This window comes from Lolium rigidum, chromosome 6, assembly GCF_022539505.1.
Source record: "Lolium rigidum isolate FL_2022 chromosome 6, APGP_CSIRO_Lrig_0.1, whole genome shotgun sequence".
NCBI lineage: Eukaryota > Viridiplantae > Streptophyta > Magnoliopsida > Poales > Poaceae > Lolium > Lolium rigidum.
The window spans coordinates 290,671,908-290,743,996 of record NC_061513.1 but is presented as its reverse complement, the minus strand read 5'-3'; the positions used below and the strand labels follow the sequence as shown (position 1 = coordinate 290,743,996).

At 47.4% G+C, this 72,089-nt stretch overlaps 1 long non-coding RNA gene across 1 annotated transcript; it reads right to left on the bottom strand.

The window, feature by feature from the left end:
- Nucleotides 1-12,867: 12,867 nt before the first annotated feature.
- LOC124665466 lies at nt 12,868-30,981 on the bottom strand. The gene is made up of 4 exons (XR_006990565.1): nt 30,820-30,981; nt 29,891-30,063; nt 21,142-21,434; nt 12,868-12,995 (listed from the first exon to the last, which is right to left on the bottom strand). It is a non-coding gene; the product is annotated as an uncharacterized LOC124665466 (long non-coding RNA).
- Between the last annotated feature and the right edge of the window lie 41,108 nt (nt 30,982-72,089).

Sequence of the window (72,089 nt, the reverse complement as noted above, 5' to 3'; positions counted from 1 at the left end):
ACTAATCAAGAATCATCCTATCCCATGGTCAAGCTCAAGCTGTCCCTCATGATCGAGAACTAGCAAGAGATGAATTTATTGATCATGAAGGAACCATTCAGAAGATCAAGGTTGCTACAAGAGCAAGTGACATGAAAGTAGATCAAGTCCTTCATAGCATCTCAAGAGGAGGGGTAACTCGTAGACACCATGCATTACTTATCACTTATTGTCAACATCATGCTTTTGTGTCTAGTTTTGAGCCACTCAAGGTACATGAAGCCTTGGTTGATCCGGATTGGGTAATTGCCATGCAAGAAGAATTGGAATGTTTCACCCGCAATGAAGTATGGTCTCTAGTTGAGAGACCCAAAGATCATCGCATCAATGTAATTGGGACCAAATGGGTCTCAAGAACAAGCAAGATGAAAATGGCATTGTCATAAGGAATAAGGCAAGGTTAGTGCAAGGGTTTGCCCAAATAGAAGGTATGGACGAACACCTTTGCGTCGGTTGCCCGTCTTGAAGCTATTCATCTTTTGCTTGCATTTGCATCTTTTCGTAATTTCAAACTATATCAAATGGATGTGAAAAGTGCATTTTTGAATGGCCCCCTAAAAGAAACTGCATATGTGGCTCAACCCCCGGATTTCGAAGATCCATGTCGTCCCAACCATGTGTATTTACTCCATAAGACACTCTATGGTCTCAAGCAAGCTCCACGTGCTTGGTATGAGTACCTTAGGGATTTCTTACTCAAGGATGGGTTTAGCATGGGTATGGTCGATTCCACCCTTTTCACCAAGCGGGTCAAAGGGGGTGGCCTATTCTTGTGTCAAATATATGTTGATGATATTATATTTGGTGGAACTAACCCTAATCATAACAAAGCTTTTGAGCTATTGATGAGTAGGAGATTTGAGATGTCCATGATGGGGGAGTTGAAGTTCTTCTTAGGCTTCCAAGTAAGGCAACTTGCAAAAGGCACCTTCATCTCCCAAGAAAAATATGTGAAGGACATGCTCAAGAAGTTTAACATGACCAAAGAAAGCCCAATGAAGACACGCATTCCCGTAAAGGGGCAACTTGGTTCATGTGATGGTGAGAAGGATGTGGATCAAAACGTATACCGTTCCATGATTGGATCCTTGCTCTACCTTTGTGCTTCTAGGCCGGATATCATGTTAAGTGTCGGGATGTGTGCTTGTTTTCAATCTGCTCCTAAGGAGAGCCACTTGGTGGCGGTCAAACAGATTTTAAGATACCTTGTTCTTACTCCTACTCTCGGGTTGTGGTATCCAAATGGGTCAACCTTTGAACTCGTAGGCTATTCGGATTCCGATTGGGCTGGTAATAAGGTTGACCGGAAGTCTACCTCTAGGGCTTGCTAATTCATTGGCCGGTCATTGGTGAGTTGGTCATCCAAGAAACAAAACTCCACTGCCCTATCCACCGCCGAAGCCGAATACATATTCGCGGCATCTTGTTGCACTCGGTTGTTATGGATGAAGCAAACCTTGAAAGACTATGGTATGTCTCTTGTTACGGTGCCTCTTTTATGTGACAATGAAAGTGCAATAAAGATCGCCAATAACCATGCTCAACACTATCGCACCAAACACATTGACATTCGCCATCACTTCCTATGTGGCCATGTTGCCAACGTGGACATTTAACTCACTCATGTGGGAATAATGTACCAATTGGCGGACATCTTCACTAAGCCTTTGGATGAAGCCCGGTTTGTGACCTTGAGAGGAGAACTTGGTATTCTTGATCCTAAAAACTTAGATTGAACAACTTCTTGCACTACATTCTTGCTTTTAACTTGCTATCTACCTTAGTTGTGCAGCACATATGGGGATAGTCATCTTACCACTCTTGGTATGATGCATACCTATGTGTGCAACATAAATAGACCCAATGTCAAATATGGACCCAAGCATGTCTCTTCGCGGTCACATGACATTTGTGGTTTAACATAAGGGGGAGTAATCCCCGCCACTCATTGGCCTCACTTACAAAGATTTCATCCCATGAGCCTAATTGATCTTATTGCAAAAACAATTCTAAAAGATTTGTGATTCTTGATATATTTCGAACCATGCCCACTTGCTATTTATATCTTGTTTGGATTTCACTCCATTGGGTATGCCTAGAAAAACATGTGTTCGTACCTCATGTCTATGCTCCTCCTATCAAATATCTATCTATCTACATTGTGCATGTCATCCTCCAAACCTACACAAAAAATTCCATAAAGAAATGAATAGAGAGGCTTGCTAAGTGTCATCCCAGCGCTATGCCCGGTGCCGCTGGCCCTACTGCCGGCTGGCCCGGTGCCCAACCCGGTCTGCCGGCTCACTTGCTGGTCGACATGATGTTAAATGGATCTGAGGGATACCCTTGGGGGTCTCTTCCTCATTCTCCCCTCCAACCTCTGATGCCATGGACGCCACCTCCCACCTCTTCCTCATCCTCTAGGGCATTCCCTCCACTAGATTCTCCCCACACTCCACTCTACCATAGATCAGGACCCTTGGAGGATCTCCACCAAGGGATTTGGTCCCTCTCAAGCCAGTTTTGGAGATCGTGGGATTTTGCTCTCCAAGCCTCCACTTGAAGTTTTCCCTGCTCCATTGAGCAAGGAGAGCAATGTCTTCGGGTAATTTCCCTCCTCACCTCCCTATGTCTTGGATCCCCTTGCTATTGCTCCATTTTTTGAGGGATTTGAGAAAGTAGGGTTAGGGTTAGGGTTAGGTTTAGCACCTTATGCCATTAGAATGACATACACCTCAATTCATGGGATTCACTCTATATTGCTATAGTATGTGTACAAGTATATGAGTATTTGCATGAATTTGTGTCAAAAATCTGGAATTTTATAAGTAATTACCGTCACCTGGTCTATGGTCCGGCGTGCCGGCTCATATGCCGGCCGGGCCGGCGTGTCGCCCGGCAGACCGGCTGCCCGACCGGCTGGTCTGGTCTACAGCCCGGTGCTGCCGGCCGACACACCGCCCCGCCCAAATTTTTCGCAAATTCGTCAAATCATTTGCATGCATATTATATCTTCTGGCCTCCTTATTTCCGATGACATGTACACTTACCCCACTGCTATCCCTCTCATTTTTTTATTCACAAGTGGATCTAGTGAAGGACATTGTGGTCTTGCCAAGAGGGACAAGACTGAGAGGCCTGCGGGATGTCGCACTAGTATCTGTGTGCCTCCTAAGACCAGCGGTCAGTCCAGTGGCAGTGGTAGGGGAAAATCAGCAGGAAAGAGGAAGAAAGGGAAAGAAGCATCAACTAGTGATGATGATATTGTTGAGAAGGAGCCAGGGTTCAATACTGCTACTGTTTAGATTGCTGCTTGGAGGAGACTCAGAGAGTCCAATCCATATCGTTTTGCGGAACGAACATACACCCGTGCTGACAGGGAATTCTGGACCAAGACTCATGCATGCTTCTGGGATGACTTTTACAGCTCTCCTGAACACATGAAGAATGTCCTCTTTGTGCAACCTAGGGCTACCAACAAGGAAGAGCTTCTCATGTACATTGCCACTGATTATCGCTTTGTTATTGATACCCTGCGGATGATGGCTCTCTTTCAGCTTGTTTGTCGGAAGCCTGGCGTGGGTTCCTCTATTGGGGAGTATTGCCCGATCCTCATTCGTCAGTTTCACTGCACGATCTACTTTCATGATGATGAGGATCACACTATGACTTGGATGTCCGGGAAGGAGAAATATTCTTTCAACTACACTGAGTTTTGTGCAGCTATGGGGTTTGTTGATGGCTCAGTCTCAGGCTTTCAGATTCACTCTGAGGAAGCCTTTACACATGGTGATATTGCTTTCTGCTACCCTCTAGAGCCTACCCATGCTCCTACACTGATCTCAGGCATGTACTACTCCTATCAAGTCCTTGCCAAGATGTTCCGTGAAAGTCTGATCAGCAAGTCTGGAGATTCTAGTGACTGTCGTGCCTATCATCTCAACCTCATCTACTATTGTTGCCCACGGAACGTCCGGAGGATTGATGGGTGTGAATTTATTTACAATGAGATAAGGCATTCTATTCGTAATCGTAACTACATGACTCCAAACTATGCGCAATACATTCAGCTGCTTATTGATGTTGTTGTACCGGCACCTAGAAATAGAGATCAAGTGATCAAGATGGAACCCTTCAAGGTTCCAATCCGGGGCAACAAGCTTGAGATCCCGGACTTGATGCCTTTTGAGCGCAGGACCAAGGAACACCATTATCCGTCTGCTAGCTCCAGCTCCTCCATGCGTCCCAAGCGGGGTGCAGCTCGCTTCCTTGCAAGTCTATGGCAGATGTGCAAGAATACCAATGATGTGGTCCATCAAAGCCTGGCCATCAATCAAGAGACTAGGAGGCACTAGAATGAGTTTATGGCTGCACAGAATCACCCTCTACCTTCTGATGGTCCTGAGATGGAGCTCGTGAATGCTCCCAACTGGGAGATGCTTGATATTGAGGATGCCATGCTCTAGAACTTTGATCTCTCCCTGTTTGTTCACAGTGGTTCTTCCCATGCTGCTCCTTTCAACAGGACTCGCTCACGGACTGCTCCTCCTGCTGCCTCTAGGTCTGGTTCGGATACATCGAGGCGTGATGCTGGTAGCCATGAAGACAAAGAGGAGTTGTCATTTGGACAGTTCTACTACCAGGGATGCTAGCATCCCTGCTCTCCTATGCCTTTTTGGTGTTCCGATGCCAAAGGGGGATAAGAGAGTGGAGTCTAGGATTAGGGTGTTCCCGAGTATTTGATGGTTGATGTGTGCACAAGCCATTGCTACTTTATTTGCTTCTTATTTGGCTTGTGCTATTTGCTTTGTTTTTCATTTCCGGAACCATTTGCTACTTTAGCTATTATGTGTGTGGACAATTTTATTGTATGCTTAATCTCTATGTTGGATGATTATGCTTAACGCTTATGTCTTGTGATATATACTTGTCTATGTCATGGTTGCTTCCTAAAGATATTGGGGGAGCTTCTCATGTTCTACAAATGATGCACTTTGCATTCAAACACAAATTCTCCAAGTGCATACATTATAGGGGAGTTGTCTTAATATCTTTGATGGAATCAAGGTTTTAAGCTTATCATAATATCTATATGTGACTCTGGCTCGGTTTGTCATCGTATACCAAAAAGGGGAGATTGTAAGGGTATTTTACCCTTATCCATTATTTTGGTAACAATGACACCATAGCTAGAGTATTGAACTAACACTTTCATACAAGATGATTCACAGGTTTAGTTCATCAAGCAAATTAGTGTATCAATGGAACTAGAAGGTGAAGGGAGACCCCCATTTCAAAGAAAAGAATGAAGAAGAAAAAATACGGATAGTCCGGCACCTAGCCCGGTGTCACCGGCTGGCCCGACGTCTGGCTCGGCGACACCGGTTGTGATGCCGGCCAGCTTGGTCTGCACCGGCCCGGGCACCGGTGCCCACCGGACGATGTTCCAGGGGCTAAGCCAAATTGGTTCGGTGCCTGCCACCGGACGACCCGACGCAAGGCCCAACGGCACCGGGCGAGCCACCGGATGGCCCGACGCATGGCCCGACCGCACCAGGCGTTGCACCGGTGCCCACCGGGTCTATTACACGGATCCTGGATGTTCATCCGGTGGAAGTCCGGTGCCTGCTGGCCGGCCCGGTCCGTCGCCCAGCGGCGCCGGGCGCCACGCCGGCTCGTCCGGTGTCTGGCCCGGCAGACCGACCTGCTTCGACCACTTTCTGAGCTGGACTTCACCAACGGCCAGATTTCAAGCTGAAGTATAAATAGCCCTTCACCTACCTCAGAATACTTAGGCAACAAACTACAGTGTGTTCTTGAGCTCTCTCTCTCTCTCATACTCCATTGTTGGAAACATCAAAAGCTTCAGATCTCCCTCCTCCTCCACCCAAACTCAAATCCGTTCAGGGAATAGCTAGAGGAGGTCTTGATCTATAGTCTCACCTAGCCAAATCTCATTCCCCCTTGTATTTGTGAAGAGGCTTGCTCTCTAGGGTTCATTAGAAACCCTAGGTGGGCAAAATCACCCGAAAGCATCCGTGTTGTGGATTTGCTCTCACAAGGATTGTGAAGGTTTGGAGGCTGCCTCAAAGTCTACCACAAGTGAAAGAGCTAGCTATTCCTTCGTGGGATAGACTCGGAGAAGAAGGTGAGCCTTCGTGGCATTGGGAAATCCTTCGTGGGACCCCACCTCTCCAAACGTGACGTACCTTCTTGCAAAGGAAGGGAACACGGGAATACATCTTCGTCTCCGCGTGCTTTCGGTTATCTCTAACCGAACTCTTTACTTGTGATATCTTGCTTGTGAGCGCCTTCGTGCTTGAATTACTTGCTTTATCATCTAGCTTGCCCCACCTAGTTTGCATTAGACTCACACTTATATTCCGCAAAGCCTAATATTGCAAAGAAAGAATTAAAATTTGTAGAAACATATTCACCCCCTCTAGTTTACCATCTCTGAACTTTCAACTTGGTTATCATTTCATATTATTCAAGCCACAAGTGAAGAGCAATAATGACGACCTACGACAATTCGAGATGTGGTGAGAGGCTGGTATGAACTCTATTTGTTTTCGTTTTTGTACATATACTAATTTATGTGGACATGCTTAGTTTGTTCGTGTAAGGTGTATGTTATTTAATGATGCTTAGTAGTTCCCGCTCTCTTATGATTAGTACCAATTTACTAATAGTAGGTAACATGTCATATAGATATTTGCTTGCATTGCTCTATTCATATAACTGTATGACATTGTGGTATCTTCCTCTGAATATTTCATTTGAATCAACTTGGTACATGCTCACGCATGCATATGACTAAACAAAAGTCAATTAAGCCTTGATGATTTATTTTGCCTCGTATTTCTTGTATCACTTGTATGCTTCTGTTGATTTTATTCTATCGCAAGTATGATTATGACAGTTACTACTTTCTTGATTGTCGCTTCCCAGTCTATTGCTAGCCTTCACTTGTACTGAGTACGCTCTACTAGTGCATCCAACTACTAAAAGCCAAATTTTGCCAATTGTGTCCACCATATATACCTACTATCATTATTTCTATTACAAGTATATTCATCATGTTTTTATTCAGCTTCCAAATTAAATTTTGTCATGAGAAAATTAGTTAGTAAAGCTCTCATGAACTTGATGGCACATTTACTTTCTTTCACCTAATGAACTTGAGCCATTGTGACTATCTTATGTAGATTATATGCTTACAAGTTGTAAGTTGGGAGTTAGCACAACCATGCTTTCATGGGGAACGCTTTCAACATTGCACTTATCCTTATTTAGTTGATGTCATGATCTTTTGTTTATGGATGCCTATCGAATGCGAAATAAAATGGAAACTTGTAAGTCCATGGAGTTTGTATATGTGTTAGAGAAACGCTGGGATGCTAACCTAATCCATGCATCGTTCATGGTGGAAGTTTACATCATACCATAGTGAGCATTTTGTGAAGCATCTTAAATAAAAAGTTATACCCATAGTAAATAAAAGGATTGCTGAGATGCTCATTGTCTGTTTGTCTTGTCATTTTGGTGTCGGATTGCTCTTATATGAAAGAGTACTTCCATATCAAGGGGCAAGTGACAAGGGATTAACTTGTCAATGCCTACAAGTTGTAGACTAGGGTTTTGTTGGAAGTAGAGGGCAAGTAGATCTCGAGGGTTTCAACCGGAAAAGTACTCGACTGCTTATGAAAACTAGGGTTGCGTTGGCAATGATTCGATCCTCTCTTTGTCCCTCGACTCCCCCTTATATAAGAGGTGGAGCCGAGGGTTTCGTATTACACAAGTTTACAGATTCCGGGAGACTTTCTGAGGTCAACCCGTAAAGTTACAAATCTCTACTTTCCTAATACAACTCTATCTTTCCTTAACAACTAATTGGGCTCCCGAACTTCATATTCTTCGACCTGTGGGCCTTCAGTAACCCCGGGTACCATCTTTGGCAGGCCCATTGGGGATGCCTATGTCAGCAAGAGGTACCCCTGTTGCGTTCTTAATGATACATGTATACTTACAATGACAAGAACTTATTTGGGACCTAAGTTGAGTAGCATGAGGTGTAGATACTCGTATTCAAGGGGCATGAGATTTTCAACTTATGATTTGTCAAGCATATGACACATTTTTGCTCTCATATTAACTTTAACAATTCAAGATGCTTATGATAGCGGTAATGAGAGCTCAAAGCTAATAAGTACCATACTTTTTGGGAGATTTATAAAACTTGTTAATCATACTTCCTTCGTTGAAGGGCCTATCTTGTACCTTTTATGTTGAGTCACCATCCTTTCTTTGCGCACCTTCTCGAAAGCATAGTTGTCATTCTTAGCCCAGTGGTTTGGGTCGCACTGGCGCACCCTAACGACCGGAGTCGATTCCTGTCAGGACGAATTTCGGAATTGTCACGCCAAGTCCCGCTTCTACTATATCAAAAAAGTGTCTAGTTCCTCCTAGACATGGTTTCATTTTTTTATTCTTAGTGCAACATGCTTATCCTAGAATACGATTAATTGTTGTATAATTGTGATGCTTGTATCTTTTGGTATTCTTACTTCTAGTCTTCTCTTGAACTTCAGAGGTGCCTTGGCATTTATGTTTTGCTCCACAAATAAGGGCAAGCGAGATACCACTTTATCATATCATATTATGAACATTGCAATCCTGTGGATACTTATGTTTCATGTTGTTTATTATTGTGTTAATATCTTTTCATAGCTTGCATGACTACTGAGTAGCCTTAGTAGCATACTTCTTATTATGAATTGCCTAAGTACTTGATCATATAGTGAGAATATATACATCATAAGAAACAAATGTGTCCGTGAACGTTTCTTTATCGCACTCAGTTGTCACTGAATTGCTTGAGGACAAGCAATAAGCTAAGCTTGGGGGGAGTTGGTACTACCGCTACTGGTACCGGTACTACCGGTTAAGCTGGAACTGCTTTTTCCTCTTTTCCTCTCCAACCACGTCGCCTCGCGACACACACACAAAACCAGAAAACCTATCAACTAATCTTGAGTATTCCAGTCCTGAGATGATTAGTGAGGCCACCGTGCACCTTCAAATCTTTCCAAAACAAACTATGCACACAGTGAAATACATTTGAGTGTTGTCAACAAACCTTTCACCTTCAATTTTGCACTTGAACCAAGTAATCTTGGCCGGATCTTTGACTTGTACTTGGCCCTTCTTGTTCTTGAAGCTTTTAGACTTCTTCTTGTTGTTGGAGATAAATCCAAGTACGCTCTTATCATTGTGGGATTGTTGCACACTCAACATCTTGTCAAGTTTTGTTTTCCCTTAATTAATCACCCTTTTTGAAGTCATTCTTCAAAGAAGTGACTTGATCCTTGATGATGACTACAAGTACACAGATTAGTTGTAGCTAGTTTCGAAATAAGAGTATCGAACCACGAGTATCTACTAGTAATGATCTTAATACTCCTTGTTACTATTTATCTAAAATTACCGCAAGTTGTCTCAAATTTCAAGCGAAGGATTAATGTAGAAAAGGTTTTGTAATGTGTTTTTATAGAGTAAATAACTTAAACTGAAGAATGTAAATGCAACTAAAGATCTAGTTTGAACTGCAATAAGACTAAAATGTTCTCAGGGGTTGTTGGTTCCACCGCTAGTATTAACTAAAAACACAAACTAGATAACTCATATCTTGTCATTACCAATAGATTCTTTGGTTTCCTCTACATTGTTAGAAACACAACAACTAGAGGAGATAGAAGCATTGACATCATGGCAACACGAAATAGCATTCATATCACCATGGCATTTAGATAAGTATTTAACATGTGATATGCAAGGACTATCAGCACAAGCAAGTAAATCATTTATAGTGCTAGATGTGTTTTAAGTCCAAAGATGAAGCATTGCAATGATATAGAAATGGAGGATCATCAAGAATAGGATCGATGTCAACATTGTAATGTTCATCAGCACTCACCTTGGCATTTCCTTGTGTCTTGAAACACATTGTGAAGTGGATGAAAGTTCATCACGGTTGGAAGTGGAGGGAATAGAATCATCCTCAATATTGTTGGACACTTCATATTTTTCTTGAAGCTTTGTCCATAAATCATCAGCGCTCCGAAAAGGAAAGATTGCAAAATATCTACATTGGTCAAGCATATACAATCACAATAGATGCTCGAGCATTGAGATTTTTTTCTCATTGTCTAAACATAGATTTTGGGAATCCATCGGAGGAGAAAAACCTATATCTAATTCGCTCCATATGAGGGTCAATGTCCCGAAAATGACTAAGCATGCTAATTTTCCATATATCATAATTTGTGCCATCAAATATAAAAGTGTCATCGTGCACTAATCCTCTAACCGACATCTTTACTCTCAAGGCGGTGATGCCTAAAATGAGAGACCTTATTGTGATACCAATTGAAAGGACACACATGCCGCCTAGAGGGGGAACAAGGGTTCACCTATGTGCACCAACAACTTATGATAAGCAATACACACAACTATGTGATAGAAATATATATATAACTTCAAGCACAAAGGCTATCACAAAGTAAAATGCATAAGTAAAGAGCTTGGGTATAGGAATAACCGCGGTGATGCGGCGACGATGATGTATCCCGAAGTTCACACTCTTACGAGTGCTACTCCCTGTTGGAGCGGTGTGGAGGACAAATCACTTCAAACTCCACGAAGGCCTCACCGTATTCTCCTCGAGCCTTCCCACCAAAAGGGAAGCCCTCGGTCCATATATAATGGAAACTTAAAGGTGGTCACCGAATCCGCACAAAGCTTAGGGCAATCTCCACAACTTAACTGGAGGCTCCCAATAAATTGCCACAAAGGCCTATTGCTTGAGGAATCTCCACAACTTAATTGGAGGCCCCAAGAACACCACTAGGTCACTAAGCCTTCTAGGGTCCAAGTACCAAAGAGTAACAAGCTTCGGGAACAAACTCCAGAAGTGATATACTCACAAACTTTCGGCTCCATGTATCACCGCGGAGAGGTCAAACCGACTCAAAAAATGCAATGGCAAGAACACCACTAAGATTCTCAAACCCCCCCACTCTAAAATTCCAATGAAGATACAAAAGCTATTGAGGAAATAAGATAGGAAGAAAAAATAGGAGGAGAAACACCAAATTTCTCCAAGATCTAGATCTAGAGGATTCCCCTCACAGAGAGAGGGATTTGATTGGTAGGATTGTAGATCAAGATCTCTTCTCTCTTTTCCCTCAAATAGGTGCAAGAATTATGGAGGAATTAGAGGGAGAGGAATCTTCTCAAGGTCAACAATGTAGTGGAGAAAGAGAGTAGAAGAAGCAACCAACCCTTGGGGAAGAAAAGGGGGCCTTTTATAGGTCCACCCCACGAAATATGACCGTTACAACCATTTTAGACTGGATACTCCGTTCTAGGACCGGCGACTCTAGTATAGGACCGCAGACTCCGTACACCCCGCTAGAGAGTGAGGCATACTTCAAAATAGAAAGAACATGATCTTTACCGGAATCTCCAGCCCTCCCAAGACCGGAATATCCGACCCCGGACCGGAGACTCCGTACCCCCCACCAAAGAGGAAGGCTAAAATAGCTGAAACTGAAACGAGCATAACTTGAGCAACTGAACTCCGATCTTGATGAACTTTGGCTTGTTGTAATCACAACAAAGAGCTCTACAAGATCATATAGAGAACCATCATAGTGCAACAATATATAATAAGATCAAATGGGGAAAGGTTTAACCTATCTTACAACCGGTAACACCTCCAATATGAAAAATGCAACAACTTGAGTTAGGAAACTAGGATTTAGGTGAAACCAGATTTTGTTGGGAAGAGGATGACAAGATATACCCAACGAAGAGTGAAGATATAAAGAATAATCAGGGTAGATTTTTGCCACGAATTTATAGGTGAAACCTCTCAATACGAAAACCAAGAAAAACTCCAATATCGAAAACACAAGAAGTGATTCATGCGGAATCCGTTTTTGATGAACTAGAGATTTTCATGGAAATAACCATAGTCTCTAATACACCACATGGATAAGATCCAAATAACAACCAATAAAGATGATGGAAGGATGCAACCGTTTGAGCTCTCTCCGAACGATACGGTCAAGTTACTCACTCGAGAGCACTCTTGATAGTACGACCACTATCCTATTAACCGTTCCCCCAAATAAACCATGAGACCGGTAAGAAAGAAATCATATCAAGAGCAAACCTCAACCTTGTGCATTGCACTTGAGCTTGATGATGACGGTATTGACCGCAACAAGATGGAACACCTTTATTGATTGTACTTGCTTGATGAAGTGTTGAGAATTGCTCCCCCCATACTTCACTATGGGAGAGCTTCTTCTTCGGTGCATGTTCACATATCCATGAACACCATATGAATGGCAAACTTCAAGGATATGATCTATTCGAGTTGGGTCATCTTGAACTTGCACCTCATTTCGTCTTTCTTCATTATGTTGATGTCTTGAAGATACACATGATACATCACTTAATCTTCTTCTTATTGGAAACTTGAATCCAACATATGGTTCAACCATTTTCCTATGGACAACTCCTGCAAATATAAATCAATGGAACCATTAGTCCATATAGATTATCATTAATTACACAAATATAACAGTGGAAACAATCAATTGGAAACATTCAACTCCTACTCATGGTAATGACCAACATTAACAGTGGCAAAGAATCAATTGGAAACACAAGTGCAAGTATCTCAACCAATCATCACATCACACACAAGCATGGCATATTCCGAATAATAAAGTTGATACACCGTGAGGGTTGCTTGCCTTGATCACCATGCTGGTACTCTGGACTATCCTTGTCCTCACAATTCACACCGCACTCGTCGCAACATTGATTTGTTCTCCGTACATAATTCAATAAAATTCCATGATGATTTCACTATGCACATGACCCTGGAACATGGAACAAGTAAATTGAGTGCAACATGAGCAAGTGAATAGAAAGTGGAATACTGCAAGAATAGCCATTTAAATAGGCCTCCACATGCATGCATTTTTTTTGCATAAATATAAGAGTGCTAGAGACATCACGATGATGTAAATCAATTCAAAATATGAATTTAGGAATTGGATTCACTAATTTTGGAGCTTCTCAAGTCAAGACATGCATGGAATTTGCAAGTTTGCACAGAAGAAATACTACATATATTCCTCTCGAGTTTTTCATGGCACGATCACGCAACAAAAAATACTCTACCATAGTGTATATCTTTTAAAATTAATAATCAAGAGACATAGCTAGTATGATTTCGTTACAAGTTTACACAAAATATTCTACTCCCTCCATTCCATGCCTTGGTTTTCCGTGCATTTATTTGACAAAGAATCACTCCAAATCTACATAGATTGCCGGTATAAAACTGGCATAATTAGAAAGTGCTTTTCAATACGAATCCAACGATACTAGTTACGTGTAATATAACTGGGAGTGTGTTGTTGCTCAATAGTATTATTCTTTGATTTAAATAAAGCTTGTATATTGAAATAGAGGCGCCCGCGCCTTGTTGATTGAAACGTAGTAGCCTATACCAAATTCTACCGCCAAAATAAGGGCGAAAACACGAAATAAGCGCGCGGCTCCAGAAATCTTTCTGCTTGCTGATTGGTTGGGTAGGACCCTCCCACGGATCGCCCCCACCCCGTTGCATCGCAGCCGCCCGCCCCCTCCTCGATCCAACGGCATTCACGTCGTGTGCCACGGATCGAGCTCCCATCCCGCGCACCGATTCGCTATAAATTTGGCCCCTTCTTCCTCCCGGAGCATCTCACCAAAACCAGAGCAAGATGGGGGCTGGGGGTCAGGAGCGAGTGCGCCTCGCTGGGCAGGGGCAGGGGCAGGGGCGAGCCGTCGTCGTGGAGGAGATCTGGATCAAGCCCTTCTACTGCGGGCGCTGCAAGAAGTCCCAGAAGAATGGAGCGACGCTCAGCTACGTCAACAAGCACGCGCAGTACCACATGTACGTGCGTACGACCCATTCTTCTTCTTCTTCTTCTTCCTTGTCGCTGCAGATGTCGTTTCATGTCCACGGTCACCTCCTGTCTTGAATCCTCTTCGCTTTTCTCTTCTTTAGTGAGGAAGACCACAAGGAGGCTAAGTTCCAGATGGAGAGGCAGGCGAAGCGTGCGCAGAAGATGGCCGCGGCAGGTCCATCCGCCCAGAGGAAGGTGAACCGCAAGAAGGACATGCGTGCAGATCAGCGGGGTGGCAACGGCAGCGGCAACAACAACGCCTCCAAGTCCAAGTCCAAGGGCAAGGGAAAGGCCGCTAGGGGCGGCGGTGCTGGTCAGTAATTGAACACTTGGGGGCTGTAGTACATGTGAATGCTTGGTGCTGGTGTAGAGAGTTGTGAATGCTTTTGGGGGTGGTATAGACAGGTTTACATCATAGGTTTCTTCTCACGGATGCTTTGCTTAATCTCATTGCCGGAAGTGTTGGGTTACTGTGTTGGTATGGTCATGGAGTTCTGTAGGTTCCTTGTTTTCTCCTGTTGAGTCGTACCGTTTGTCTGTAATCCTGGCCGAGGTGCCGACGTGATGATGAATAAAAGCAATTGATCCAATTCCTGTGCTGATGATCTTTTACTGTTTATTTAATATTAGTACTATATCCTTATGTACTATATCCGCTTCAATTGGAAGCTGGCCGGTCTCCTTGAAAAAACAGAGCAACACCAATGGTAGCTGGGGAAACCCAAGAAATTACTTTATCCTTGAAACTCTCCTGCATCTTTCCTCCCAACCCCCCTCAAGCTTGTTCCAAGAAATCACCGTTTCGAGATCAAATCGATTTACTAAGTAGCCGGAGCCTCACCAGTTCCCTTCGATTCGAGATAAAATTGATGGGGGCAGTAGAGGGACCCTCGTCCAAGGATCTCGTGCCGGCCTTGCAGGGAGTTGGCGCAATCCGTGGAGTCTGTGAACAACACGGTCGACGAAGACGAATCCAGAGGAACTCCTGCCGTGGAAGCCTCAGATCCATGGCAGGATGCGACACAAGCAGCCCAGGCGCCGATGCGGTGCCCTCCAACTGTTTGACGCCTGGTTTCGGCCAAAACCAAGGGACGAAAAGGATGCCAAGATCGTGCTCGACCACAGCAGAGACACCAGCATAGGCAGGGCGGTGCCTGTCGAGTTGAGGCTCGTCTTCTGCTGTACCATAGGCGGCATGGAGCTCATCCTTTCCCCCGCTCGATCCAGCGACCGAGACTGGCAGGCGAGTGGACGGTCATCGCTCGCTCGGCTCATCCCTGGGCAGTTCCTAGCGCCAAGGAGGTAGGTTGAGGATTCCAGCCACATGAACACCACCTTGCCCACCAGGTGTTCGATGCCGTGTTCTGTCACAGACAAGGAAGACGTTCAGGCGGGGGCTATGTCTCTGAAGCCCAACATCACGTCCGCGACCATTACTTTGCCTGCTGGCCTCTCAATGTTCCTCTTCATGCTTCAGAGTGACGCCCTTGCTGGTCACCACAAGTCCGCCAAGTTCAGGGTATCATGGTTTCTTCTGTACCTAGTCCACTTCCTTGTCATAATTCTACTGATGTTATCCCAATTTACAAGCATAAGTAGGCCTATGGGTAGTGGGAGGTTAAATTCACACAGTCTGATTTCAGAGAACAGAGGTCCTGGATGCATTACAAGCTGCTAGTGGTTACAGGAATGTTTCAGATCCTTGATGCTACTACACTTCAACCTACCGTAGATGAATGTGAAGCAGCACGGTTCCAATTGGCAGCCCAGGCAGTGGCATGTGCACAAGATGGTTCCAAGTCAGTGAGATACAACGGCAGATAGTACTGCAGACTGGGTCTGGAAGTACAACTCAAACAATACGTTTGTTTGATGTGTCTGCAATAATTCCTTCTTGTTGGATACTCTTTAGTCCCCGTGCACATTCATCGTTTACTCATGGAGAACTGGATACAAGCTCCACGTGGCACAGTGTTTTTTGCGTCCTTTCTGGGGTTGCAGAATAGTGAAACATTTCACAAAGGGGGCACCTAGCTAGCTCATGCTCTGGGTGCTCTGTTGCATCACCTTATGTCACTGTTGCAGCAAAAACGAGATTGTGCCAAGCCGGATGTGGTGGAAGAACTATATGAGGATTGATCCGCCATGCTTTTGAGAAGGTAATCTTCTAACCAATATTGTAGTCCTTTTATTTTCACTTGGGGCACTACTGCATTAGCTCTGAGCTCTATAATAGTTCTAACGAAAAAGACTTAAATGTTCCAGCATACAGTAAGATTTCCTCTGTGTTATAGAAACATGTACATTAGTAGGTACTTTAACTTGAAACTAACAAATTACTAGCTCAGGCAAATCATATTTTAGTTAATCACCAGTATTGTCAATGTGATGATGATGTCCTGATGAGTAAGAAACCACTATAAATTTGTAACAGAATATGACTTAAAGAGACATTTTTTTGCTAATGTTGGATCATTAGTATTGGATTTGTAGTTGCTTTGGTTACTTAGAACTTGTATTTGGTTGCCTGATATGAGCAACAAACATATCTTGCTGACAAGGCCCACGGGAATGAACTATTTCTGGGGCCTGTGGTCCGTCGTCCACTTTGCACTCACTGTTTCTCCCTCCTCCCATTCCACTCCTTGCCACGGTCCCCAAATATGATGGCCCAGTGCTCGATTTGCTTGCCGGCGGCTGACTCGCATTTGACTCTACCAAGATCAAGTCCTATACAAGCGGACCTAATTTCTCACTGGTACGGTAACAATGAAAATGGTTCCTTCTTTAGTGAGATTATATGATGAAATGCCTGAACCAAAAGCAGTCCCGTCCATGACATTTTCTGTCAGAGGTTTGGTCCTTCTCCCTCGTGCCACCCCCTTACCTGTGCATGTCCAAGCGTGGCCTTTCCCTGTCAGCGTCCTTCGTTGCCGTGGCCCAGGTGTTCATGCCTTGGAGGCTGCCAATTATAGTGGAGGTTCTCGGCGTTGGGAGTTACTCTTCCAGATCTCAGATAACACAGAGGAACCCTTCCTTAGCATCTCCATACACCACACGATAGTTTTGGTCTTCCTGAACACGTGGAGCGCAATTTGATGGAAGCATTGCTGGTGTAGATTCAGTGTTGGGTTGGTTTTTTTACTAGCGGCGTTCCAAATCTGCAAAATCGGACCATTTTTCATTCCACTTAAGCAACGTCAATGTTAATTTGTGTGGTTTCGGTTTCCACCAGTGATATAAAGCAGGACATGATATTACAGCAGACAAGAGTTAGGAAGAGAAGAGGGTGAAATTGATAGTGCATTTTGTGTTTTGTTTAGACTAGACTTTATATAATGATACAGCAAGATGATGGAGACTGAATATCTTTTTGTTTGATGCAGGATGGTGTTGTGCTGAAAGCAAACATGTGAAATGGGGCTATATTTGGGCAGTTTTGGTCGTTTGAAGAGGTGGAGAAAACAAGATCTATCTGACAAAGCACACGCGGGCTGAAGAGTGAGAGAAGTGGGCTACAGTGGTATACTGGTAAAGATGACTGACAGTGGCAACGAATTTGACTGTGACTGAGGAAAACTTCCACATCTGGGTTTGTTGTGCTGCCACGCACTGTAGGTATAACTATGACCCTACAGTTTTCCTTTCGATTTATGGTTCAGGAGGACTATTTGTGATCAAATTATCTGCAGGTCATGGATCCATGTTGATCCCACCGAAGCATACCGTGAAGAGGTGGATGCAAGGGGCATACTACCTCTTGAGTCCAACTATAACCTGTTCCAGTTGAGACTGCACATTTGTATCCACGAGTTGTATGCAAGTGGAAAGCTGTAGGCACTAGGTAGGTTTGGAAATGAAATGCCAAGGGAGCACTGTAGCCAGAAGCTGCAATCGCGTTTAGCGTACAGATGGAGGCCACAACAAGTCAACAACGAAATCCCACAAGCAAGTTTCTGTCAGCTTTCAGTATCTGGCATGAAAACTGTGTGAAGCTGCAAATCGCCTCTCCTATTGCTTGTAAGTATGCATCATGTTCCAAGTTTCATTAACTGGGCCTTTCTATACCAGATGATGCAAGCGAAAGGTTTTAGAGATCTGCTTTGCGACTGGATCATGAAAACTGTGAGAGGTGGGAGAGTTGCTATTAAAGTTAACGATCAAGTTGGGCCTTATTTTCCCACTTATGCAGGAGTCAGGCAAGGAGATCCCCCTGCTTCCCTTCTCTTTGACATAGTGGGAGATGGCCTGGCTATGTTGGTTAAGAAAGCTGCAGACACTGATCTCTGGAATTGTTCCACATCTTGTTGATGGTGGAATCTCGATCCTTCAATATGCAGATGATACAATACTGCTGATGGAAGACAAGCTTGAGAATGCGAGGAACTTAAAGTTCATCTTGTGCATCTTTGAACAAGTCTCTGGCTTTAAGATAAACTTTCACAAGAGTGAATTTTACTGTCTTGGGGCAGCTAAGGATCGTGCGGCACAGTACAGTGAAATCTTCACTTGTCCAACTGCCTCCCTTCCTATGAAGTACTTGGGGATGCCCGTGGAAGAAAAATGGCTAGCTGCTTCCCAATGGAGCCCAGTAGAAGAGAAGTTTGTTAAGAAACTGGCAGGCTGGAAAGGGAATTTGCTTTCTATTGATGATCGTGTCATCTTGGCTAACGCTTGCCTAAGTTGCTCTGTATATGCTGTCTTTCCTGGAAGCTCCCAAGAAATTCATCTCAAAAGTTGACATTCACAGGAAAAGGATGGTCTGGCATGAACTGGATGATAAAAAGAAATATCATCTAGTCAACTGGCACACAGGTCTGCCTAAGGACTGTGGTGGTGTTGGTGTGCTGGATTTATCTACAATGAATATCAGTCTGCTTTGTAAATGGCTTTGGAAGTTGGAAGATTCTGAGCAGCAGCTCATTTCGAGAAAATACCTGAATGGTTGCCTCTTGCAGCTTCTGGTCCGGGCTGTTCTCACTTCTGGCAGAGTATGTTGGGAGTTAACCATATCTTCCAGCGTTTTGCTAGCAGAGTGACCAACAATGGTGAGAAAACTCTGTTCTGGGATGACCCATGGGTGAATAATATTCCCCTAAAGTCCGAGTTTCCTAAAACTGTTCAATCTCACCTTTAATAAGACAGTGACTGCTTCACAAGTTAAAGAAGAAGGCTGGGGTCTGATTAGATTCAGAATAACATCGTATGGTGATACTCTGAGGCAGTGGGAGGATTTGAGAAGTTTGGTGGATGAGGTGCATCTTAATGATCTTCCTGATAGAATCACGTGGAAAATTGGTGCTGCTGGAAAGTTCTCTGTCAAAAGTACCTTTAGCTGAGATCAGAGGGGGATTTTCAATACAAATTCATGTGGAAAATAAAAATTCCGCTGAAAGTGAAAATTTTCCTGTGGCTCATCATTAAAAACAGCATTATTACCAAGGATAATCTGCTGAAAAGGGCAGCATTATTACCAAGGATAATCTGCTGAAAAGGGAGTGGACTGGAAATGCACAATGTTATTTCTGCTCAACTAATGAATCAGTCGACCACCTCCTCTTTAGTTGTTCTGTAGCTAATCTTGTCTGGCAGACAGTAGACAGTGGTCTGTGCCTTTGGCTTCGTGAGACCTCCCAAAAGCACTAGGGACTTGATTGGTCCCTGGCTGAACTCCTTCAACAAGGAAAATCGTAAGCTTGTCATGTGCGAGAGGGACGATTTGGAAAACCAGAAATGATGCCTGCTTTAGAAGGATTTTTCCTGATGATCTACTTTGCAACATTCTGAACTTGTGGGCTATTCTGCAGAAAAACCCAGGACAAGGAAGAGTTGAGGCTGGCCTTTGGCTTCATGTTACTAGACGAATCGCTAATATTTAGCTTTCTCTTCTACTGTGCTGCTGTGTTCAGCTTCTCTATCTCTAGCTTTGCTTTTGGTCTTTCCCTGTCAAAGTTGAGAGCTCTTCTCTCTTGGTGTGCATGTTTTGAACTTTCTCGGTTCTTCCTTTTGTTTTCTTCTTATGTTACTGTTGTAAGCCAAAACTGGGTGGTTCCTTTATATGAAATCGATGGGGAGAGCCTGTTTTGTCAAAAAAATAAAAATGTTCCAATTTTCACGGAACACTGACATTCAGTTTCCTGTGTAGATTCTCTTGATTTCCGTCTGCGTTTTGGAGGTTCCGTAGATGATGATATGAGTGGATTTTTGCTGGTTCGCGTTCTTGTCTCTGACGACTGGTAAGAGACTAGAGAAATAGAGTAAAATTAGTGGCTTTTGGGCCTACGAAGCAGCTTTCAGCCTCTGCAAGGGAGGCTCGTCATGGTGACCAGGAGGTGACGACGGACACTCGTTTAGTCGTGCTTGGCCTTGGCGGACGCGAGGCGCTTTTCCAACTAATCGCACTCAGATTGAACAAAAGTACAGGAGATTTTGTAGTCAGCGCAAACATTGTTCTGAAAAAATGGAGTTTCAATCTTTTGGTGGTGGGGTGGGGCCTGGGGGGAAAATAGACGAGTTCCATTTTGCATTCAAACATAAAACAAAGAAAGGATGCTTCTAACAGAATTCAATTCGGCTCCCGGGTGCGTATGCTCCCTTTACCAAAAAATCTTATTTCGAAGTGTCAAAAAAATTTAACAAAAAATTCTACATGTACATCTTCATAATATATGTGTGTTTGTCAAGTTTCAAGAAAAATAAATATTTTTTGTGGACTATGTAAAAAGGAGAAATTTTATCTTGAAAAAAGCATTATTTCTAGCACTAAGTTTTGTCTTTTTTACACACGTCACATGACAAGTCGATTTTTTTATCAAACAACTTTGTAAGCATGTAGCACGTGAAGATGTACGTGCGAATTTTTCGTTTTAATTTTTTTGAAATTCAAAATGTGTGTAAGATGCATTTTAAACTAAAGGGAGCATATGCTCCCATGTTCCAAAACATCACTCCCTGCTTCTAAGTTCTAATTTCTAAACATAATATGGTATCAAATGCTCCACGAGAAGGATTCATCTATTCATTTGGTTAAAAAGTGAAATAATGCAACTTTATGAGGAATATTACTCACCTGGCTTTGAACAATCCATAAAAGAGCCAAGCACGGTCAAGAAGATCCTCGAGTGGGTGAGATTTGAAAAATAGATTTGTTGATTCGTTGACTCATTTGTCTCCGCTGCCTCTTACGCATATCAACCTGCTCCTCTCGGATGTAACCGTAACGCACATTCGTCACTGTGATCAAGATATACACTCGATGCATGGATGAATCTGATGGCACAAGTCAACCCCCGCGAAGTGCATACTCCACGCAGAACACGAAGTCCATGATCCACGGGGACATAGTTTCCAAGTTGAAGCTACCTGAAAAAGAAAAGCTACAACATTAGTACAAACGTAGATTTTAGGGCCCCTGTAACGCAGAAAAACATTGTAACACAGAAATACCATGATAGGAGAAAAGAGAGTGAAATACGATCTCTTGGATGGAGCTGTAGAAAAGATACAGAATTCGTCTCCATTATTTTGTTTCCAAGGCAGTGGCGGAGGACGAAAAATATTGAGGTAGGGCGAAATCAATAGCACCAAAAATGCCGCAAAAATGATAGAATTTGACTACATTTCTATGGTTTGTTTGTGATAGGATCGAAACCTCATTTATATATAAATTCATCGATCTTCCTCTGTTATGGCTACATTTGTTGGTTTGATAAAATTCCCTTGTAAAAGTTGCCATACGATTAACCACCAATTATGTGATGTTTTTCAACAAAAAATCTTGCCTTCTCTAGCTCTTCCAAAATTATTATGATAATCATTCTTCCTGCAATACCAGGACCTAGAGGTACCAATTCGTACAACAGTGAACCGTGATTTTGCTAGAAAGAACTTTCATTTTAACATTTGAGCTCTACGATGTTATGATATGTTGAAATCCAAAAATAAAATGAGAATCAAAAGTATGAGAGCCAACCCAAATGCAACTCCTATAGTGGCATCAATTATACCTGAAAAATATAGAGCTAATGTTTCTCTTTTCTAGTAGCCGTATACAGATGAAACTACTTAAGTAATTCAAATTAATCGTTTCGCAATTTTTTAATTCAAATTAATCAATCCATATATTTTTGAAACACAAGTACTAATCGAGAGCCTACCTACCTAGTACCTACCACATAGTGCTCATCGTGCATGTGTTTGTGAGGAACGAAAAAAGCCTAGTAACCAGGCCAGCGCTCCTCCAACTCGGGCCGAAGGGGCCCAGTAACCAGCCCACCTCTTCCCTTGCTCTTTCTTCCCCAAACGCCTTGAAACTAGAACGAACTGACGAACTCGTGAACAGACGACCATACAGATGAACCGATCGATCGATGCATACATATATCTTGTTTTACGGAAAAAATCAAGGTTAGGCCGGCCGCCCTACCTCGCCCTACTGGGTCCTTCCCCCCTGTTCCAAGGGGTGAAGAGGCTGCGTATACACCTATGTGCAAAAATGAATTTTTATTGACTTATAGGTCTAAATACTGTTATGAACAATGTATTCTAAAATGTCAATTTTTTTGAAAAAATCATGTATTCATATATGGTCATTCTATGTTCACACACAAAATTTAGTGGAAAAAACATTTCTGTGGGCTGTGTAAAAAGATGAAATTTTTTCCTCGCGAGAAACAATTTTGGAGCACCAGAAATATTTTTTCTACACAACTCACAAAAAATGTGATTTTTCCGTGATACTTTGTGAGCGGACATAAAATATCCTAATGTACACCCAGAATAAAATTGCAGATTTTTTCGACATTTTAAAACATGTGTTTTTAAGATAGTGCTTGCTTCTGCTCATATGAGCCAAAATAGATTTCCAACACGAGTCTACCTTTATTATTTTTTAATCGGAGGCAAAAGCTTTATCTCATCGTTAATTAAGTAGAAGGTGCCATGTTTTCAGGAAAAAATCGGGCAAGAACCAACAACATCAAGGCCAAGCCTAAACCCACAACCACCCACGAGGGGCACACCTGGCTACCCACAAAAGCTACATAGATATGAAGCTTAAGTTGGCCTATGCCAAACAGATTGCTCCTCGAGAAAAGGCTGGCAACTCCGATTCTGAAGACGAGCCCCGGAAAGGAGATGCGCAAGACTCACGCGCCGAATAGGACCTTCACTAGACCACCCTTCGAAGGTCATCGTACACCGTCCAAAGGCGGCTTCGACTTCACAGCGAGAGGAGACCATCACGAAGACATTCGGACACGCTAGAACGGAGCCAACTAACACAGTCTTGACGCCACCAAACCTTGGTCATCACCATTGTCGTTGCCTCACAAGCCTCCACCCGGTACACTCGCATACCAAGCCGCCGCCTCGATGAAAAAGCACCACCTCTGACTTCCGCAAGTCCCTCCAGTCGGTGCCGGCTCCAAGAACGAGGCCCCAAGAGGTGAGTAACGCGAGACGCCACCCTCGTCCGATCCCCGGTGGGATCTGAGGTTTCCCATGGAGTTCTTCCCAGTTGGAGGAGCATGCAACATCCTCAACGACGCCTTCAAGAAGGTAGCGGCACCGCAAGCGCCACTGTCGTCTGTCCCGGCCGGAAAACAGGAGCAAGGCTATCCAAAAGAGGCCCTAAGGGCATCTTCAGCGGCGCGATGCATTTTTATGTCCGTTTGCGTCGGGCACGAACATAAAAAATGTCCGCATGTCCGCATGCGTCTGCCCCTTCTCCAGCGGCAGGGACGCATTTATTTGACCGCATGCGTGATTAGAGAGGAGAGAGAGGGAGAGATTCTGTTTGTGTGGCTAGAAATGACCGCATGCGTGATTAAAGGAGGAGAGAGGGCTGCATGCAGACCAAACGGACGCAAACGGATGCGCGGACGCATCCGTAGAGACGCATTGCATATTCGGTCCATGTTTGCATCAGGACGGACGCTGCGGAAGTTTTACGTCTAGCCACTGGAGTATATTTTTTGTCCGCGTAGACGCAAACATGCATCGCCCCGTTGGAGATGCCCTAAGATTCTTGGTGCCATGCTCACGTGCATATATCACTGAGTTAGAGTAGTGCTTACTACCATGAATCCGATAGATCAAATGGCCGGTGCATGTGACTCCACCGGGTCACACCGATACATGACCGATATCTAATTCATTATTTGCTAGCTATCAAAACTGAGTATAATAATTTTCTTCGATTCGAATCGATTAACTTCATCTTATCTAAATACGGATGAACATAGTCAATAAACGCATATATAGAATACTTAGCAGAAGTAAAAATGTTTGACCTATCCATATTTTGATAAAATGGAGTCAATTAGTTTGGATCAGGAGAAGTACTATACTTGTAAAATTTGAAACAGAAGTGTTAAATATTATCCTTAAAACGACATATTCAGAACGTTCCAATAAGAACAGATATGTGCTCGATTCGCATTTCTTTTTCAACAACTTATATGTGCTCTTTATCAGGAAACCGAGCCCCTCCATTTGGACAAGCAGGTCCATGTGAAATTGTACAAAACCGAATCTCTATGGCAGGGCCACACGTCTGCGACAAGGAGCCAGAGTCCTCTGCAATGTCACCAGCTTCGTCTGATGATTCAGCTGCACGACACTCGACACGCAAAGCTCCCAGCTTACGCTTCCCACGCCTGCTGACAGAGCCGAGCGTCCTCGTCGGCTTGCTCTTCTGGTTCCATATCTACCTTTCTAGCTTAGGGTTTATAGGATCAAAAAATTATAGGAATAGGAAGGCATATGATTAGTATGTTCCTCCCGGGCCGCTCGCGCGAGCACCCCACAACTCCACTCTCCCCCGGCCGCTACCGGCCCCGGTGGTGGTGGCCGCGCCCCGCCGTTGAAGGGATTCTCTCAGCGCACTGGGAGAGACGTCTCCAGGGCGACGCCGGGTGGCGTGCGTATGTAGAAAAAATAAGCAATTTATTTTTTTGGAACGGTGGGAGCACCTGCACAGAAGCTCTAAAAGTGTCACGACCCAAACAGCCAGTATATGAATTTTTTTTCTTCGAATATGTTAGTGTTAGTCTATACCGAATAATAAAATACAAGCGGGGTCAATCTCCGAGGCTGGAGACATATCTTCACAAATATAGCATACATCGGGTAGATACCATCAGCTAGATAGTACCCCTTGTTGTATGCGTGGCCGTTTACCTCAAAGTTTACGGCAGACACTTGTCCCTCAGCTAGTCTGGAGAACACCGGAGAGCGGTCATGGTCTGCCACCACCTCTAGAATGACACTGCACTCACCAGTATACTCCTTGTGCATTCCCTGCCAAGAGAAAGAACAATTCTTCCAGCCCCAATGCATACAGTAAATTCTTCCGAGCATCTCAGGAAACCCTCGTGCTGCAGTATTTTCCAGGATTCGAGCTGTATCATCTGCCCTTGGTGTTCTCAAATAGTCTTTACCAAAAATCGCTATGACGGCTTGGCAAAACTTGTAGAGAGTTTGTAAACATGTCGACTCCGCCATCTGTAGGTAGTCATTGGCTGTATCTGAAGGAGCTCCGTATGCAAGACAACACATTGCAGCAGTGCACTTCTGGATTGAGGTGAAGCCCCGAAAACCTGTGCGATCTTGCTTGATCATGAAGTAGTCGTCGTACTCCGTGACGCCGTAGACAATCTTCATGAACAAATCTTTGTTCATCCTCAATCGGCGCTAAAATTCCTTTGGCGAATGAGTCGCGTCGTCACCGAAGTAGTCGGCGTCAAGCAGCATTGCGCAGGCTTGACAATGCCGGTTGATGTTCCTCCTCTTGCCTGTCTTTCCGTCGATGCACGATGAACAAAGGCTGGCGAACGCAGAGCAAGCTCGTCAGAATCAGTTGCTGCTGTTGCCGTCGGACAGTCTCAGCGTTGTCGGACAGTCTCAGCGTTCTGCGTGAACAGATGCACCATCATCTCATCGTCACTGTCCATCGCGACAATCCGACGAACACCTTGCGGACGGGGCAGTTATGCGGCGGTGGTGGCAACCTCTGTTCCGGGCGAAACACCAATCGACGGTCGAGGGGTTGGCGGTCGTGTCGATGGACAGCGGTCCTGGACAGGCGGCGGTGTCTATTGCAAGCAGGGGGCGCGACGGCGACGGTGACCGTGGCGATCTACAGGGGTGGGAGTCGGCTCGGGCGTAGGTGGGAGGTGGGGAAAGCGGTGCGTGGTGGAGCCCACACACGGTTTCTGACGTGCCGTGAGGCGCCGGCGGGCCCGATCCGCGCCCTCTACGAAAGAGCTGGCACGAGGTTACCGACGCTTCTATTGGGCTCGAAAATTAGTCAGCGCCTTTTGGAGCGCACCGATGTGAGCCCAAAAACCACGCCAACCCCCAAAACGCTATCGAGGCCGCTATAAGGCCATCTCCAACGCTGCGACCCATCCCACGCCCGCGCGTCCGGATGGGTCGAACCGGACAAAAACTCGGCCCAGCGCGCGGACCCATCCCAAAAATGGATGGCCGTGGCATCCGGGACGACCCAAAGCCGGCCCAAATCTGGGCCGAGTTTGCGTGGCCGCAGACGCCGATCGCTGGCCGCTCGCATCCGCCCCTGGCCCGCGTGTCATAGGGAGATAGCATCTTTTTCCATTAAAATTAGATATTACATATTTCTTAAATCTACCTACTACTACTAGTCTAGCTACGTACGGGGCCGGCGGCCTCGCCGGTGATTTGCCGCCAACTCGCCGCCGGGGCCGTGGATTTCACTCGACGCGGGCAACCTGTACGCGTGAGGATTCCACTCCTGCTTACCAGCTGGGTGGCTCGGCGATGGCCCTCTTGCGGTGTTCCTCCGCGGCCGCCCTCCTCCTTTCCGCCTGCGTAGCTTGGGCGTGCTCACGCTCCGCCTCCAGCGGCGGCACCATCCGCTTCCCGCGCAACTCGAGCTCCTGTGAGGCGGCACGTTCCACAGCAGTCCGTGCCTCCAGGCGGACGCGGCTGGCGGCCTGGGCCTCGTGGTTCTCCTCCCAGCGACGCATGCGCTCTTGGCGGCCGCGCTCCACCGACGCAGCATCCTGCCGAGCGCACCGCTCGGGCGAGGGCAGCTGGATGAGTTTGCGGGGTGCTCGCATAGCGAGAAACTGGTTCTTCTGGCCGAGGAGGTCGCCTAAACGGCGGCGGCTGGCCCGCCAGGTGGCCACGTGCTCCTTCGTCACGCGCGTGAGGTCGGCGAGACGCTCCTCGATGGTGGTGTTTATGTTCTCCATCGCGAGGTCATCGAAGAAGTCCTCCGCGTTGACGGGCTCCTCCTCCGCGGCCTCGTACCAGCCATCCGCGGCCTCGTGCTAGCCATCTGCGGCCGCCTCCACCAGCTCCGCGTCCTCTTCCTTCTTCGCCGCCCCCTCGGCCGCGACGCGGATGGCCTCGTCGTGAGCGACCCAACGCGCGTCCTGCCGCTCCTCCTTCTCCGTCCGCGGGAACCTGGCCCTGGCGGCGAGGGAGAGCTTGGCCCACGTGACCTGCAGGGAGCGCGGCAAGGCGATGGAGGTGAAGAGGGCGCCGGAGAAGGTAGAGGGGGTAGAGGACAGAGGAGCGGGTGTGAGTCTGCGAGGCCGGCGCCGTCTTTTATAGCCGGCGACCTTGGCGGAAAACTTGGGCGCGAGCGCGCTCCCATGGCCTTTTCGCACGCGCGGGAACCCTGGTGCGCGCGGGAACTTTCCCGCGCATTCTCCCGCCCACCATTGTTGTTCCATCGAGGCCTGCCATGGCCCGCGCGTTGAAGACGAACCACGTGGCGGCGTTTTGGATCGCCGCGTTGGGCGCAGCGTGCAACCCAAATAGACACGCGGACGCGGGCCGCTGTCCGGGTATCTGCGCGGCCACCTAAACAATCCAAAACGGACGGCCCAGCGCATCCGTTTAGGTCGCCACGTTGGAGATGCCCTAAAGCGCGTGGATGGAGATGCGCTTAGTAGTACCAGCTAGGCCCACGATCGTCGGTAAGCTTTTTTTTTTGAAAAGGCAAGGTCTGGAAGGACCTAGACTATGCTGCATTAGTCAAAGCGGTGGTACAGGTTACATAAAGGGACGTCAAGAAAAAGAAAATTACACCCAAGTCCCTAGATTTTGCACAGAGGACCTCTAATAATATTATAGAAAAGCAATCGGGTCCCTCTTCCACACCGCTGTAGGGGGATGAGCTGCGCCGGTGACCACCAACATCCTCGCCGGGGACATGGCCACTTGGGAGAAGGTCGGTGCCAGGCGTCGCCGCCGCATCATCAGAGAGAGGCCTCCGAAGGAGGTTGCTGCGACGCTTCTCTTGCGCCGGTTGATGCCAATCTTTGGCATCCAAGATCGATGACCATCCCGTGGTTACCGTGTGATAGCTCGAGGTAGCAGCACAAGTCTTGCCGGCCGCCACGAACTCCCTGTCGCCGTTGGTGCCCTGTCCCTCGCCGCCACGGCCGACCAAGAGGACACCAAGGAGAAGAAAGAGTTGTAGCTGTCGGAGACAGCGCTTATTGACCGAGCTCGCCGCGGCCGCTCTGCTGGACGCCCACCATGGATGCGAGCAAATAGCCACCAATATCTGCTTCCCGATGCTGCGCCACCACATCGAGAAGCTCGAGCTCCAACCCGCCTTATTTGCTGAGATGCCTGTGTTGATGTCGTGCAGCAGGCGTCGCCCTCGCCACCGGAGCCGCGCCGCCGCACCACCCAACTGCAGGGTGCACCAGATCTGACGGGGGAGACTCCAAGACGCCACTACGGGACCACTAAACCTATCTACATCTACGCCGGCGCCTTTCCCTCGCCATCTCCGGCCGGCAGCGCCGCTGGAGAGGGGTCGGGATCGGCCCGGTTTGCTTGAGGAGCCTCTCAAACTACTGTTCACTCACTAGAGGGAAGAGGGGGGGGGGGGGGATCCGCTGGTGTGTTTTCTCCGGTACGCTTTTCACTAGTGGACATACGCGACAGAGCACGCATCACTTCGCCAGGGTGGGAATCCCGACCAATAGGCTTCCCGGAGTAGCTGCTCGTGCACGGAGATGTCTAACGTGGAAACAAGTACACATGTCTCTAACTTTCTTTCTGCACATCTCCTCTATATGATTAAGTTTAATTTAATCTAAATTAACTTGCATATTAATATATATAAGCCGTATCTATTTACAATAATTACTTACAATCAAAACTATGACTATCGCTTTTTTAGTTATGATTTATTTGTATAGTAAATACGGAGTACATAGTAATTTTCTATAGCAAAATACATACAGTACTTGCTACAGTATCTTGACTTTTCTTTTTCGTTTTACACTAGCTAAGCGCTGTGTTTGCATGACTTCTCTCTTCTATGTTAGAGGATCTGGTTCCCTCGTGCACTTATTTGCATTTGCAGGCATTTCCGTGTTTGTTGCATACATTTCCCTTGCTACATGAAAATAATACTGTTTGCACGTAACCTAAACAAATTGCATTGTTAACTCAACATCAAGAAACTTGTGGGAGTGTTGTGGATTTTGAAAGCTAGCTTCTTCTAACCCTGGAGATCTTTGGATCATTAAGGAGCTTCATCGATGATTACTTCTTCCTCTTCGCATCCGTAACCAACATTATCGGGCCGGCTTACGAAGGGGCGGAATCGGCGACACACTACAATGAGGAGGTTGAAGACAATGACTACAAGGGAAAATTAGGGGCGAAGCTCGGTTTCCTAAACCTGATGGACATGCATTAGAGTTAAATGTTTTTTACTAGTACTTGGGATCAATTAGAAAAGTGTGTCAAGGTTAGGCAAAAAAAAAAGTGCATCAAGAAGGCATAAATTTAACTAGCAATACCAGCAAACTTGAACATGCATTAGGGAAATTTTCCCTCTAGGTTAGCTCCATCCTTGGGGAAAATACTTTTGTAAGTGTGGATTATCTTCTCCTGTACTTGCTTCCTCCCTCAACCCCAATGGCATATATAATTGCCTTCACCGCCCCCTCCACACTTGGTTTACTCTGCAAATCTGCAAAATCTTATTTTCAGATGATGCATGTGGTAGAAAACGCACGTAGTTGTGCAAGTTGTCACTCGTGATCTATTTTCTGCTAGGTTAAGATATCTTCATAGGCGGATCTAGCACCCCTATTGCCCGGGCAGCCGCCCAGGCTTCCGGCCGGCCGGCAGGCTTATTTTTGCCCCTATTTCATATGTATTTGATACAAAATTAGCACACTAAGCCTATTTTGCCCAGGCTTCAACAAATTTCTGGGTCCGCTTATGGATATCTTTGAGGTAATATAGATGATGTACCTTCTGAAGCCAGGTTTTTCTTATTCAAATTTGTGGGTTTTATTGGCTGCTTTGAAGGTATATATGTTCAGTACTACTGATTTACAACATACCAGTCTACTAGACATGACAAGTTGACAACCCATGCAAGTAAATAAAATTTGCGAGCATACTGATTTCGAAAAGTTTGTGGTGGATGAACGCTGAGTCATCTGCCACCCGCTGTCTTGGGACCTTTTGGTGTTCTTGACACATGGTGACAAAGTTTTTTCTATTCTTTTTTGAACAGATCTTTCCGTCAAAACAAAACTAAACAAGATCTAAAGCCAAAAAATCGTGAGACCTGAGCAATACGTACCAGATTTTGACTTTGAGAGGCAATCCAGCAAAAAACCTAATCGTCGTAACATAGCATATGAAAGCCGCGCGCACGGATCTTAAGTAGGGCAGGGCACAGAGACAATCGATCAATTACAGTACCATGACTCACCCGAAGGCCGAAGAGATGGTAGCTGGAGCCTTGAGTCGAAGCAAGCACCGCGCGCCGAGGTAGACGTAGATCCATGGAGGAAGACACGAAGAGGAAAGGAAGCAGGGCGGAGATCCAGAACGGGCCTGGAGCAGAGGAAGAAAGTGAGTGCGTGAGCTGGAAGATAAGGCAAATGAGGCAAGCGAGTGCGGGCGTGAGCAGGAAGATAATAAAGGCAGAGAAATGAATGATGGACAGCTCTATTCTTACAGGCCGCGTACTGGCTCTGACCCGCTGCGATTGGGCCCGACACTTGCTGGGACCCAGCATAGGAGTGAGCCCGGCTAGGTCTATTGGTCCCGACCAAGCCAGAGGGGACATCTGACTGGGACCCTGAAATTTATATTCTGACCGCACAGAGAAAGTAATTACGTTGGCCTAGATCGGGATGGAATGGCAGACCATTTTCTTTTGCAGCTTTCACGTCACATCTGATGATGGAGGAGACATTTTCCGGATTGAAATGGCGCGGAACGACACGATTCGAACTTTTGACGGCGGGACGAGACGCTCTCCGACCCCGGACGCCTTTTGTAAGAGCATCCTCACCCGTCTCCCGACGAGGTCCCCGAGCGACGTTTTTCTCATCCGGATGGCGAAATTTGGTGCAGTCGCGCCTCTGGTTTCTCGTTTTCGTTCGGATTTGAGCCTTCATCCATCCGACGAGCTCACGCCATCCCCGCCCTCCCGGGGAGCTATCGGGGAGTCCGGACGAGTGAAAAGCGGGAAGGGCCCGATCCGTCGGCGACTGGACACACGAACCCCACCACCACCTCCCTCAAAATCCCCCTACCCCTCGTATCTCTCTCGCCGCCGGCACCACCCCGCCGGCTTGTTGCCCAGATTCCGCCGTCCCTCCTTCCCAACTGCCTATATTCCGCCGTCTTTCGACGACGCCCTATCTCGCTCGCTCGTTTTTCGACGACGGCCTACTCCTCGTCCTTCGCGTCTCGGCTAGCCTCGACCACGCCCGTCAGGTGTTTGTCCATTTGCCTTGCTGGCCATGGACTCGGACGAAGAGGAGGAGCAAATGTTCGTCGAGCTTATGCGAGAAGAGATGGCAGCCGCCGCCCAAGATGAGGAGCACATGATGATTCTCGGTTGCTTATCAAGCATGTACGCAGGGGTGGCAACTGGTCGACGTGGTGGGTCGGCACCAGGTCGTCGGAAGTGCAAGCCGAGACAGCGAATGGAGGGCTACTGCATGTTGTACGCCGACTACTTCGCTGACAATCCATTGCACGGCGAGACTGTTTTCAGGCGTTGTTTCAGGATGGGCAGAAAGCTATTTCTAAAAATTGTGTATGCCATCCGAGACTTTGACCCCTACTTCAGATGCAAGGCGGATTGCACTGGCTTGGTTGGATTTTCGTCACTGCAGAAGTGCACAGTGGCTATGAGGATGCTGGCGTATGGAGCTCCCGGTGATGGTGCAGATGACTATCTTCGGATGACGGAGTCGACCGCCCTTGATTGTTTCTACCGGTTCTGCAGGGCCATCATGGCAGTGTTCGGGGACTTTTACTTGAGATCACCCACTGTCGAAAACACTCAGAGGATCCTTGCAACAAATGAAGCTAGGGGTTTTCCATGGATGCTTGGAAGCATTGACTGCATGCATTGGAAATGGAAGAACTATCCGTTTGCGTGGCAGGGAATGTACAAGGGTCACAAAAAAGGCTGCACTGTGATACTTGAAGCAGTGGCTACCCATGATCTATGGATTTGGCACTCTTTCTTTGGTATGCCTCGATCCAACAATGACATCAACGTCCTAAACTGCTCCCCGATCTTTTCCAAGCTTGTTGAGGGTCATGCTCCCCGGTGAACTATGTGATCAATGGTCGGCACTACAACAAAGGATACTACCTTGCAGACGGTATCTATCCAAAGTGGGCAACATTTGTGAAGACTATCTCGAAACCCAGCACCCCCAAACTTTCCGAGTTTGTCAAGAAACAAGAAGCTTGCCAAAAAGACGTCGAGCGTGCATTTGGTGTCCTCTAGCAGAGATTTGCTGTCGTCCGGTTCCCCGCTATGACTTGGTCCAAAGATCAGATGTGGGAGGTGATGAACTGTTGTGTGTGCTTACACAATATGATTATTGAAAATGAGGGAAAACATCCGGTTCCTCTGGCTGAGCAAGAAGCACCATATGAGAGAGAGGGTCCTCTTGCACAACATAATCACCAGTGTGCCGACATCATGGGCCGCCTTCATTGCTATGCGCCAGGAGATTCGAGACTCTACAATGCATCAACAACATGCAAGATGATCTGGTGGAGCACATATGGACGCTCCGAGGCAACGCCAACGCCGACGCCAACTAGTCTGTCTTTATTAATTTGTTTCAAAACTTGTGAAATTGTGTGCTTCATTTGTTTTAGCACTTGTTAAACATTGTACCGATTTTCGCCGAATTTGTTCCAGCAATTTTCTGAATCTTGTTCGCCGAACTTGTTAAATTTTATGTCGAATTTGTTTGAAATATGTCAAATGACCGAGGTTGGGGGTGTCCTGCCGGGGGGACGGCTGGAACTTCGGCGCTCCCCAGGCCAAATTTTCCTCCAATCCGGAGGAAAATTTCGCCGGATATGGGCGTGGGGAGCGCCAACGAGTGGAGATGCTCTAACGACTGCACGAAACAAAATCAAATGCTAAGAGTATATCCAGTCGCGTCCCTAAACGGCCACTCAAACCGCGCCAGATCGAGCGTTTGGGAGACGTGTTTTGTTCGTGTCACGTTTGAAGGACATCGCTTCCCAGTCGCGTCACTCAAACAAAATTTCGGGAGTTTTAAACTTGTGCGAGATTCGATTAAATTCATCTAAACTTGGCATATATTACATAGATTCGAACTAGATTAGACTACATTTAAACTAAACCTAATCTAGTGGTACTTGCGGCGGCCGGAGGCGTCGTAGTACTGATGGAAGTTGTACATGTCATCGGTGACGACCTCCTGCTTGACGCGCTCGTCGGGCTCGTCGACACGCTCGTTGGGCTTGTCGACGGGCTCGTCCTTCACCAGGCCGCTTGGCCCGGCCTCGCCGTCGCCGGTGAGGTCCACGAGCGGCTTGCCGGAGTCGGGGATGGACATGGCGATCACCGTCTCGACGTCGCCCCTCCAGGCGTCCTTGTCGTTGAGGGACACCAAGAACGCCGCTCGCAGCCCTGGGCAATCCTCGGGGTCATCGCTGCTGGCGATGAGGCGCTGCTGCCGCTCGTACTCCGCGAGCAGCGCCTCCTGCGACGCTTCCTCCGGCTCCTCCTTCACCTTCGGCTTCGGGATGAGAAGAGCGCCGCCGCGTCTCTCTTGCTGTCGTCGTCTGCCACTGCCGCCACACCTCGGATTGACGGGCGTCGCCGGCTCATCCTTCACGCGATTGGGGACGGTGTAGGGCGCCGAGCGGTACGACGAGGATGACGTCGATCGGGCCGGTCCTGAGCAAGAAGAGTTCGAGGAGGATGAGTACGTGGTCCTCCTCGGCTGCCATTGCGCTGCGGGAGACGGTGGCGGTGAGGGAGGAGCCTCCAACCTTGGAGCGCCGTTGCGGATGCCGCGGATGACGTTCTCGAGGGTATGCCCCGGAACGCCCCAGAACAGGGCGCGCCCGTCCTTGTTCCAGCTATTCGGCCCACCGATGAGGTCGGTGGTACTGCGCATCTCCACGTCGTACTTGGCCTTGAAGTACGTGGCCCACCAATCGTCGTTGTTCTTGGCCGCCCAGGTCGGATCCACCCGCTCCTGGGCGGTGTGTTCTGCCCACCGGGCCCTAATGGCGTTCTTCCAGCGCTTCGTGCCCGGCGTCAGCGGCGGCGGGATGCCAATGCCGTTCATGGCCATCTTCCAACCGCCGCTGCTTGCACTACAAGGGAAAGGCCTACTGCCGGCGCATTTAATTGGCTTATTGCCGGCGCACCTAAGCCCGCCGGTGCGAACGGGCCGGTGATAACTGGGTATTGCCGGCGCACCATAGTGTTCACCGGCGGTAGCGCATCTACTGCCGGCACACATGCCCTGATTCACCGGCAAATACCTGTTCCACTGGCGCACGTGCAGCTGCACCGGCAATAGGGATTCCAGCACTGGCGCGTGCTTTGTGCGCCGGCAGTAGGTCATGTAGGTGCGCCGACAGTAGTAGTCGAAAATACAATTTTATAGCTTTTTTCCAGCGTATTACAATGCATATTTGCAAATTTATACAGCAGTTCATATTTATAGAGCAGTACATGCAATATGAGAAGCACATAGAGAGCCAAGTCTCATTTCGGTATCAATACACAAATACGCAAGTCACGTTTCGAAATGTTGATTCATACAACACATGTGCATATGCAACATCGAACGACGAAGTTTCACAAAGTTACAAGTCTCGGTACATAGTCGTCACATGTGTCGTCATACACCTCACAGTGTAGCTACTAACCTAAACTACAATCACATAGAACATGACCAACATGGTCACGATGAGCATCATCATGAAGGCCATGGTCTTCATCCGGTTCCTCCTCATGTCCCTCACCTCTCCCGCTAGATAACGCGCGTATCTTCCTCCCGCCTTCACCCTAGTGGGGTATCCCTTGTAGTTGTTGCCGCTGAAGCAGTGCACCTGTCTCCGATAGTCCTCCCAGTCCTCGTAGACTCCAGGAACCCTCCCCTTGTACACGACATATGTCGTCGGCATCTCTATGCACAAGACAAATAAAACGTCAGTACCAATGCAATTAACAAGTGGCAACTCAAATAAGAGACAAGTTGTGTGAACTAAATAGCATGTGCCTCATACTTTGTTGGTCGAAATAAATATTAACATACATGGATGGGGTCAACGAGGCTAGGTAGGATGCACAATAGATTGATATTTGTGGCCATCACACCAAGCCTCACTGGCCCCACCCCGAAGTGTACAAGTGACCAAACATTCTAATCATCGGCCAATGCAATTAAGAAGTGCCAACTCAAATAAAAGACAAGTAGTACGAAGTAAATAGCATGTGCCTCATACTTGTCGGTCGAAACAAATATTAACATCCAGGGATGGAGTCAGTGAGGCTAGGTAGGATGCACAATAGATTGATATTTGTGGCCATCACACCAAGGCTCATTGGCTCCACCCCCGAGTGTAAGAGTGACCGAACATTCTAATCATCGGCAAACTCCAAATACGAGGCAAGTAAGGGGTCGATTAAATGCAAATAATGATTAAGGTAAACACGCCATAATCTAGAAATATATAGCAAATGTAAATGTAATTATAGACGCAGGTTCACATGCACATCCATACAACTAAATAAAAGGGACAAGTTGATCGGGCCGGAATATATATCAATTACACTACGGAAGTTCATGGATATATCGTTCAAGCTTAAGCAAAAGAGTTACCGTCGTAGGATCAGGCCGTAGGCTTCTTAGGGGGGAATGGAAGGTAGCCCTTCAGCGTGTTGAATGGCCTCTCATCACGCGACATCACCAAGCGGATTTCTATCTCGTCATTAGGAGGTAGACCGTAGCCGTAGAAGAATGCGCCAGACCTATTGTTGACATCGTGCAGGATTATCGTGCAAATCAACTGCTGGATGCGACCCCAGTTCTCTCTCAGCAGTCTATCAGGGTCATCCGCCATGTTTGCAAACCTGTTTCTGAGACTCTCTGGCAGCAACATGTCATCTGCGTACTTTATGTACTCCTGCATCTAAAGGATGGTGTACCACGCGTCCATCCCATTGTCTTCCGCCGACTGCTTGAGGCAGGGGAAGTTGGTTGTGTGGGTTAAGACCAAGCCTCCTCGGGATTTCCTCTCTACTTTGAGGGGGCCTGCCTTGTTGGCGAAGCCGGTGAGAGCATCATTGAGAAGGGCCTTGATGTGGACGTAGTCTTTCTTCTTGTCCCTACCGGAGTCGAGATACATTGCATGCGAGTGTTGCGGGTGCACGACGATGAGGGTGCATAACTTGTCTCTGCGGAAAACACACGGATTAACCTTGCAATTGCAAATGGAGATATAGGATAGAATGGTAATGGGGACTAGCGAGTGATTACTTACTCGGGGAAGTAAGGAATGAGAATGTCGCTCTTTTTAATGTTCGCCAGCATGAAATCCTAGACCTGCTTGATGGCAATCCCCCAATCCCCAGCGTTGTAGATGATGCTCTCCCGCATATAGAAGGGGTCCATTATCGCGATGCCCGGTGTCCCCTCCTTAACGATCTGGGAAGACAGGCTAAGAGCAACTATCCGAACCACTGTAAAGTGGAGCATTCTCATGTGAAAGACGTCGAAGATGTCATTGAACCTGATGAAGCACAAGTCCACGGGGTACTTTTCGAAGAAGTTCATGCCAGTTGGCACCCTCGCCACCAACAAAGGGTAACCAGGTTCTTTTGCATTGAGAAGCTACTTCTCCACATACAGGATAGAGCTATGCAAGCTCCTCATATCCGGGGTGAGTACCTTGAGGACATGCTCCGGCAGCATCGGTTCACCAATCCAATGCTCAGGCCGCCAATTGTTTGGCAACTTGTCAAGGTGTCGGACCGTGTCCTTGGATTTGGCCGCCTCCTTGGCTTTGGCGTCCTTCTTTGCTGGCCTCTTCCGCTTCTTGGGATGTACTACTGGACCATCCATCGCCGTATTGGCCGTAGCACGGAGTGTGTTTGGGCTCAACATGTTTTTGGCGGCGGCGGTGGCGGCCTCCTCAGGCGTTTCCTCCTCAGCTGTTTCTTGAGAGTCGAACAACTTCTTGGAGCACAGATATTTCATGGTCGCCGCGCTCGGATCCACCGGGGCAACTTGTGAAGACGTAGGAATTTCCCATTGGAAGTCGTCACGGTCGTACGCCTCGACATCTGGCGCCGCGGGCTGTTGCGGTGGGGCGCTGACCTCTGGCGCCACTAGCTGTTGTGGTGGGGCGCTGCCACCGACGCGCTGGCTGTTGTGGTGGGGCGCTGACCACCGGCGCCGCTGGCTTAGGCGCCGCAATGTGCTTTCCTTTGCTTGCCGTCGACCCCGATTAGGTGTTGATCCTAATTAGGGTCTTCGGCCATAGCAGTACCCAACCCTTCAATGAGGCCAGATTCAACGGGCTATCGTCATCGGCACCATGCGGTTGATTAGGAGGAAACAAATCCTGGCAGCCCGGTAACACCCGATCCACTTCAACCCGGTAAACGTCATCCTCCATATCTCGTGTGTGCCACTTCTTATCCAGAGGGCGAAGGATGAACCCCCTCACGACGTCTTTGAGTTCGTCGTTCACTTTCATCAGGAAGGTGCATGGCGTTGAGAGCGCATGCGAGAACATGTGTACGACATTAGAGAGAGGGCAAGGATGACGAAACTAATATATTAACTTGATGTACACTAGCTTAATTACCGTGAGGGCGTTGAGCTCGGCTAATGTCGACGGGCCGGCTCATGCGGCGGCGGGCGTGCAAGTGACGGAGGGGCTGCTACCCAACATGGCCGGTGAATCCCTAGCACCTGCGACATTGCCGGCGGCCGGAGGAGTCTCCATTATAACATCAGCATTGCCGGCGGCCGGCGGCGCCATCGAGTTGCTACCGCCGAAGCTAACCACTTGCATTTGCGCGGGGGGGGGGGGGACTTGTTTGCCACCCTCATACCACGCGATGACAGCGTTGAAATCAGCTTGGACTGAAGCGGCGACTTCAGCTGTGATATCAGGTACGAGTGAAGCTTTGAGTTGCGGTACCAGTTGCGGTACCAAACCAGCTTGGACTTGGGCTAGGATTGAGTCCCTCATTTCCTCCGCCTCCCGCTGCTTCCTCTCATTGTGCGCACTTTTATCGGCCGCAGACGACAAGCCGTAGTGACCATGCTTGTAGCCTGTATCGGTGCCAGCCACACGGCCTCTATGCGGCCTTCTCGTTGGTGAATGATCATTAACGATGTTTAGCGCCCATACGAGAGGCTTGTCCCAGGCTACCCTGCCCGTTGACGCCTGCGACGAGGAGCCTTCGTCACATTGAGAAAGTCTTTGTCTTTCTTCTTCCTGCGGAAGAAACGTGAACCATTTAGAAATGTTGCTACTATTATATAACGATACTTGATCTAATTAAACCGGTAAATTGCTTACCCGTTTTTTCTCCAACGCCAGGACCTTCTTGTCGTTCGTGAACCAAATTATGTCGGTTACCACCTTGGGGTCCGTGACAAGTTCCCCGGTTAGTATCTTCTTATGGTAGCGGGACCTAATGAATTTTCTTTCAAGTGGGTCTTTGTACTTGAGCCAGGGGTTCTCAATGCCGACATTTATATATGCCTCGTCCTCCTTCGCCCAATAGGGCTCCTTTCCCTCGTACCCTCGGCTCCCAAGGTTGTGGTTGACGATGTTAAGCTCCCGCATTTCCTTCCCTCACAACTTGCGATTCTTGGTCGCTTCTAGCTCTTCATTGGCCACAAAAGCATCAAAGTCCGCCCGGGAGACATGCGGAAAGGCAGAGTGGACCTATTCGAAACCTTTGCCGTCAGCAATCAGCTTCCACACTTGGTGAACTTCAGGAGGGCTTGTGAGTTCGCAATGTTCTTGCTTTCATGAGTGGAGGCGTAGTCGCCTAGGAACATGTATCGTGAGTGCAACCTCGCAATGAGCTGGGCTCGCTGATGACGCGTGAAGCACACGTCCGTTGGGAACCCCAAGAGGAAGGTGTGATGCATACAGCAGCAAGTTTTCCCTCAGTAAGAAACCAAGGTTATCGAACCAGTAGGAGATGAAGGCCACGTGAAGGTTGTTGGTGAAGGAGTGTAGTGCGGCGCAACACCGGGATTCCGGCGCCAACGTGGAACCTGCACAACACAATCAAGATACTTTGCCCCAACTTAACAGTGAGGTTGTCAATCTCACCGTCTTGCTGTAAACAAAGGATTAAACGTATGGTGTGGAGAATGATGTTTGCTTGCAAAGAACAACATAGAACAATGATTGCATGAGGTTGTATTTCAGATGTAAAAGAATGGACCGGGGTCCACAGTTCACTAGTGGTGTCTCTCCAATAAGATAAATAACATGTTGGGTGAACAAATTACAGTTGGGCAATTGACAAATAGAGAGGGCATAACAATGCACATACATATCATGATGACTACTATGAGATTTACTTAGGGCATTATGACAAAGAAATAGACCGCTATCCAGCATGCATCTATGCCTAAAAAGTCCACCTTCGGGTTAGTGATGGCGTGTATTTCACACGTTCGTTGGGCAACCCCAAGAGGAAGGTATGATGCGCACAGCAACAAGTTTTCCCTCAGAAAGAAACCAAGGTTTATCGAACCAGGAGGAGCCAAGAAGCACGTTGAAGGTTGATGGCGGCGGGATGTAGTGCGGCGCAACACCGGAGATTCCGGCGCCAACGTGGAACCTGCACAACACAACCAAAGTACTTTGCCCCAACGAAACGGTGAGGTTGTCAATCTCACCGGCTTGTCTGTAACAAAGGATTAACCGTATTGTGTGGAAGATGATTGTTTGCAAGAAAACGAGTAAAGAACAAGTATTGCAGCAGATTTGTATTTCGAGTATTAAAGAATGGACCGGGGTCCACAGTTCACTAGAGGTGTCTCTCCCATAAGATAAAAGCATGTTGGGTGAACAAATTACGGTCGGGCAATTGACAAATAGAGAGAGCATAACAATGCACATACATGACATGATAAGTATAGTGAGATTTAATTGGGCATTACGACAAAGTACATAGACCGCCATCCAACCGCATCTATGCCTAAAAAGTCCACCTTCGAAGTTATCGTCCGAACCCCTCCGGTATTAAGTTGCAAAGCAACGAGACAATTGCATTAAGTATGGTGCGTAATGTAATCAATAACTACATCCTCGAACATAGCATCAATGTTTTATCCCTAGTGGCAACAGACACAACACAACCTTAGAACTTTCGTCACTCGTCCCGGGTGTCAATGCGGGCATGAACCCACTATCGAGCATAAGTACTCCCTCTTGGAGTTAAAAGTAAAAACTTGGCCGAGCCTCTACTAGAAACGGAGAGCATGCAAGATCATAAACAACACATGTATAATAACTTGATAATTAACATGACATAGTATTCTCTATCCATCGGATCCCGACAAACACAACATATAGAATTACATATAGATGATCTTGATCATGTTAGGCATCTCACAAGATCCGACAATGATAGCACAATGGGGAGAAGACAACCATCTAGCTACTGCTATGGACCCATAGTCCAGGGGTAGACTACTCACTCATCACACCGGAGGCGACCATGGCGGCGTAGAGTCCTCCGGGAGATGAATCCCCTCTCCGGCGGGGTGCCGGAGGCGATCTCTGGATCCCCCGAGATGGGATCGGCGGCGACGGCGTCTCGGTGAGGTTTTCCGTATCGTGGCTCTCGATGCGGGGGTTTCGTCACGGAGGCTTTAAGTAGGCGGAAGGGTAGGTCAAGAGGCGGCACGGGGGCCCCACACCACGGGGCCGCGCGGCCAAGGGGGCCGCGCCGCCCTAGGGTGTGGCCCCTCCGTGGCCCCTCTTCGTCTCTCCTTCGGACTTACGGAAGCTTCGTGAGAAAATAGGCCCCTGGGCTTTTATTTCGTCCAATTCCGAGAATATTTCGTTACTAGGATTTACGAAACCAAAAACAGCGAGAAACGACAAGCGGCACTTCGGCATCTTGTTAATAGGTTAGTTCCGGAAAATGCACAAATATGACATAAAGTGTGCATAAAACATGTAGGTATCATCAATAATATGGCATAGAACATAAGAAATTATCGATACGTCGGAGACGTATCAAGCGTCCCCAAGCTTAGTTCCGCTCGTCCCGAGCGAGGTAAAACGATAACAAAGATAATTTCTGAAGTGATATGCCATCATAACCTTGATCATACTATTTGTAAACATATGTAGTGGATGCAGCGATCAAAACAATGGTGATGACATGAGTAAACAAGTGAATCATATAGCAAAGACTTTTCATGAATAGTACTTCAAGACAAGTATTAATAAGTCTTGCATAAGAGTTAACTCATAAAGCAATAAATCAAAGTAAAGGTATTGAAGCAACACAGAGGAAGATTAAGTTTCAGCGGTTGCTTTCAACTTGTAACATGTATATCTCATGGATAATAGTCAACATAGAGTAATATAACAAGTACAATATGCAAGTATGTAAGAATCAATGCACAGTTCACACAAGTGTTTGCTTCTTGAGGTGGAGAGAAATAGGTGAACTGACTCAACATAAAAGTAAAGAGAATGGTCCTTCAAAGAGGAAAGCATCGATTGCTATATTTGTGCTAGAGCTTTTATTTTGAAAACATGAAACAATTTTGTCAACGGTAGTAATAAAGCATATGAGTTATGAAAGTTATATCTTACAAGTTGCAAGTCTCATGCATAGTATACTAATAGTGCCCGCACCTTGTCCTAATTAACTTGGACTACCGGATCTTTGCAATGCACATGTTTTGACCAAGTGTCACAATGGGGTACCTCCATGCCGCTCGTACAAAGGTCTAAGGAGAAAGCTCGCATTTTGGATTTCTCGCTTTTGATTATTCTCAACTTAGACATCCATACCGGGACAACATGGACAACAGATAATGGACTCCTCTTTTATGCATAAGCATGTGGCAACAATTTTTATTCTCATATGAGATTGAGGATATGTGTCCAAACTGAAACTTCCACCATGAATCATGGCTTTAGTTAGCGGCCCAAAGTTCTTCTCTAACAACATGCATGCTCCAACCATGAAGGTGGTAGATCTCTCTTGCTTCGAGACAAGACGGACATGCATAGCAACTCACATGATATCCAACAAGAAATAGTTGATGGCGTCCCCGAAACATGGTTACCGCTCAACAAGCAACTTAATAAGAGATAAAGTGCATAAGTACATATTCAATACTACAATAGTTTTTAAGCTATTTGTCCCATGAGCTATATATTGCAAAGGTGAATGATGGAATTTTAAAGGTAGCACTCAAGCAATTTACTTTGGAATGGCGGATAAATACCATGTAGTAGGTAGGTATGGTGGACACAAATGGCATAGTGGTTGGCTCAAGTATTTTGGATGCATGAGAAGTATTCCCTCTCGATACAAGGTTTAGGCTAGCAAGGTTATTTGAAATAAACACAAGGATGAACGGTACAGCAAAACTCACATAAAAGACATATGGTAAACATTATAAGACTCCATACCGTCTTCCTTGTTGTTCAAAACTCAATACTAGATGTTATCTAGACTCTAGAGAAACCAAATATGCAAACCAAATTAACAAGCTCTAAGTATTTCTTCATTAATGGGTGCAAAGTATATGATGCAAGAGCTTAAACATGAGCACAACAATTGCCAAGTATCAAATTATCCAAGACATTTTAGAGTTACTACATGTAGCATTTTCCAATTCCAACCATATAACAATTTAACGAAGGAGAAACTTCGCCATGAATACTATGATTAGAACCTAAGGACATATTTGTCCATATGCAACAGCGGAGCGTGTCTCTCTCCCATAAAGTGAATGCTAGGATCCATTTTATTCAAACAAAACAAAAACAAAAACAAACCGACGCTCCAAGCAAAGTACATAAGATGTGGCCGAATAAAAATATAGTTTCGGGGAGGAACCCGATAATGTTGTCGATGAAGAAGGGGATGCCTTGGGCATCCCCAAGCTTAGACGCTTGAGTCTTCTTGATATATGCAGGGGTGAACCACCGGGTGCATCCCCAAGCTTAGAGCTTTCACTCTCCTTAATCATATTGCATCATACTCCTCTCTTGATCCTTGAAAACTTCCTCCACACCAAACTCGAAACAACTCATTAGAGGGTTAGTGCATAATAAAAATTCACATGTTCAGAGGTGACACAATCATTCTTAACACTTCTGGACATTGCATAAAGCTACTTGGACATTAATGGATCAAAGAAATTCATCCAACATAGCAAAAGAGGCAATGCGAAATAAAAGACAGAATCTGTCAAAACAGAACAGTCCGTAAAGATGGATTTTATTAGGCCACCAGACTTGCTCAAACGAAAATGCTCAAATTGAATGAAAGTTGCGTACATATCTGGGGATCACTCACCTAAATTGGCATAATTTTCTGAGTTACCTACAGAGAATTAGACCCAGATTCGTGACAGCAAAGAAATCTGTTTCTGCGCAGTAATCCAAATCTAGTACTTACTTTTCTATCAAAGACTTTACTTGGCACAACAGAACATAAAACTAAGATAAGGATAGGTTGCTACAGTAGTAAACAACTTCCAAGACACAAATATAAAACAAAGTACTGTAGGTAAAAATATGGGTTGTCTCCCATAAGCGCTTTTCTTTAACGCCTTTCAGCTAGGCGCAGAAAGTGTATCTCAAGTATTATCGAAGGGTGGTACTTCTACAGCGGGGTGCGGAGTTTTCTCAACCAGGCATAGTATATTAGATACATAAGTTTTAGCATCTCCCTTTTCATTAGTTTTAGGCGTGCTACTCTCATCAAACAAATTTTCGGGAACAAGCCAAGCATAGTTATTTTCTAGCGCATCATTCATAGCTAGGAGCTTACATGGTATTGGTGTTTTGATCTCCCCACCATCATCAATATTATTAGTGTATCTTATTCTATCCATATCCATCTTTTCAAGGAGACTAACAAAATTAGTAGGAGAACCAAGCATATTAAATTTAGCAAAGACCTTTCTAGCTTCTCTTGCTAGACCACCAAATTCTCTAAGAAGGGTTTCTAAAACAAAATCTTTCTTTTCCCTTCTTCCATATCACCAAGTGTGAAAAACATGTGTTGGATTATAGGATTAAGATTAACAAATTTAGTTTCCAACAAGCGAACTAAATGCGCAGAGCAACAATTTCATAAGTAGGCGCAAGGTCTACCAAGTGTCTATCTTCAAAATTTTCAATGGTACTAACATGGTTGAAGAATTCTTCTATATTATTTCTCCCAACTATAGACCCACGTCCTACCGGTATGTTCTTTGTGGTAAAATTAAAAGGAAACATGATGAAATAAGTAAAGTAAATGCTAGTAAACTAATTTTTTTGTGTTTTCGATATAGCAAACAAGATAGCAAATAAAGTAAAGCTAGCAACTAATTTTTTTGTGTTTTGATATAAGTGCAGCAAACAAAGTAGTAAATAAAATAAAGCAAGACAAAAACAAAGTAAAGAGATTGAGAAGTGGAGACTCCCCTTGCGAGCGTGTCTTGATCTCCCAGCAACGGCGCCGAGAAAAGAGCTTGATGGCGTGTATTTCACACGTTCGTTGGGCAACCCCAAGAGGAAGGTATGATGCGCACAGCGAGCAAGTTTTCCCTCGGAAAGAAACCAAGGTTTATCGAACCAGGAGGAGCCAAGAAGCACGTTGAAGGTTGATGGCGGCGGGATGTAGTGCGGCGCAACACCGGAGATTCCGGCGCCAACGTGGAACCCGCACAACACAACCAAAGTACTTTGCCCCAACGAAACAAGTGAGGTTGTCAATCTCACCGGCTTGTCTGTAACAAAGGATTAACCGTATTGTGTGGAAGATGATTGTTTGCAAGAAAACGAGTAAAGAACAAGTATTGCAGCAGATTTGTATTTCAAGTATTAAAGAATGGACCGGGGTCCACAGTTCACTAGAGGTGTCTCTCCCATAAGATAAAAGCATGTTGGGTGAACAAATTACGGTCGGGCAATTGACAAATAGAGAGAGCATAACAATGCACATACATGACATGATAAGTATAGTGAGATTTAATTGGGCATTACGACAAAGTACATAGACCGCCATCCAACCGCATCTATGCCTAAAAAGTCCACCTTCGAGGTTATCGTCCGAACCCCTCCGGTATTAAGTTGCAAAGCAACAAACAATTGCATTAAGTATGGTGCGTAATGTAATCAATAACTACATCCTCGAACATAGCATCAATGTTTTATCCCTAGTGGCAACAAGCACAACACAACCTTAGAACTTTCTCGTCATCGTCCCGGTGTCAATGCAGGCATGAACCCACTATCGAGCATAAGTACTCCCTCTTGGAGTTAAAAGTAAAAACTTGGCCAGAGCCTCTACTAGAAACGGAGAGCATGCAAGATCATAAACAACACATGTATAATAACTTGATAATTAACATGACATAGTATTCTCTATCCATCGGATCCCGACAAACACAACATATAGAATTACATATAGATGATCTTGATCATGTTAGGCATCTCACAAGATCCGACAATGATAGCACAATGGGGAGAAGACAACCATCTAGCTACCGCTATGGACCCATAGTCCAGGGGTAGACTACTCACTCATCACACCGGAGGCGACCATGGCGGCGTAGAGTCCTCCGGGAGATGAATCCCCTCTCCGGCAGGGTGCCGGAGGCGATCTCTCGGATCCCCCGAGATGGGATCGGCGGCGACGGCGTCTCAGTAAGGTTTTCCGTATCGTGGCTCTCGGTACTGGGGGTTTCGTCACGGAGGCTTTAAGTAGGCGGAAGGGTAGGTCAAGAGGCGGCACGGGGGCCCCACACCACAGGGCCGCGCGGCCAAGGGGGGGGCCGCGCCGCCCTAGGGTGTGGCCCCTCCGTGGCCCCTCTTCGTCTCTCCTTCGGACTTCTGGAAGCTTCGTGAGAAAATAGGCCCCTGGGCTTTTATTTCGTCCAATTCCGAGAATATTTCGTTACTAGGATTTCGAAACCAAAAACAGCAGAAAACAGACAATCGGCACTTCGGCATCTTGTTAATAGGTTAGTTCCGGAAAATGCACAAATATGACATAAAGTGTGCATAAAACATGTAGGTATCATCAATAATATGTCATAGAACATAAGAAATTATCGATACGTCGGAGACGTATCAGTTAGCATCCGCACCCCTTCCGGTATTAAGTTGCAAACAACAGACAATTGCATTAAGTACTGTGCGTAATGTAAACAATACAAATATCCTTAGAAAAAGCATTGATGTTTTATCCCTAGTGGCAACAGCACATCCACAAACTTAGGGGTTGTTGTCACTCCCCCAGATTCAATGGAGACATGAACCCACTATCAAGCATAAATACTCCCTCTTGGAGTTAAAAGTATCAACTTGGCCAGAGCCTCTACTAGCAACGGAGAGCATTCAAGATCATAAACAACACATATATGATAGATCGATAATCAACTTGACATAGTATTCCATATTCATCGGATCCCAACAAACACAACATGTAGCATTACAAATAGATGATCTTGATCATGATAGGCAGCTCACAAGATCTAAACATGATAGCACAAGAGGAGAAGACAACCATCTAGCTACTGCTATGGACCCATAGTCCAAGGATGAACTACTCACGCATCTGTCCGGAGGCGGGCATGGTGATGTAGAGCCCTCCGGTGATGATTCCCCTCTCCGGCAGGGTGCCGGAGGCGATCTTCAGAACCCCCGAGATGGGGTTGACGGCGGCGGCGTCTCAGTAACTTTTCTCGTATCGTGGCTCTCGGTACTAGGGTTTTCGCGACAGAAGGATTATATAGGCGAAGGGGCAGAGTCGGGGGACGCCCGAGGGGCCCACCCCATATGGCGGCGCGGCCAAGGGTGGGGCTGCGCCCCCCGATGGTGTGGCCGCCTCGTGGCCCCTCTTCGTCTCCTCTTCGGTGTTCTGGAAGACTCCGTGGAAAATAAGACCGTGGGCTTTTGTTTCGTCCAATTTCGAGAATATTTCCTGTGTAGGATTTCTGAAACCAAAAAACAGCAGAAAACGAGAACTGGCGCTTCGGCATCTTGTTAATAGGTTAGTGCCGGAAAATGCATAAAAATGATATAAAGTGTATATAAAACATGTGAGTATTGTCATAAAACTAGCATGAAACATAAGAAATTATAGATACGTTTGAGACGTATCAAGCATCCCCAAGCTTAGTTCCTACTCTCCCTCGAGTAGGTAAACGATAAAAGGATAATTTATGAAGTGACATGCTACCATCATAATCTTGATCAATACTATTGTAAAGCATATGAGATGAATGAAGTGATTCAAAGCAATGGTCTATAGTTTGTTAACAAATAGATAATGACTAAACAACTGAATCATATAGCAAAGACTTTTCATGAATAGTACTTTCAAGACAAGCATTAACAAGTCTTGCATAAGAGTTAACTCATAAAGCAATAGATTCTTAATACAAAGTTTTGAAGCAACACAAAGGAAGATTTAAGTTTCAGCAGTTGCTTTCAACTTTCAACATGTATATCTCATGGATAATTGTCAACACAAAGTAATATGATGAGTGCAAATAAGCAAGTATGTAGGAATCAATGCACACAATTGACACACGTGTTTGCTTCTAAGATAGAAGGAAGTAGGTAAACTGACTCAACATAAATTAAAAGAAAGGCCCTTCGCAGAGGGAAGCAGGGATTACTCATGTGCTAGAGCTTTTTATTTTGAAAACATGGAAATAATTTTGGCAACGGTAGTAATAATTCATATGTGTTATGCATAAAACATCCTATAAGTTGCAAGCCTCATGCATCGAATACTAATAGTGTCCGCTCCTTGTCCTAATTAGCTCGGATTTCCATGGATTATCATTGCATTACATATGTTTCAACCAAGTGTCACAAAGGGGTACCTCTATGCCACCTGTACAAAGGTCCAAGGAGATAGATCGCATTTGATCTCTCAATTTTGATATATCTCAACTTGAGAACATCCATACCGGGACAACACAGAAAACATATAATGGACTCCTCTTTTATGCTTTAAGCATTCAACAACATATAATATTCTCATAAGAGATTTGAGGATTAATGTCCAAGCTGAAACTTCCACCATGATACATGGCTTTGGTTGGCGGCCCAAAGTTCTTCTCTAACAATATGCATACTCAAACCATTTAACTCATGGAAATCTCCCTTACTTCAGACAAGACGAACATGCATAGCAACTCACATGATATTCAACAGAGGTGTGACAGGTTGATGGCGTCCCCAGAAACATGGTTACCGCTCAACAAGCAACTTATAAGAACTAAGATACATAAGCGATATATTCTTTACTACAATAGTTTTTAGGCTACTTTCTCATGAGCTATGTATTGCAAAGACAAGGAATGAATTTTTTAAAGGTAGCACGCAAGCAATTTACTTTGAAATGGCAGAAAAATACCACATAGTAGGTAGTTATGGTGGACACAAATGGCACGGTGTTAGAGCATTGTTCTCTTCTTGAAGGCGTTGTTTTTGGAGAGTCTGTATTTCAATGTTGTTTTGGTGGTAGATGTATTGCTATTGTTAGGCCCGAGATACCGTAGCGGGACTTTTGTTTCTTAGTTTTCTTTTCTAGACTGTGTGCATCCATAGTACCATTAGGGTGGTGCGTTGTTGTAGAGGCTTGGTGTAATTGATAACTTTTGATATTAATATATTCCCTTTATCTAAAAAAATAGCAAATCACTGCATGGGCAGGGCATGCGATGCCCGTTCGGCAACCAGTCCTACCAGCAGCGACCGCTGTCTACGAGAACAGGGAGGTGTTTGTCCAGGGGCGCCGTGCTGCTGCGAGTTTGCTTAACAGGTCAATTTATTTTGCTGGTGAGGAACCCATCTGACTGACCTGCCTATGCCATTTGCAGATATTGATTCTGGAACAAGTGTCTGTAGTAATTCTGGCTCTGATTCGATCTCTCTTGCAACGCTATTGCTGATCAGAGATATTCATGTTCATCTAGAAATGCTATTTTGATTTCCAATCATTTGTCTCGAACTTCTAATGTAATATGAAGATGTTTGCATGAACTGATTATATCTCCCACATTTTTGAATTCTGCAGGCAAAACGTCTTCCATTCAAGGAAGCTTTCTAATTAAGGAAGCTTCTCAGAAGGCTCTTGGATGGGGAGGCTAACTTCATCATTCTTTCCCTTAAGTAGTTTTGGTGAACAGGCTGATACTCAATAAAAGCAAACATGTTGATTGCTTGACGTGAAGACCACGCTGTTATTTATGCAAACATTTTCTGTTTCGCAGATTTCTGTTCACTTTATTTCAGGTTCAGTTTATAAGAAATTGAGTTGTGTATAATGAGGATGTGAGTTGTTTTTAGCTTTAGTGCAATATAAGAAGTAGCTCAACTACGTTACGTTATTTATTTATTTGGTAAACATATCTACTGATAGCCACTAAAGTTTTAGTTCATGTGTATCTATACTTTTATCCTATTTTCCTATTTGCACAACGATCTGTTCGGTTGTTGGTGCAAAGTGGGTCAACTACTTCTTGCTTGCTCCAAACCTTTGATATGAATCGGATCCGAGGAATCATTTAGATGATAGTGTTGTGCATTCGTTTAGTTGATAGCTTAATGTATTCCTGCCGTGAAAATAAAAGAGGGTAAAAATACTTTTTGTTCGTCAACTTTCTGTACTACACTGGAAGTGGCCATTTTCGGATACAAACAATTGATGCGAGAAGATCCAAGACCACGATACCTAGAGACCAGCCTGAAATAACCTTTTGCTCATCTGTATAGAAATCTATGCTACCACTTTAAGTTCAACATATGTAATAGTTCTTCTGCATTTCCCTATGAAACTACCAACTGATCATCCACGACAGTACGATGATCAATATGAAGTACCGGTTATTATTACAAGACTAAGTTTCTATGCCTCTCTAATTCCTGCTTATTTATTTGATCCTCAAGATCAGTTTCTTATACACATAATTTCAACGTATGCACTGTCATATTTTGTTACCAACTATCTTAAAGCACAACTGTCCGAACAACAAACTACGCAATACTTCTATCAACTCAAATGTGTTTCTAAAATCGTATCACACAGTCGCCGCGGTGTGCCGCCGCGCTCATACATACATACATACATACATACATACATACATACATATATATATATATAGAGAGAGAGAGGAATAGATTCTTAACCTATTGTACACCTCATGCAATTTGGGTCTTTAGCACTGAGATAAAAAAAAGAGTAAACACATATTATTGTATTATTGCTCCGTCAAGAATTATAAAGATAGAGGACCAATTTGCCAAACCAAGAAAGTTCCATAACTCACCCTCATGTATACTGCACATACACTAATAGTTGCACCTAAATGAGAGAAGAAAGAAAAGGGAGAACATGTATTAGAGGAGAGAGAACAATAAATCTCCGTGGCCTTCTATAATCCTTAACGGAGTACCACTAAGCCACTAGCTCCGGGGGAAAGACCCATGTTAGCTTCTGCGGTCCAGCGCTCTTCAGGATATTGTTGTATTCAAAAACATTTCTCGGGGCGCTAATAGTTTTGGATCTCATATTGAATTCATCATCTGTGTCAATGAAATAAATAACATCCTCTTGTATCTCCTCACTGCAAGTAGCAGAGACAGACTTGCAGAATGGTTTGCTAATGAAAAGTGCTTGGCCACCTAGCCCTCCCTTCACTGGCACCCACTTGGCAGCGCTGACATCGGCCTCAAAAACATCTACCTTGTGAGTGATGTCACTAAAAATCCCACCAGATGATAAAACTTGTTGCCTCACCATGAGCAGCTTCCCACATGACTCGATCAAGTAACATGTGACCTTGACGTCATTCGGGGACCCATCAATCTTCATAAGTTTGATTCCTGGATCGATCTTATCCTCCTTAGTCATCTTTGTCAAGTCATACGTGTCATCATCATCATCATCATCATCATGATCATCATCATCATCATCATCATCATCATCATGGTTCTTGTACTCACCCTCACAATCACTGGTATCATCATCTTCGTCGTGATCAGTATCATCATTAGGAGCAGGAAGAACATCATCATCATCATCATCATCATCATCATTGTTGGCGTCATCCTCCTCACCATCATCATCATCATCATCATCACCAATGTTATCATCATAGTCTTCCTCGTCACTCCACAAACCAAAATCCCCGATGACACACTTGCCGCCAGTAACCATGGGCACATCGTTATCATCAGAGGCAATGCCAAGGTAAACGAGATCCTCCTCAAGGGTAATCCCGTAGAGTCTATCTCCAAGGAACGCGACATCGATGATATCAGTAAGGGGATCTGCATGTTGTTTGGGAAACCACACACCCTTCCCACGCCGGGTTAAGATGATGTGGCAACTATAGTGGTTGGTCATGAGAGCGATGATGTCATCCGGGGTCGACCTCAGGAGCACCTTGCGGATCTCGAAAAGCTCGGAAACATGGCCGATGGCAGCATCCAGCTCGGGGAGCGATAATGTCGTGCCGGAAAACTCGTTGTGCAAGAGGTACGTGTGCTTGCGCTTGTTCTTCGCGTCCTGGCAGTCGACGGCAATCCAGCCATCGGTAGATCCAATGCACCTCATGTTTTCAGGGAAGGAGGAATAGCATCGATGAATAAGGGCACGGTCATCGGTAGAGCAGCTTGCGGTCTCGGGGAAGGAGACGAGGTGGCGCAGAATACGGTCGGAGGGGTTCAAGAACCCCCCATCCGGATGCATGATCCATGGCAGCTGCCGTGGAGGGGGACGCGTGGCCGAGCGCCAGGAACGGGACACGGCTTGGAAGCGAGTGCGGTCGGCGGGGTAGAAGAGGCGGGCGAAGATCAGGACTAGGACGTCCACTGGAAGTTCAGGACAAGGCCGCTCCATTGATTCATCTTCATCCATGGTACGGCACTTCGCACACGCGCGCACGCTGCCGACGCGATTCGCTGCTGGCGTGCTTTTGGAGGAGAGAAACAAGCACGTATAGAAAGATCGATTGTTTGTTGCTGTGTTTCTGGCCCTTTTGTACTACATTATATAACGCCGGGATAATAATACACAACTAGACTTCGGCTCCGTCTCCTTAATTACTGGAAACGAATTTCAGTTCGGTTCGAATAGGGGAGCAGTCCAGGCTTACTAATCGACTCGAACACGGAAAATTTATATCCTATACGTAGTACGGATTACGTAGCGTATGCGTGCGTGTAAAAAAGGGATTTAGTCTCATTTGGTAAGGGTCTTTAGTTCCGGTTTTGTAACCGGGATTAAGAGTATCTCCAGTCGCGTCTCTCAAACCGTCTTTAAAGGGATTTGGGGAGTGCCGGACCAAAAAAACGTTCTCAGTCGCGTCCTCAAAGCCTCTTTAATTTTGTCCGGCGCGTCCTCATACGGTGTACGGTGCCCCGAGCCCGTCCCCGCCTCACAGGGGACGCTTCGGGCACGCCGGACACAACGAAAAGCGAGGCGAGACGTGACGGGACTGACACGTCAGTGGCTCGGAAGCCTAAAACCCCGTCGCCTACCTTTGGTTAAACGATGTTAATGGCGTCCCAGTTTTCCAGGAGACTCAGTGACGCGTCTCGTCGTGCATGGCCGCGTGGCCGTCCGCGCCAACATTATTGCTGTTAGATGTATATATCTGTATATTGTAGTTTCCTCATATGTTAGGGGGCAACCTGCATATTTGCACCTGTACATGTACTATATATTGTGGCCTTTGGCCCCCTGGTAATACATCAAGCATATTGCCCTAACATGGTATAAGAGCAAAGTTTGGTCCTCTAATCCCGTATTCCCGGCCGTAGTTGCCGCTCCCGGTCGTAGTTGCCGCTCGCCATCCGGCCGATCCTCCGGCCGCTGGTCGCCGCCCCTCCGGCGCTGCTCCCCGCCCCCGGCGGCCGCCCTCCACCTCCCGGCCGCCGTCCCTGTGCGTCCGCTCGCCCCGAGCACCTCCCCGCGCCTCCCTGCTGCCTGGTGCTTTCCGCCCGGCCGCTCCACCCGCCTTCGGCCGCCGGTCCGCCGCCCTCCGCCTCCGGCCACCGGTCCGCCTGCCCGCCGCCCTCCGCCTCCAGCCGCTGGTCCGCCGCCGGCCCGCTGCCCTGTCCCGCCCCGGGTGCTCTCTCCGCCGTCTGCCTCCGCTTTGCGGCGAGTCCGCAGAGAACTTCTCGCTCTGGCCGCTTCGATCTGATATGTTCTGATTTGAAAAAAAGAGAAAGAAAAAAGAGAGAGATATGTCTTCCTCATCGGGCTATGTTGTGATTCCTCGCTGCCCGGTGATCTTTGATGGCGCGAATTACCCTGATTTCGCTGCCTTCATGCGCGTCCACATGCGCGGTCTTCGTCTTTGGGGTGTGCTTTCTGGCGAGGTCTCCCGTTGCTCCTACGACGCCTGTTGCACCGACCCCCGTTGCCCTTGCCCCTGATGCTACTCAGGCGGATAAGGATGCAGCCACGAGTGCTGATGATACTGCTCTGGCTGATTATGACCGGAAGGTCCAGGACCACTCTACTGCCGTTGCGACTTACCGGCTGGATCTGACTGGCTACACTCAGTGGATAGATGAGGATGCTCATGCTGCTGATGTTCTTACCTCAAGTGTTCCGCCTCAGTATGCTGCTGAGTTCATGGGTCTTCCCACTGCTGCTGCTCAGTGGGCTTTTCTTCGTCAGCGCTATCAGCCGTCTGGGGATGCTCTTTACCTGTCTGTGGTCTGCCAGGAGCATGCCATTCAGCAGGGTGATTCAACTATTGATGAGTTCTATACCCAGAGTGCTGCTATTTGGCGTCAGCTTGATTCTCTTCGTATAGCTGTGTGTGCCACCTGTCCCTGCTGTCTGACTGTGCGTGCGGATCTAGAGTTTCAGCGCGTCTTTGAGTTCTTGTCGCGACTCCGTAAGGAGTTTGAGCCGCACCGTGCACAGCTGCTTGCCCGTGGTTGTGTTCCGCTCTCTGAGGTACTGGCTGAGCTTCATGCTGAGGAGACTCGTCTTCGTGGTGCTGGTTTTCTTAAGGTTCCCTCTGTACTTGCTGCTCGTGGCCCTCCTGTGCCGTCTGCTCGTGGACCTCCTCTGCCACCGGCTTCGTTGCGGTCTCCAGCACCTCCGATACTCTCTACTCCTCCAGTCAAGGGCTAGAGCCAGCCTCAGCAGCCTCGTGGTATGACAGCACCTCCCTGCACCTACTGTGGCAGGTCTGGACACACTGTCTCTAGCTCCTGGCAGAGGGATCCCAGTTTACGTCAGCGACACTATACTCGTCGGCAGGGCTGGTTCTTCGGGATCTTCTCGTCGTTGCGCTATCTGATCAGGACATTATCTGTGGTCTTCGTGATCTGCTCGCTGCTACAGGCTCTTCCTCGACGGGTACTGCTGGTTCTGTGCCTGGCTCTTCTGGCACCGCGCGACCACCACCTTCTACACAATCAGGTACATCATCCCCGTGGTATCTTGATTCTGGAGCTTCTTTTCATATGACCTCTGCGTCTTCTATTCTTTCTGCTCTTCACTCTCTTGTTTCTCCTGTCCGTGTTATCACGGCTGATGGTACCTCTCTTCCCGTTTCTAGTGGAGGCACCCTTTCTACTTGCTCTTTCTCTGTTCCTGATGTTTCTCATGTCCCTAGTCTTAGGATGAACCTGTTTTCTGCTAGTCAGCTTACTGATTCTGGTTGTCACGTCATTCTTGACGCTGATTCTTGTGCTGTTCAGGACCGCCGTATACATGCCCTGGTTGGAGCTGGCCCTCGCAGCCTTGAGTCCCCGGGGTTCTGGGAGTTATACTGGCTTCGCGTTCTGCTGTTGGTGTGTTGACACACGTCTGTTGGGAACCCCAAGAGGAAGGTGTAATGCGTACAGCAGCGAGTTTTCCCTCAGTATGAAACCAAGGTTATCGAACCAGTAGGAGTCAAGGAACACATGAAGGTTGTTGGTGACGGAGTGTAGTGCGGCGCAACACCATAGATTCCGGTGCCAACGTGGAACCTGCACAACACAATCACAATACTTTGCCCCAACTTAACAGTGAGGTTGTCAATCTCACTGGCTTGTTGTAAACAAAGGATTAAACGTATGGTGTGGAAAATGATGTTTGTTTGCGAAGAACAGTAAAGAACAGAGTTTGCGGTAGATTGTATTTCAGATGTAAAAGAATAGACCGGGGTCCACAGTTCACTAGTGGTGTCTCTCCCATAAGATAAATAGCATTTTGGGTGAACAAATTACAGTTGGGCAATTGACAAATAGAGAGGGCATAACAATGCACATACATATCACGATGACTACTATGAGATTTAATCAGGGCATTACGACAAAGTACATAGACCGCTATCCGGCATGCATCTATGCCTAAAAAGTCCACCTTCGGGTTAGCATCCGCACCCCTTCCAGTATTAAGTTGCAAACAACAAACAATTGCATTAAGTATGGTGCGTAATGTAATCAACACAAATATCCTTAGACAAAGCATTGATGTTTTATCCCTAGTGGCAACAGCACATCCACAACCTTAGAACTTTATGTCACTGTCCCGATTCAATGGAGGCATGAACCCACTATCGAGCATAAATACTCCCTCTTGGAGTTACAAGTATCAACTTGGCAGAGCCTCTACTAGCAACGGAGAGCATGCAAGAACATAAACAACAAATATATGATAGATTGATAATCAACTTGACATAGTATTCCATATTCATCGGATCCCAACAAACACAACATGTAGCATTACAAATAGATGATCTTGATCATGATAGGCAGCTCACAAGATCTAACATGATAGCACAATGAGGAAAAGACAACCATCTAGCTACTCCTATGGACCCATAGTCCAGGGGTGAACTACTCACACATCAATCCGGAGGCGATCATGGTGATGAAGAGTCCTCCGGGAGATGATTCCCCTCTCCGGCAGGGTGCCGGAGGCGATCTCCTGAATCCCCCGAGATGGGATTGGCGGTGGCGGCGTCTGCGGAAGGTTTTCCATATCGTGGCTCTCGGTACAGGGGTTTTCGCGACGAAGGCTATAAGTAGGCGGAAGGGCAGAGTCGGAGGGCTGACGAGGGGCCCACACCATAGGGCGGCGCGGGCCCCACCCAGGCCGCGCGACCCTATGGTGGCGGCGCCTCGTCGCCCCACTTCGTACCCCTTTCGGTCTTCTGGAAGCTTCGTGGAAAAATAAGACCCTAGGCGTTGATTTCGTCCAATTCCGAGAATATTTCCTTTGTAGGATTTCTGAAACCAAAACAGCAGAAAATAACAACTGGCTCTGCGGCATCTCGTCAATAGGTTAGTGCCGGAAAATGCATAATAATGACATAAAGTGTGTATAAAACATGTGAGTATCATCATAAAAGTAGCATGGAACATAAGAAATTATAGATACGTTTGAGACGTATCAAGCATCCCCAAGCTTAGTTTCTACTCAATCTCATATGAGAACACTAATTGTTGCCACATGCTTATGCATTAAAGAGGAGTCCATTATCTGTTGTCCATGTTGTCCCGGTATGGATGTCTAAGTTGAGAATAATCAAAAGCGAGAAATCCAAAATGCGAGCTTTCTCCTTAGACCTTTGTACGAGGCGGCATGGAGGTACCCCTTTGTGACACTTGGTTAAAACATGTGTATTGCGATGATCCAGGTAGTCCAAGCTAATTAGGACAAGGTGCGGGCACTATTAGTATACTATGCATGAGGCTTGCAACTTGTAAGATATAATTTACATAACTCATATGCTTTATTACTACCATTGACAAAATTGTTTCATGTTTTCAAAATAAAAGCTCTAGCACAAATATAGCAATCGATACTTTCCTCTTTGAAGAACCTTTCTTTTAGTTTTATGTTGAGTCAGTTCACCTATCTCTCTCCACCTCAAGAAGCAAACACTTGTGTGAACTATGCATTGATTCCTACATACTTGCATATTGCACTTGTTATATTACTCTATGTTGACAATTATCCATGAGATATACATGCTACAAGTTGAAAGCAACCGCTGAAACTTAATCTTCCTTTGTGTTGCTTCAATACCTTCACTTTGATTTATTGCTCTATGAGTTAACTCTTATGCAAGACTTATTGATGCTTGTCTTGAAGTACTATTCATGAAAAGTCTTTGCTTTATGATTCATTTGTTTACTCATGTCATTACCATTGTTTTGATCGCTGCATTCATTACATATGCTTACAATAGTATGATCAAGGTTATGATGGCATGTCACTCAGAAATTATCTTTGTTATCGTTTACACTGCTCGGGACGAGCAGAACTAAGCTTGGGGATGCTGATACGTCTCCGACGTATCGATAATTTCTTATGTTCCATGCTACATTATTGATGATATCTACATGTTTTATACACATTATATGTCGTATTTATGCATTTTCCGGCACTAACCTATTAACGAGATGCCGAAGAGCCAATTGCTATTTTCTGCTGTTTTTGGTTTCAGAAATCCTAGTAAAGAAATATTCTCGGAATTGGACGAAATCAACGCCCACGGTCCTATTTTGCCACGAAGCTTCCAGAAGACCGAGGGGGAAAGGAAGTGGGGCCACGAGGCGCCGCCACAACGAGGGCGGCGCGGCCCAGCCCTAGGCCGCGCGGCCACTGGCGTGTGGGGCCCTCGTGTGGCCCCCCGCGTTGCCCTTCCGCCTACTTAAAGCCTTCGTCGCGAAACCCCCGGTGCCGAGAGCCACGATGCGGAAAACCTTGCGAGACGCCGCCGCCGCCAATCCCATCTCGGGGGATTACGGGAGATCGCCTCCGGCACCTGCCGGAGAGGGGAATCATCTCCGGGAGGACTCTTCACCGCCATGGTCGCCTCGGAGTGATGAGTGAGTAGTTCCCCCCTGGACTATGGGTCCATAGCGGTAGCTAGATGGTTGTCTTCTCCTCATTGTGCTTCATTGTCGGATCTTGTGAGCTGCCTAACATGATCAAGATCATCTATCTGTAATACTATATGTTGTGTTTGTCGGGATCAGATGGATAGAGAATACTATGTTATGTTAATTATCAAGTTATTACCTATGTGTTGTTTATGATCTTGCATGCTCTCCGTTATTAGTAGAGGCTCTGGCCAAGTTTTTGCCATTAACTCCAAGAGGGAGTATTTATGCTCGATAGTGGGTTCTCCATTAAATCTGGGACAGTGACAGAAAGTTCTAAGGTTGTGGATGTGCTGTTGCCACTAGGGATAAAATATTGATGCTATGTCTAAGGATGTAGGTATTGATTACATTACGCACCATACTTAATGCAATTGTACGTTGTTTTGCAACTTAATGCTTGGAAGGGGTTCGGATGATAACTTTGAAGGTGGACTTTTTAGGCATAGATGCATGCTTGGATAGCGGTCTATGTACTTTATCGTAATGCCCAATTAAATCTCACTATATTTATCATATCATGTATGTGCATTGTTATGCCCTCTCTATTTGTCAATTGCTCGGACTGTAATTTGTTCACCCAACATGCTTTTATCTTATGGGAGAGGCACCTCTAGTGAGCTGTGGACCCCGGTCCTATTCTTTACATCGCATACAATCTCTTGCAATACTTGTTTTCTTGTTTTCATGCAAACAATCATCTTCCACACAATACGGTTAATCCTTTGTTACGGCAAGCCGGTGAGATTGACAACCTCGTCTGTTACGTTGGGGCAAAGTTCTATGATTGTGTTGTGCGGGTTCCACATTGGCGCCGGAATCCACGGTGTTGCGCCGCACTACACTCCTCCGCCATCAACCTTCAACGTGCTTCTTGGCTCCTCCTGGTTCGATAAACCTTGGTTTCTTTCTGAGCGAAAACTTGCTACTGTACGCATCACACCTTCCTCTTGGGGTTCCCAACGGACGTGTCGACTGCACGCATCATGGCTCATATGACCACTGTGTGTACCCTTCTTGCTATTTCTTCTGTTTGACGCTGGTCTGTGTCGCAGCTTGATGTTCAGAACGCTTTTCTTAATGGCGAGTTGAGTGAGGAGGTTTACCTGCAGCCTCCTCATGGGTATTCTGTTCCCGACGGGATGGTTTGTCATCTTCGACGTTCTCTCTATGGTCTCAAACAGGCCCCTCGTGCCTGGTTTGAGTGCTTCGCCTCTGTGGTGACTACTACTGGTTTCTCTCCTAGTCTTTCATGATCCAGCACTTTTCATTCACACTTCTCCTCCTGGACGTACTCTTCTTCTTCTCTATGTTGATGATATGATCATTACTGGTGATGATCCTGAGTATATTTCCTTTGTTAAGGCTCGTCTTCGAGATCAGTTTCTTATGACTGATCTTGGTCCTCTTCGCTATTTTCTTGGCATTGAGGTTTCCTCCACTTTTGATGGCTTTTTTTTATCTCCCACGAAAAGTAGATTCAGGATCTCCTTGCTCGTGCTGCTCTTGGGGATGAGCGCACGGTTGATACTCCTATTGAGCTTAATGTTAAGCTTCGTCCTACTGATGGTGATCCTCTTCCTGATCCCACCCGTTATCGCCATCTTGTTGGGAGTCTTGTTTATCTTGTTGTCACTCGTCACGATATTTCTTATCCTATTCATATTACGAGTCGGTTTGTCTCAGCTCCTACCACTGTTCACTACAGTCATCTCCTTCGTGTTCTTCGTTATCTTCGTGGCACGATCACTCACCGCCTTTTCTTTCCCCGTTCCAGCTCTCTCCAGCTCCAGTGCTACTCGGATGCTACGTGGGCGAGTGATCATACGGATCGTCGTTCACTTTCTGCTTACTGTGTGTTTCTTGGTGGTTCGCTTGTTGCTTGGAAGACGAAGAAACAAGTAGCAGTTTCCCATTCGAGTGTTGAGGATGAGTTGCGGGCTATGGCTTTGTTGATTGCTGAGATGACCTGGTTACGGTGGTTGCTTGCAGATTTTGGGGTCTCTGTTACGACACCCACTCCACTTTTGTCTGACAGTACAAGTGCTATCAGTATTGCACGTGATCCGGTCAAGCATGAGCTGACCAAACATATTGGTGTTGATGCTTTTTATACACGTGCTCAGGTGCAGGATGAGGTTGTTGCGGTTCATTATGCGCCTTCAGATTTGCAGTTGGCGGATTTCTTTACAAAGGCATAGACTCGAGCGCAGCATGACCTCTTACTCTCCAAACTCAGTGTTGTGGATCAACCATGAGTTTGAGGGGGGTATCAGATGATATATCTGTATATTGTAGTTTCCCCATATGTTAGGGTGCTTCCTGCATATTTGCACCTGTATATGTACTATATATTGTGGCCTTTGGCCCCCTGGTAATACATCAAGCATATTGCCCTAACAATTGCGTCCAACGACCCACTGCCGCTTCATCTGCCGCCGCTGTACATTAAGGGGTCATGTGGTTCATCCCAATCTCTCACCGCTCCTAACTCTTCTCCTCGCCGCTCCCAGATCTTCTCCTCACCGCTCCAACCAATGTCGTCATCCTCCCGCAAAATCGCCGCGGCGAACGGCTTCGGCCGCGCCAGCCTCACCATGGCGCAGGCGTGGGCGGTGTACCGCGCGGGATATCCCGTCCCGCCGGACATGCGCCTGCCAAGCAGCGGTGGCTGGAGGATGGCCGTGAACGGCATAGGCGTCCTGCCACCGCCGTCGCCGGGCACAGACCGCAGGAAGGATGCCATCAGGGCCTAGCGGTCTGCACTCGACACCGAGGAGCGGGCCGATCCGACCTAGGCGGCCAAAGGCAACGACTCCTGGTGGGGCGCCTACTTACAGGCGCAGTACGACATGGAGATGCACAACACCACCGGCCTCGTCGGCGGGCTGAACAGCTGAAACAGGGACATGCGCGTCCTCTTTTGGGGCGTTCTGGGGCGCACCCTGGAGAACGTCATCGACGGCATCCACAACGGCGCTCCAAGGTTGGAGGCGCCGTCCTCACCGCCACCATCTCCCGCAACGCGCTGGCAGCCGAGGAGGACGTACTCCAACTCTTCATCGTCAGGACCGGCCCGATCGACGCCGTCCTCGTCGCACCGCTCCGCGCCCCTACACCGTCCCCAAGCGCGTGGTGAAGGAGGGGTCAGCGACGCCCATCAATCCGAGGCGCGGCAGCAGCAAAGGCGCGGCGGCGGCGCCCCCCTCATCCCGAAGCCGGAGGTGAAGGAGGAGCAGGACGACGAGGAAGTGGCGAAGGCGGCGCACCTGGCGGAGTACGAGCGGCAGCAGTGTCGTTGCCTAATCGACGGTACCTCGGAGGAGGGATCCTCACGAGGGGGAGAAGAAGTAGGGGCCATAGGGCGGAGTGCACACGGGACGGTGGTACGCGATTTACCCAGCTTCGGAACACACCGCACGATGACGGGGCCTCTCGCTGCTTATGCCGGAATTATACGGGCGCTTTCGCGTTGTTACAATGAGTTGCGGTTGTGCCTCTAGGGCTCCCAGGATCCGGCTTATAAAGGCGCACGGATCTAGGGTTTACATGGAGAGTCCTAGCCGGAATACAAGTTGCCTAACTACGGTTCAATGTCTTGCCGTGTACGTCAAGGATCCGCCTTCCTCCAAGTACGTCTTTGGATCCGGATACTTCATGGGCCGTCACGGATCCGGCCTCCTTCGTAGGTCGGTAGAGATCCGGCTTCTTGTTCCTGGGCTGGACTTCATCCTTCGGGATCTACGACAAGCTGGGCCGCCCGATGGGCCACATGCCTCACCACCATCTATGGGCCACCCGGGCTTGCCGGATCTAGGCCATGCCGTTGATATACCCATAAAGTATACCCACAACGGTAGCCCCGAAGTTCTCCGAGATTCATCATTCCTCCGGCTTCATTCAGCTCGGATCCGAAGAGAATCTTGAAGAGCTTCAAAAACTTCTACTTGATTCCGGGTTCATTCACTCGGAACTCCTTCGTCTTCAGATTAGGTATCGCAACGGAGATTCCGTTTTTCCCGCGCACAACCTCCTTTTTTCCCGCGCCAAATTTTCGCAGATGCAAATCTTTAGCCGGAAATTTCGGGAGCGCATGGTTAAGTTACCTCCACGTCATTTTACCGCACTTGACCTAAGACACGTGTCATTCATCCAACGGTGCGACCGTTCCGTTTCCACCATTGGATCCGAATCCCGAATCTCCGCGCGTGGCCTATAAATACCCCGCGGCTCGGTAAATCCTCATTCTTTCACCGCGTCTCACCACTTCATCTTCTTCCTCGCGCCGCGCCGCCCGATAGATCTCAACTCCGGCGAGCCTTCCGCGCGGGAGCTTCACGCGTCGCCGCCCCAAGCCTCTTCTCCAACCAAGATCGCTGCGGTTGACCAAGAAATCAACTCCGCCGCCGATTCGTGGTCATCGGAGGCTCGAAGCCGCCAGTTTGTTGACCTCTACTTCGCCGGAACTTCGCCGGACCGTCGCGCCATTGCCGGTACGTGCACCGGACTTGTAGAAGAAGAAGTAGCTGTAGTGTAGATTTTCCGGTTACTCAAATTAGCTCGCATGGGTGCAGCCGGAAGCATGCCTCACGGTTCTCCTCATCTGCACCTGGTAGTTCTCCGAGTAACCCGGAACCCGGTCGCCGTGGAACCAATTTGCCCGGATCCCATTGCGTTCCTACCACCATATGTTTCCGACATCCGGCTAGCTCAACCGTTTTCCGCATCTTCCGGCACCACTCCGGGCCGGATCCCTTCCCTCAAAGAACTCCAAGAAGAACTTGAAGGTCAAGCAAGGATGGCAACCAAGGTGCGGGAGGCGGAAAACAAGAGGGCTTCAAAAGCTCGGATCCGCGAAGGAGAACGGGGTCAATGGTGGCCACTGTGAAACCAGCGATGTCGAGCTCAGAGAGCTTCAGAACGAGGGTATGATCTCCGCCTACTGGAGCTTCATTCGTGACACCGACGTCCCCAAGCCCGGAGCCGATGAAGTGGTCATGACCAAGGCTTGGGTGGAGCGCGGATTGTCGCTCCCTTGTTCAAAGTTTTTTCTCTCCGTCCTCATCACATATGGGCTCCAGCCGCACAACATCTGCCCAAACTCATACCTCCTCCTCTCCAACTTCGTTACACTTTGCGAAGGGCACATCGGAATCCGTCCGGATATCAAGTTGTGGCAGTTCTTCTTCCGAGTGAAGAAAGAAACAAAGGAAAAAGTAATGGTGAACTGTGGGAGCATGACGTTCATGCTCCGACCTGGACGCATGTATCCGCCTCACGACTCGCACGAATCCGTCCGGTATTGGAACGCCGGATGGTTCTATGAAAAGAACATCTCAGTTCCGAACGTCCACGACGGCCTGCCCAAGTTCGTCAACGAACCTCCGGAGGAACTTGCGAGCTGGAGCTTCGTTCCCTCACTCGCCCAAACTCCGATCTTGGAGAAGGCAGCGCGGAGAATATCTTGGCTAGTCCATGATGGGCTAACCGGAGCTCGGCTTACACTTAGGCTGGTTCACCGGCGGATCCGGCCTCGCGGCATAACGCGCGATTGATTTGCGCATACACCGGGCGGACGACCTGCTCCGGGCTACCCGCCACGACCTTCCGGCTGACTCTGAAAAGGAGAATCAAGACGCTCGTGAAGATAGGCCGGGGCCAGCCGGTCCCGGAATTGATCAAAGACATCTACACCAACGACCAGTGTCCTCCGGTAAACTCAATTTCCTTTGTTACTCCAATCTTCACAAGTTTTCAGATATTGATCTTATGCTTACATGCTTATTTCCTCCAGCTCGATACTCTGGCGGAGGAAAACCTTCGCACCATTCTTCATGTTCCTGTCAGCGACGACGGGGCGGAGGAGGATCCGGACGACGAAGAAGAGGAAGAGGAACAGGCACCCCGCAAGGCAGCCCCTCGACCTTCGAAGCGTCCCCGCGCCAAAGCTTCCGGTTCAGAAGCCGGAGCCGGCGGCGAGGCCTCCGCCAAGAAGCCAAAGACTGTGAAGCCCCCTCCGCTAAATTCGAAGAGAGCGGAGCAAGCACGTTTGAAAATGCTGGCAACAGCTGGCAAACGCTCGCGCCCCATCATCCCCGGAGCCCCGTAAGTTTCCGAATATGGTACATCTCTACTTGGATAAAATTGTTTATAACGTGAACCCCTTCGCTTGCATGTAGGAATCCAAGCACCGCCGCCACCAAGACCACCAACCAAGAGCCCATCACCAAGTATATGAAAAAGTCTCCGGCTGTAGGTCCACCCACTCCAGCTCCGCCAAGCACGTCTCATACTGCTCCCCAAGCATCCCCTTCCCAAGCTGATCGTTCTCCCCCTCACTGCCACCAATACTCCACCGGAAATTGTTCCGATCGGCGGCGAAAAGGTGGGCGGAGAAGATCCTCAAGACAAAGGACCTGCTCAAGATGAAACGAGGAGCACAAGGTCAAGGAGAAGCGAGGTTACTTCTTCCGAAAGAACCGGAGCCGAGTGCTGGCGACGTTGTCGTGTTTCCGAAGAATTTTGGAGATCCGACTGACCTCACCTCCACCCCCAAGGCATACGCAACTAAGTTTTTCAACAAAATTTCTGAGGCGGAGAAATGGGATCTTGAACAAGATTTGCTCAACGCCATGTTGGACAATGCCTGGGGGAAATCCGATGTTGCTACGGCGGAGATTCAGGACTTCAAGAAGAACGTCGGCCATTTCCTTGACAAACTCGTCTGCAAGCAAAAGGTACTCCCCAGTAGCCCCCAAGCATATAAGCGGAAACGTAGATGTACGTTAGCGCTTAAATGCTTAGACGAATATCACTTCTGGAAAGATTTTAAGTTGATGCAGTAGCCCCCAAGCATTATGGCGGAAAAGTTCCGGCAATAATGCTTTAAAGGAATCCACTGAAGCATGCGGAATTCTTACTCCGGCTCTGTCTAACTTTACAGGAACAGCAGGCGCTGCATTATGAGCTGCACAAAAACATTGCCCTTCAGCGCCGCGTTACCTTGAGTCAAGCGGAAAATATCCGGACTACGAAAGATGCGAATGCAGATCTGACCAAACAACTGGCGGAAGCCCAAGGTTGGTTTCCGCCCTGTGCTTATCACTGAATTCGTATTGCGATTTTAACTTGTGTTATTATAGGTGCATCCTCGTCCCTTGCTACAGCCTCTTCGGAGCTTGAGAACCTGCGCTCCTCGTACCAAGCATTGGAGACGAAGCTAAAGGAGGCGGAGCGAAAAGGAGCGAGGCCGAGAAACGGTGGCGGAGAAAAATTCCGAGCACGCCGGGGAAAAGGGCGAATATGTATTGAAGAGAAATGCTGACGGCGAGACCATCGAGAGGCAGCAAAAAGAACTCCTTGGGCTCCAAAAATATATGGAAACCGCGGAACATCATTGGGACGTGCTTAGTGAGAACGTTTTGGGTACTATTCTAGAACACTGTCGGAAGACCTTTTCTCCGACCTTTCTCGTGTGCTCAAGCTGTTAACTTATATCCGATTATCTCGTGCAGAACCTCTTGGGTATCCGGAAAAGCGTCGGAATTTTTTCCCCCGGGACGATCTCCTTCAACTTGCAGGTGATGATTGCAAAGACCTCATTTCCGCCTCCCGGAAGATATGCCACAACTTGTCCATCAAAAGGAGTCGTACTTGCAAAGTGCACAAGCTTATACAAAAGATGGACGTTCTTCCGGAGCTGGTGACGGATCTTCAAGCATCATCAGCCCGGCGCAGCTGCGATGGCCTTGACCATGTGCTTGGCGCATAACCCGGAGCTTGATCTTGACCAGGTGACCACCGGAGTTCCTTCGGACGCGGATGTCAATGCGCTCCTAGATGCAGTAAACGGCTACGACACCCGTATCGCGCGCAGGATCAGGCATGAATAATTCTACGACAAGTTCGTGCTTCCCGCGGACGAACCCTTGGAAGCAGAACTTCAAGAGAAGCGCGACGCAGAAGCACGTCCTGCGGAATCCGGCTCCCAGTTTACCTGGACCAGCTCCAAGGATGCTCCCCAAGAGGAACCCAAGGACGGCGCTGCGTCTTCGTCGGAAGAAAGTGACGAGGACGTGTCGTCTCCGGCAAAGGATGCCGAGAAAAGTGACCCAAAGGGCAAGGCTTCTCCTGCTAAGGGGGAGTGAAAACTTTCTTCTGCGCGGAAAAAACAATGCATCATTTTGGCCCCAGCGAGGGTTTGTAATAAGACTTTAAATTCTTAAGTAGCTAGGGACGAAACAACTATGCGTGGGCGGAAACAACTTATCCTGCTATCCCTTAATATTATTCTGCATGTTTCGTTTTATGTTGGAAAGCAAGTGCTGATGTCGTTGTTTTCCGGCTTGCTCGCTTGACCTTCCGCGAGCCGGAAGACCTTAGCCGGAAACGCTCGCCGGCGCGACGAAACCCAATGGTAATCCGTCAATAACCGCGGAAACAAGCCCCCAAGCATAGGTGCCGGAAATCGCTACTAGGAATCCACGAGTTCGCAACGAGATAACAATTTAACCGAGAAAACTTAAGCTTACGTCACGAGGGACGATTTTCGAAAAACACAACTTTCATACACGCCTAGGCGGAAATATCCAGCTGCGGTTTTAGTCGGAAAACATACACGATCTAAAAATGAACAAGTAAAGGAGGTAAATGACTCATAGAGTGAACCAAAAGCTTTATTTCATTGATCATGTATAATATTGTTACAAGGTATGCAATTCTATGCTAAGTGTGGAAAGGACGTAGGCTGTGCAATGTTCCAAGGGCGATACTGTCTCGTCGTAGATATCATCCGGATCCTCATGCTTGCGTTTCCGGCGCCAATTAGCGAGTCTGTCCCTCAGCTCTCGGAAATCAACAAGGTAGTACGATCCGTTATGAAGCACTTTGCTAACGACGAAGGGTCCTTCCCATGGAGATTGCAACTTGTGATCTTTCACACGGCGAAGGCGGAGAACCGGAGTCTCCGGCCATGAACGAGCGATTCCGGACTCGACGAGCGCGTGATAACGTCGGAGCTTCTGGCTAGTAGATGGCGGAGCGCTGGTCGGCTAAATTCCGAGCTTCTTCGATCGGGTCCACGGATAGCATGTCGGCCTCGTCGAGCTGTTTCTTCATTATAGGCGGAAACTCGCGGCGAATCGTGGATGATGTCGGAGGGAATCACGGCTTCGGATCCGTATACCGGGAAGAATGGGGTAAACCCTGTTGACCTGTTAGGGAGTAGTTCGCAAACTCCACAAGACGGCGTCCAACTCGTCGGCCCAAGCTCCGGCTGCTCGTCGCGGCGGTTCCTCGAGCGTGGCTTGATTCACGATAATATTAGACCGTTTGCCCTTTCAACTTGACCATTGGACTGTGGGTGAGCCACGGATGCGAGGTCCAATAGAATCCCCATTGTCTCACAATAATCCTTCAATTCTCCACTGAGCGAAGTTTGTGCCATTATACTGTGATTATCTTGTGTGGGATGCCGAATCTCATCACGAGGCTGCGGACAAATTTTAGTGCCGTAGCACCGTCGGCTTTTCTCACTAGCTTTGCCTCGATCCACTTGCTGAATTTGTCAACGGCGACCAATAGGTATTCAAAACCGCCGGGAGATGATCTTTTTAACTTACCAACCATATCGAGCCCCCAGACCGCAAATGGCCAGGTGATAGGTATGGTCTTCAGCTCTTGGGCTGGAGCGTTTGGTTGAGTAGCGTAGTGCTGACAACCTCGGCAGGTCTTGACTATGTTGTCAGCATCTTCTTTAGCTGTGAGCCAGTAAAAGCCTAGCCGAAAAGCTTTTGCAACGAGTGACCTGGGAGCGGCATGGTGCCCACAATCCCCTGCGTGGATCTCTCTGAGGATTTCAATGCCATCTTGATTAGAGACGCATTTGAGAAACACCCCTGTTGCGCTTCGTTTGTAGAGCTGTCCATCAACAATTGTGTAGGATCTTGCTCGTCGATGATGCGGCGCGCGAGGACCTCGTCCTCCGGCAACTTCGATCGATGAGGTAGTCCGGGAAAGGCTGTGTCCAAGCCGGAATGGTGGCCAACACCTCTTTGGCCGGAGACACTGCCACCTCTGGGTTTTCCGGGTTAGCGCCCTTCACCGAGGGTATCCGGAGATGCTCCGGGAAAATTCCAGGCGGAATTGGCTTTCTGCCGGATCCGAGCTTGGATAGCATATCTGCCGCTTGTATTGTCGTCTCTCCGGACATACTTGACTTCGTATCCTAGAAACCACTTGGCGATCTCGTCAACTTCGTCTCCGTAAGCCGCCATGACGGAATTTACGGCGTTCCAGGTTCCGGCTACTTGCTGTGCCACAAGGTCGGAATCTCCGCAACAGATGATGTGCTTGATCCCTATTTTCTTAGCGATGCGCAGTCCGTGTAGTAGAGCCTCGTACTCTGCCATGTTGTTTGTAGCTTCGAAGTGGATCTGCAGAATGTACTGCAGTTCTTCTCCGGTAGGGGACTTCAGGGTGACTCCGGCTCCTGAGCCTTGATGCTGCTTGGATCCATCGAAGTGCATAACCCATGTTTACGGTTCCGGCTCTAGATTAGCATCCGGAGCTTCGTCCAATCTGCAACAAAATCCGCCAAGACACTGTGATTTAACCGCGAGTCCTGGCTTTGTAGGCGATATCGAAGGCGGATAATTCAATGCCCCATTTCGTTGTGCGTCTGTTGCGTCGGCGTTGTTGAGAATCGTTGACGGCGGAGCTTTGCTCACGGCTGATTCTTGGGTGTTCTTGGAAGTAATGTCTCGGCTTCCTGCTGCCCGAGGAATACTCCGTAGGCAAGCTTTTGAAAGTGAGGGTAGCGCTGTTTGGATTCCGTAAGGACCTCGCTGATATAGTAAACTGGTCTTTGGACTCCATATTCGTGACCTTCTTCCTGTCGTTCAACCACGATGACGAGGCTGATGACCTTGTTGGTGGCTGCCAGGTAAAGGAGCATAGGCTATGACTCTCCTGGAGCTGCTAAGATAGGTGGGGAGGTAAGTATCTCCTTCAACCCTTGTAGTGCTGCATCCGCTGCCTCGTCCCAGACAAACTTGTCTGTTTTCTTCAATAGCTTGTACAGGGGAAGCGCCTTTTCGCCAAGATGGCTAACAAACCTGCTGATTGCTGCGACACAACCAGTGAGCCGTTGCACATCTTTGAGACAAGTTGGCCTTTTTATGCACAAAATTGCCTTGATTTTTTCCGGGTTTACTTCGATGCCCCTATTAGAGACAATGAAGCCAAGGAGTTTTCCGAGCTGAGTACGCCAAAGACGCACTTCAGCGGATTCAACATCATCTTGTACCGACGGAGATTCTCAAAGGTTTCTGTGAGGTCGCTGATCAAGTCGGATCCTTTCCGAGTCATGACCGCGTTGTCGTCGACGTAGGCGTGTACGTTCCGGCCGATTTGGTCCTTCAAGCACCGCTGCATCGTACGTTGGTAGGTGGCACCTGTGTTTTTCAAGCCAAAGGGCATAGTAACATAGCAGTAAGTGCCAAATGGGGTGATGAATGAGGTCACCTTTTGGTCGGACTCCTTCATCGGATCCGATGATACCGGAATACGCATCAAGAAAACACAGAAGTTCCGCCCCTGCCGTCGAATCAATGACTTGGTCAATGCGCGGCGGGGAAACGGATCTTTCGGGCAATGTTTGTTCAAGCCGGAGTAATCGATGCACATTCTTAGTATTTCGGTGTTCTTTTTGGGTACAAGGACGGGATTTGCGACCCAATCGGTATGGATTACTTCTATTACAAAACCTGCCTCTAGTAACTTTGCTAATTCCATTCCTATGGCGCGGCGCTTCTTATCTCCAAAGCGTCGCATAGCTTGCTTCACCGGTTTAGCCCCGGGTTTATGTTGAGGTAGTGCTCGGCGAGTTCCCTTGGTACTCCGGACATGTCGGAAGGTTGCCATGCGAAGATATCCATGTTAGCGCGGAGGAACTCGACGAGCGCGTCTTCCTATTTGGGGTCCATGTTGGCTCCGGCGAGACCTGCTTGGAATCGTCGCCTTCCTTGAAGTTGACTTTCTTGGTCTCTATCGCGGCCCTGAAGGAGTTTTTGTGTTCGGAGATCTGCTTCTTGGTGGTCTGCATTTCAGTCGGATCCACCGCGGCTCTGTAGCCTTTCAGCTCTTCTCCGGATATGACAGACTCTGCGAAGGCGGCTTCGCCTAACTCGCACTCGTGAGCCTTTTTGTAGTCTCCGGTTATGGTGATCATACCATTAGGACCCGGAATCTTGAGCTTGTTGTAGATATAGCACGCTCTTGCATGGAACTTGTGGTAGGTGGGCCTGCCGAAGATGACATGGTAGGAGCTCTTGAAGGGCACAACTTCAAACGTGATCTTTTCTTCGCGGAAATTGTGAACATCGCCGAAAGCCACGGGAAGTGTGATGCTGCCGAGGGAATTCGCCTTCTTACCGGAACCACGCCGTGAAACTCGGTGTTGCTTGTGTTTGAGCTGTTCCTTGGTGAGGTTCATCCGCTCCGAGTCTCCGGGTACATGATGTTCAAGCTGGCTCCGCCATCCATGAGGCACTTGGAGAAGTCATACCCGTCTATGCGGGGACTTACAACCAAGGTGTAGTATTCTTTTGGCACAATGGCGGGATGATCCTCCCTGTCAAATGTGCACGGAACTTCCGACCACGACATCTTGCGGCACGGCCGGAAGCGTGGCGTTCGGGATCCGGGTAGGCTGATTTTGTAGCGCGGACTGTTGGGGTTCCGAGGAAGGTGTGGTAAGCCCCCACGCTCTTTTTCTCGAAGGGGTTGGATTTACACTGCGGATCCGGCTTTGGGATCCGGCGAGTTATCATCCTCGTCCATCGCCTCGGAACTGTCCTCCTCCTTGTCCTTGTTCTTGCCCTTGCCTCCTTTGCCACGTGGGCGGTGCTTCGGGCTCGCTTGTATCCTGCTTCGGGTCGTTCTTTAGGTCGTTGACCCACTTGCGATTGCGGTTGGTGTGAGTGGACTTCCCGTAGCCGGATCCAAGTGGGCCGGGCGGGGCATGTCTCTATACTCCTCGTAGGTTTGCGGAGCGCGGGATCCGCCAGCTGTGACTTCAGTGCCATGCTGCTGACCTCTGCCGGCTCCGCCTCCACGGCCGCGTCCTCTTCCGCCTCCTGAACCTCCGCGTTGGAACGCCATGGCGACCATGTCGGATCCGCCACTCTCCTGGTCATCAGGGTTTTTGCGTTTATGGCCGCAGTTGTTGCCGTTATCACGGTTCTTCTTTTGTTGGTGCAGGGGGATTGCTGTGGCTGCGATATCACCGCCTGCATCGTCATCGGCGGCAGTGTGGTCACTGGCAATGGAGATCATCTCATCCAAAGTCGGTTTATTGGCGTTAGCCAAACATGTGAGCTTATGCCTCGGCAATCCTCCTCTCTGCAGACCACCAATGAAGGCGTACATGGCGGTGGTGTGGTCGACGTTTTCGCACTCGTTCTGCATGCCAACCATCGTGTGAGGAAGTTTCGTGAGGATTCTCCCTTCTTACGGATACAAGCTTGTAGGTCGCTTGCCGTGGCATGTCTTTTGTAGGTGCCCCTGAAATGT